The following is a 72,089-nucleotide window of genomic DNA, read 5'->3' as shown; positions in this document are numbered from 1 at the left end:
TATGGCCAGCAAAGAGCAATAGTAATGCCACAAAGAAATACTTTCTCAGTGTGAATATGAAAGCAAGTGTCATCCTCCGAGGGAGCAGCAGCCAGCAGCATGCAGGAAGCTGACCGACCTCCATAGCAGGGTAGCATGGAAGTCCTAAAAATGGGAATAACAGAATGAAAATTTAAGGCCACTTTACAGAATATCACTTCACTTTCTTTGAATGGGATGTACAAATGTTCCCTGATCTCCCAGGAAACAGACAATTCTTTCAGCATTTTGCCCAAAGGTTTAATAGGCTCATGAAAATCACCTTAGTCTTACCCCAAAAAATAAGTTAGCCAGCTGTCATCCAAGGCTGGACACTGAAAAAGTCAAGTCCACATGAGCTCTAGGCCCAGTGGAGCACTGCTGGAAACCACAAGGCCATTTTACTGCATCCTAAAGGTGAATATGGGTGCAAATATCTGCCATTTCTGTAAAAATGAGAAGGTTGCATGTGTGAAACACAAGTCTGCTGCTCTGAATTTTGACTGCATTTGGATGCCAAAAAAAATCTTTGAATATCTGAGTACCTTGGACCCTTTATGTTTTCCAAAGCACTTTTCCCCCTCAAGCCCCGTTCTCACTGCTCTATTCTTACTGACAGTCTAGACTTAAAATCTGAGGGAAGACTAAGGGAAGTGTTACCAGAAAAAACAGGGATTACTCCTGTAGTTGTGTGAAGAGCCAGACTGCTGGCTTTCACCTGCCTCTACATATCTGCCTAATAATTATGTCTGAGTCTTTCCATCTCATAGCATTCTCGCATCAACCTGCCTAATTTTTAAAATTCTCTATGATTTCCCATTGTGCCAGCATATCTGAATTATCACTACACATCTGAGCTGCCACTCTAAGTTTGTAAGTACAACCTAAGGGACTGGCTTCCCATATGAAAGCATACAGTGCAGTGCTCCTTACAAGAAGTAAATAATTGTTTTTTTAAGTTTTAGTCTTGGATACAAGGACATACTGATATAATCTATTGCAACAGAGCTTTAATTTTCACTACTATCAATTAAAAGCACCACTCTTAATAAATCAGGGATGAAGAGTTTTAATAAACAGTAAGATAAAAAATGACTTATCATGTCTTTCATTTTGATGTATGTACTTAATATTCTCTTTCATCACTGTAAGAAGATAGCGATCTTGCCAAAAGCTAGAGCTTTTTTTAGAGGGAGTAGGACTGATAAACAGCCACCGCTCTGCAGCTAACTGTGGAGTTTCTGTAGCTGCAAAATGTTATTAAAACTGTACCTTCAGCTCCTAAAAAAATTTAATCTAGGTGCCTTTTAGGGAGAGGCAGGCAAACATTGAGCAGTGGGCTGTTGTTCTCTTTCTGTAACTCCCACAGCATAAAATAACTTAAACCCAGTTAGGTCTCTCATGCAAAATGTCAGCGATGACTGCTGTGTGGTGGGCTCCATGGCTGACTTGGCAGTGCTGTTTGGATGGTGAGAACCTGGCAGTGCTGAGACTCAGCTTTAGCCTGAAGAAAAAAATGGTAATATTCATCCTGAAGATACCCTTGGGGAATGGACGGCTGGAGAGACTGGATGAGGTCGCTGGCTGAAGGCTGACCTACTTTGGTAATGACCAAGCAGCTTTACTATCTGGATGGTTCATATGATCCATTAGGTTCATATTGTGTACCAGCCACTACAAAAGCTGAAAGTAAACAGAGGAACTCTGAACATTTGATTGGTTTGAACTTCATAACACAATCTCTGATTCTTTAACTCAACAGTTTTCTTCGGTTAATTGGCTCAAATGAGCTCCTCTATAACAGGATTCATGCAACAATTGCTCTTATTGTAGTTATAACGTCACAATACTGACACTGTAATTGTGATTGAAAATGTACTTTCACGTCCCTAACTTTAAATACTGCCATGAGGAAAAAAAACACCCAATCTTGTAAAATGAAGTTTCATTGTTATTTACCACTTTTTAAATATCACAGCTTGACCAACATGCTGTCAGGGAGTGGCAAGAACTGGCTGCTCCCTAAGAACCAGGGGACTGAGGCTGACCACGCAGCCTGCATGATAGCAGCCTCCTGCAGTACCCAAGGCAGGTGAGCAGGGCAGGTCCAGGGACAGCAGCCAGCTTTGACCAACAGTCTGGGTTATCAGGCAAGTTGTGGTGATGAGGAAGGTATATGGTCAAGCTGGGAAGTCAATCAAAAGGGTGAAATCAGGTCTGATGAGGATAAACAGTTAGACACAGCCCCGTCATCTCCCAGGCAAGCCCATAGGGGCAAGGAAGGTCCTAAGTCAAGCTGGGATGTTAGTCCATGGGTCAGGGTCCACATCAGCAGGTCTCATGGCCAGGCAGAGGCATGGCTGTGGCTGAGCTGGAGACCACCACTCCTGCAGCATAGTGGGCAGAGAATGGGGCCCCAAGGCTGGATGAAACAAGGGTCCTGCGCCCATGGACAGTGGTGGGGATGAAAGTCCCAGGTGAGGCTAGTTGGGGCCCAGTAAGACATATTAGTGCCTGGCAGACTTTTCACCATGTCTTCAAACAAACAACAAAATAAATATTACAAACATTGTCTGATACATTTGTATTTTTGCAACGTATGTCACAATGAACAAAAACAATCTCCCTAAAAACCCTACTTCCCCTACAACGAATTTTTCAACCTGGCATGCACCTAGCTTAATGTGTTTTGCTATTATTTATTTATTCAGTAATGTCCTTTATCTTGCACATTGCAGCAGCCATCATCTTCCATTACAATACTTTGACTCCCATGAACAACTATTTGAAACCAGTGGAACCAATGAAGATATCTACACCCAACAATTCAGCTATGGCAAATCAGTACACATCTGCATTGACCTGAATGGGAAACTTCAGATCAGGCAGTGGTAGGTGATGCCAGCTCAGGTCTGCAAGCAAACTAGTTGTGCTAGTATGTTATAGCTCTGCTACTTCCAGTTGTAATCCAGAGATCTCTACATCACCATAGAGTCATATTCCACTGAGCTTTGCTTAGACTGAAAAACAGCAAGAGGCTTTTTTGGTTTTGTTTTGTTTTGAATACTAAGTTTGTTTACCCATTCTGAGCACCATCTAAAATTCAATGTTTTCCCAATTAACAGCTTTGGTTACTATGAATTTAAAATTAAACTGTTGTTCATAAGTCTATGAAGGACTGTGTCAGAACTTTACCTCAGCTATCTATGCTATACCGTTAAAAGGCTGTCATCCAGACAGAGCCTGTAGAGGCTTGTATTTTATATATAGTGATTGCAAGTTCAGGGAAATCCAAACATTTTAACGCAGCAGTCTTTCATGGCTAGGAGGTAGGGCATTATATCCAATGCCATCTCCAAAGTTAAAAGACATCCCCTGAATTCCATGCAACAGAAAGAAAAGAGATGAAAAATATATTTGTGCAATGTTAGCAACGATAAATGTTGACCTTCAGGACACAACTGAAGGTTTATCTTTCTGCTGTGCTTGAGGCAAGATGACTGGGTAAGTCACAGCACTAGGAAGGATATGTTTGGGATTTGTGGGAATGTTTGAAGTTTGATGGGGACTTTTGTTAGTCCAATGCAATAGCCTTCCTCTTTTAATTGTGGCATATGCAACCAGGTGTTCAGATAAGCCTGTTTTCATACCCTTTGACATAAATATCTTAAAAATTGAATAGCTGAAAAGTAAGAAATAAAGGCACAAAAGTTAACACTGTGCAATAATAAGAAGTGTTCATATGCACAAGATGGTTTCAGTTACAGCTGCTGAAGGAAACATAGCTCTAAGTCTCACACTTAGACAGGGATATTTACTGGGGTTTTTTTGTTTGTTTCAATTGCAGTGTATATTTATTATGAAAGAGAAAAGCCCAATACATCAGTGGTGAGCAACAGCACAGATACAGCTTCTTTGCCACTATGTTCCTCCAGTTTTACACTAGGATAACTCCATTTATTTACCATATATTTCTTACAGAAACAGATGGTTACAACCCATAAAAATAAATTGCCTAATATTTTCTGTTAGAAAAGATTCTTGGGACATTTTCTGGGAAAACTCCTACTGCTAGCATCAGGCAGACCTTTCAAAACCAGCAAGAAGCCTCTGGGCTCAAGAAATACTCTGAAATTCTTTTCAGGTTAAGCTGGCACTTCGTATTAAAAAAAATAATAATCCCAATTCTTGTGTTTGTATTCTGAGCCCAACTTATGCCAAAGAGTAGCTGAACATAAATGTTCCAGCCTGACTTAGTGTCCACAAAGCCACCAAACAAACACAGCACAGCAATCGCACTCTTCTGGAGCAGGCAGCTCGGTGGCACGGTGTGGTGCAGGGTGACAGTTCCTCCTTTGGCTACTCCTCATATCAGTTGGCAGCAGTTAATCTGGAAAGTTCAGGCTCAGATGATGTGTGCTGTGTTGCTAGGCTTCCTATTACCTCCTACTAAAACAATGGAGGGAATTATACTAAACCCAAACCCTCACAGTAGAAGAAGTCTTCGGTGTAAGTTGCCAGATCAAAAACTTGGAAATCACCAAATGCCTAATGTAGGATTTCATGCTACTTTTACATTTTCTGTATCTATGCTACAGTCTTAATTACTCTGTAACATCTCAAGTTTCCAAAGACACCTGCTTTATTCAACACACATACCAGATGTTACTCAGGGAATTCATACATAATTGTGCAGTGAGTGCAGCCATTAAGAGGTTTGCTGGTAAAGGATTTGGGAAGTAAAGAAAGGTATCGATGTTAAAGCAGGTGAACCTGATATTAAGATGATCTGTGTTTTCTCCATCTGTATAAATTAATGTTTGTCATTGCCCACAAAATTTCACAGCTGACCATATTAAAAACCTGTACAATGTACACCGTATCCTACAAATAGAAAAGCAGACAAAAAAAAGCCCCAAACAAAAAAAAACCCAACAAAAAACCAAACCTATGTATCTAGTGTAAATTTCAATAACTTCACACATAATTCACTTCTTAACTGTATTAATTTACACTAGTTGCAGATCAGCCTGAGATCTTTCTACCTGAAGCTTATAGATGAAAAACCTTTTTCTGCATTTCTTGCATTCCTGAAATCCACATTAAATAAAGAATTTATGAAAGGAAGGCTTAAAGCTAAATTAAACCATTAATTCTCTCTTGTTCTAACAGATCATAGCAGATTAGGTGGGAAGGAGGCAAGACAAGGGACAAAAGGAGATTATTTTTGTGAAACATAAATTATCTTTGACTGTACACTCCTTGGGAGGTGAGGGCAGGCCATCATTGATTGTTTCTTAAAGTCACTGGGTGTGGAAGTCCAGGAACAGAGACTAATGGTAAAACCTCTGCAGTTTTTCCCTCTTATTATTAAATCATCAATAATACGTAACCTGAACAGCAGCACCGAGAAAGAACTATGTGCCCAAAAGCTTCTGTACTCTTTCTAACTGCGTTAATTGTTCTAATAAAGGATATTATCTCACCACAAACATTCCTCATTAAGAAGAAAAACTGCATGCATGCGTGTATGGATGTGCTTAATTATCTTAGTTGTCTTGCTGGAGCTGTATGATTGTCTTACAAGAAAAGCTTGCAAAGGAGCTCGGCAATGGATATGAAGGAGAAAGTAGAGCAAAGAAGAGTGAAAAAGTAGGGATGGAGACTCTGTGGATGCATTTTGGTTCTGTTAGCAAAAATCTTGGCAATGCACCTGAAAACCTAGAAAAGATTGCTGAAGAAGGAGTGGGGATGGGGGAACTGGCAGTCATACTTGGGTTAAGGAGGAACTTCCGCATAGTCTGACCTTTCTGTTGTAGAAACTATATTTGCTGGTCACTGGGAGAAAGGGAACAACTCCTTTTCACATCTCCATGAGCAAAGCTTCCAGCCTGGTGGTGTCAGAAGTAGGGAGCTTGGTGAAAGGCAGGGGTGGTGGCAGGTACCTCTTTTGAGGAGGGCTGAGGAAAGTGAACTGTCACCCTGAGCTGCAGAGCAGTGTCAGGAGAAAAGGACGGATGGCAGGGGAGATGGTAAAAAGAGGAATTCTTCTGGCTGCGAGGTGAAACCAGTGTTGTCACCAAGATGACAGCTTGCAGGGCCATGGGGACAGGCCATTGTAATGCTAGTGTGGAAGGAAAAGCCACACACTGTGTATTTCTATAGTCAGTGCAGCTGCAACACTGCAGCTGTGACACTGCCCAGTGGCCCAAGACAGACACTAGTAATAAACCCACTAATCCAACAACATTCTTCAACCCATACTGTTGTGTTTTAACCCCTCCCCGGCATGGGGGAGAGAATCAGAAGGGTAAAAGTGAGAAAACTCATGGGTTGAGATAAAGGCGGTTTAATAGGTAAAGTGAAAGCCATGTGTGCAAGCAAAATGGAATAAGGAATTCATTCACCACTTCCCACAGGCAGGCAGGTGTTCAGCCATGTCCAGAAAAGCCAGGCTCCATCACACATAATGGGACTCGAGAAGGCAAATGCCATACCTCCAGACATCCTCCCTTTCCTTCTTCCCTGAGCTTTATACACTGAGCATGAGGCCATGTGGTACAGGATACCCCTTGGGTCAGTTGGGGCCAGCTGTCCCAGCTGTGTCCTCTCCCAGCTCCTTGTGCCCCCCCAGCCTGCTCGCTGGTGGGGTTAGTGAGGAGCAGAAGAGGCCTTGAAGCTGTGTAAGTGCCGCTCAGCAATAATGGAAATATCTCTGCATTATCAACACTGTTTCAAGCAGAAATCCAGCTACTATGAAGAAAATCTCTCCCCAGCAAAAAACAGCACATGTACATACACTTCTCACTCATTTTAAACACCTACAGCAGAGATGTTTATAACTCAGCTAGTCAGATGACAAGTGTCTGTAGTCTAAAGGGAGAAGGAGGTACTACTAGTGCGCAACTCATGCGAGCTATTTTAGATACCTATAGTGTGGTGAGTCATACCTTGAAAGTGCCTATTCTTCCTTATTGCCTGTATAGGAAATTCAGTTTGGTAAAATGTTTCTATGTTTGGTGAGGTGAACCCAACCTTTTCAGCCTACCTTCTTAGTCATTCGGAGTCAAGTATGTCAGATACATTCCCTTTTTAAAGTGAAGGAGTAGCCTCGTATTCATCAGTTTCAGTCACAGATTGTGTTTCCTCAACTTAATCATATGAGACAGCCCAGTCATCTTGATTATGTTGTTTACCTGACTGAAATGGCTAAGACTTGTCTCCATATAACCAAGAGCTCTGCAGCTGGAGCTAACAGCTATGGCACACATTACACAGGTGTCCATACCCATTATGAAAGGAAAACTTTCAATCATTGAAGTGATGCAGTTAAAATTGTGGCTGGAAAAGTATTGCTTAATCACTCTGCATAGGTGTGCCACTCATCTACTCAGAACTCAATTAAAGTACACAATGGAAGACTATTAACGAGCAATTCCTTAAATTCTGAATGGAACATTTATGTCTTCTAAATAGTCACATTTTATTGGGCACTCTTTTAAAATGCGCTCTTTGAATATAGATAAAAAAGCAGAGCCAGTTGACCTGAAGATGTTGCTTTAATTAATGGATTAATGTGATGTGTAATATATTATACTGGTTGACATTAAATCAGACTTCAATAAATTAGCTGACATATTTAACAAACAATTTTCTACATAAAGATGACAAGATGACTCATCAGCATGACCCTTTATAGATGGAAGTAGCATTTTGGTGCACTGGAAGACAGTTGTCTCTCTTGTCACCTCTACATCTTGACTTTACTTTGATGGCTGCTGGTTGATGTTATTTTGCCTTGGCTACTGTAACAAGAGTGACCAGTGAATACAAGACAAGGGGAACGTGGCTCCTTCTACACCACCCTCAGAGACAGCCACCTCTGTCTAGCTCTGGGTATAATCACTTGTACCTCCCCAGACAAATGTAGCCTAAAAAATTCAACCCAAGATGGTTTAAATCTTTATTACTGGCTGGCATCAGCACAAAAACACAGCAGGAAAACCTAGGATTTTTTCTCTTAAGAAGTTGGTGCTGATATGCAAACATGAAAGGTAACTTTGAAAAACTAGAAGAGATAACGTGTTTTTAAAAGATTGTTTGCACTATTTTTCTGCAGTTTTTTTTCTTAAATGGTCCAGTGCTCTTTCCCCCCCACTTCCATTAAAATTTTGGGTATGTAAGCTGAGAAATATGTGATTTTTCAATGTTATCTTGCATTGTGTACCAACTACAGGGACAAAGTAAAAATGTTCATACCATATGGTTTTTCAAACAGTAGGTGTCCTTGAAGAAAGTATTTCTGTCTTAATGGAAGTATACTGATGAGATAAAGCTGCACTATAAATAAATATTCATGTATGATGAGACCTTGGAGATAGTTCCAGTATGTTCCTAGATATAGCCTAATACATTATTTTAAAGGAAAAAATCTCCTAAGGTTTGTGGTAGGCATCCTCCGTTATCATCCTGAACATTCATCTCATTACTGCAGTTCTGCAAAGATACTTACGGCACAGCATTAATAACAGCAAAAGTGACTGTACTGTGAAAAACACGAACTAGCTTCATTTTACACTATAAAAGAGGACCAGTGAGGTCCCTTTTATAAGAAGATCTGAGATTCAGCCATTTAGACAAAAGATACATTTTAAAGGGATGCAAAACCCTTTTAAACCTTTTCTTGTAACAGTTTATGCAGTATCTTCAAAAGGAGAAACTGTATCTTAAGAGAACCTTGAAGTTTCACAGGTGAACTTGCAATTGACAGGAGACAGTAAAACTATGGCAATTTGGTACAGCCATAGAATAATTCGATTTTAATCTTAGACTATTTACACTAGGTACCTGCACATGTATTTATCCAGCTGTGTTACGAATCCACTTAGGGGTTTATGAATAGGTTCATTATTGGGTCCAATTCAGCTTCCACAGGTATGTGCAGGGATGCAGATGCAGCATGGATGAAGTGGCTTTTTCCAGGCGACATAATAAAATACACCACCCAGCGTGTGTACAAGGGCATGGGGTTACAGCCCTCCCTCCTAACCATTTCCTACCTTCCCTCAAAGCAAATTTACATCTCCTGTTTATCATCCACTTCACTAAGAGAAGGTTCACACAAACACTAACTGCTTCTGGAAATCCTGCCCCAGAGGAAAAGGTTGTGTTGTGATATCTTAAAAGGAGGATCAGTGGGGACTGCAAATTCATCTGGCTAGGTTTATAACTCTGCAATTTTAGTGTCCTTGTAGATCCATTGTAAAAAAAAAGAGGATCTTCCAGTTTATTTCATGTGTTCAGAAAAATTTAAATATGACTATCATCTCTGAGACTTTCCTTATTCTATGGAGACAGTATTCTCCATTTCATTCTGTTAATACCCTCATCAATATGCTTTATGTTCATCGAAGTATCCCAACGGGCAGGAAACATGTAGCAAATGGCTTGGTAAGCTTCATGTCCTTCACCCCATGCTTGTTGAAACATTAAATCTTCTTCATATCCCCAGTGCATCAACCATTATTTTGGAGGCAGATTTTAAAGCTCTTATTCACAGAGGCTTAAATCCTGATTGAAAATTGCCTGAAATCACCAAGACCTGTGCTGGCTGTTTAGACCCTTTGGAAGATGTGCTTGTCAGCATGGTCTCACTCATCAGTCTACCCTCACACTGACGGTTTATTAGAAAGAAATAAATGAAGGAGCCATGCAATAAGACAGGCCTGGCAAGTCAAGATTTTATAGCCAGCATATGTTCTGCATGTAACACTTACTCATGAGAATTGGACAAGAATTCCCTTCTTCCTTTTTTTCAGGCAAAATGGAATTTCTCTGTTCTGCCTCTCTTTCTAATCTCCAGGCTGGCATCTGGTGGCATAGATTACCAGAGGGACCTTGAGGCAGGAGGTCAGCCAAGGGCGCTGCTGGAGACTTCAGCAGTGCAAAGCAGATGCAAAATTCCCTTTGCTGGCAAACCCTCAGCTGGCTAGGCCTTCCTTCGCAAGGAGTGAGCCGTGCACTGAGGGGTGGTGTTGAAAAGATGGACGGAAGATGTGCTGATTATTCTCTCAGCAGCATCCACTTAGCACATGTTTTGTGATGAGCTTGGAAGAGTTTGCATGTGCTTCACTAGGTCACCCTATCTTACAGAGACTAAAAGAAGCCGCCAAGAACTGAATGAGCCTTTACCTACCCTTTCATCCCCACAAGCAGCCTCCAAGGAGTAGCGTTTGAAGGCACGCCCTGGATGAGGCCAGACTCATTGCACAAAAATTGTGTTGATCCTCTAGCTCGGTCAATAATTCCTTTCCAGTTGTGTGAAATCCATAGGGCGTTACAACACTAAAAAAAAGAAGCAAAATCACCTAATAAAAATTATTATTTTCTTATGTTGCACATACTAATAATAAATACATCAGCAGCTTTGCTGTGTAACAGACCTTTGTTGTCAGAAGGGGTTAACACACTAAAACTTTAGCAGAAGGGGCTGCAGTGCAGAGGTGAAGTTAGCATCCCATTGCTGAGAGAGGGATCCAAGAGAAGGAGAGGCAAAGGAGAACACAATCCCACAGTCCAGACCTGGGAGAACTACAATTACACCACATCAGAAAGGACTGTGAGATCTGACTGGAGAACTTTGCTGTTCTGGAGAACGTTCTTCTCCTAAAACAGAAAAAAAAATAATATCCCCAATACCAATGTATACAGATTTTTAAGATTAACACAATAGATTTATTACAGCCAAGATTTCTTTCTTAAATTTCTTGTGCAGAGGCTTGTGGATCATGAAAAATAAACAATGCCCTATGCCTTCGTGCTTCTTAACCCCTGGGAAGAAACAGGTAAGCCATTAGAGAATGGTCCATTAAAAATGAAAACACAAAGTAAAGATGTGGTTTCCTGAGAAAAGTGGGTACTTTTCAATGGAAATGTGCTTTTGAAAGGGCAATTTATCAACAAAAAAACAGTTAAATTGCCTACATATTCTCATGCAGAAGAAAGACTGTCAACACATCATAAACCCTGGATTAGGTACCTGCAATACAATGAAGCACACAGACGAGATGCAGTTGCTTCCTTGCTGATTTTCTGCTTCTTAAGTAATGTTTTCTGCTTATGACAGGATACTGTTCCTATTTTTGGCTCATTAAATTTACCAGAGAAAAGGTCCCTTTTTGTATGAGATTCTCTGAATCATTCTTCCCTTGATAAAAGCTTGTTATGACACATGCAAGTTTATGTTTGCTTGAAGAGAGAGGGTACATATACAGTATATAGTGTAGCACATATGACCCAAATCTGATTGTAGAGGAATTTCTTTCTATTTGGATACCTTGTGCCAAACCCTACAGATCTCTGTGTGCACTCTTCCGCTACTAGCAGCCATTGCAACAAAGGAGCTACGCACCATATTGTCGTATTATGTGAGGACACTGCATATCAATGCATATTGTGATAACTGTTTAGAGTTAGAAATATATTCTAGGAAAATATTAAGAGCCATATTACTCTGCGGCTCTTGGCTAATGTGAAATCAGACCTCGGTTATTATACCGTGTGTTTATGTCAAGCTTAGGGTGGTCACCGCAATTAGCATGAGTAATACAGGTCATCCTTGCATTTCACTTACCACTGACTCTGGCAACCACTCACACAAATGACCTGAAAGAGAAATCCTGCCTCAGATGGCTTACAAACAAAAAGCCTGGTCTTCCAGCTGAACTCACATAAATCATAAGTTCACAAGGAATTCTTTCACCTCAAGCTTAGGAAAAGCAGTTTTACTAATCATAGAACCATGGACTAGTTTGGGTTGGAAGGGACCTTTAAAGGACAGCTAGTCCACCCCCCTGCAATGAGCAGGGCCATCTTCAGCTAGCTCAGGTTGCTCAGAGCCTGGTCCAGCCTGGCCTTGAATATTTTCAGGGACAGGGCATCTACCATCTCTCTGGGCAACCTGTGCTGGTGTCTCAGCACCCTCCTCATAAAAGATTTCTTCCTCATATATAATCTAAATCTACCCTCTTTTAGTTTTAGACCATTACCCCTTCTCCTGCCACAACAGGCCCTGCTAAAATATCTGTCCTCATCTTTCTTATAAGCCCCCTTGAAGTATTGAAAAGCAGCAGTCAGATCTCCAGGCTGAACAACTTCAACTCTCTCAGGCTTTATCCACAGGAGAGGTGTTCCATCCCTCAGACCATCTTTGTGGCCCTCCTCTGGACCCGCTCCAACAGGTCCATGTCTCTCCTGTGCCAAGGACCCCAGAGCTGGATGCAGCACTGCAGGTGGGGTCTCACCGGACCAGAGCAGAGGGGCAGAATCACCTCCCTCGACCTGCTGGCCACGCTGCTTTTGATGCAGCCCAGGATACGGTTGGATTTCTGGGCTGCGAGCACACATTGCTGGCTTGTGTCCAGCTTTTCATCCACTGGTACCCCTAAGTCCTTCTCAGCAGGGCTGTTCTCAACCCCTTCATCCCCCAGCCTGTACAGATACTAGGGGCTGCCCCAACCCAGATGCAGGACCTTGGACTTGGCCTTGTTGAACCTCATGAGGAGCACACAGCTCCACTTGATACATGAGAAACAAGACAATGATGGATAGAGAAACAGGAGTATAAGGGGATATAATCATGGGATGGTCTAATCTCAAAGGTAAAATTATCAAGTTAAAAAAACCCCCAAAACTGGAAGCATAGGCTGGCCACTTCTCTAACTATTCTTCTGTGGCCATTTCCTCCAGAGCCATCACAGTAAATTCAGGTTTTATTGTTGGCAGGGCAGAATACTTTCACAGGAAAAATTGAACAGACAGAGGAAAGAGTAAGTAACGTAAGTAATCTCAGGCTAAGGAAGTAATGGAACACCTTAATGAATCAGGAACGTTTTTATTTCTTTGTTTAAAGAAAAGTTCAATTCACCCATATTCAGTGTACAAAGAAATATTCCCACCTGACACGTACAGAGCTGCAGAGCTCCTGTGCACTGCTACAAATGAGAAGATAAACAGATCATCTTCTCAAAGGCACACTGAACAGCTGTGTATTGAGAATATCCACTGAATAGATAGCTACAACAGAATAATTTTTTGTTCATTATAAATTCATAATAGGCAAAGTCTGTACTTTTCATGCTGACTCCAGTTTTATGCTGTCAGAGCTTTTTAACTATGCTACATTGCCTCAGCACTTCATTTTACTGCAGACTGATTGTATTTCTCGGCTGGTTCTATAACTCCTCAGAAAATTATCCCATGGTAACATAACAAACAGGCTTTATGGGTGTTTTTTTTCCCCCAAAGTAAGTAAAAAAAAATAAATCTTTTGAAAGCAGCTAGCTTTGAAAAGATTTTGTGTGTATGTGCTCCCCACTGGTCCCCTCTACCTTTCCATGGCGGAAAAACAATCAAAAATTTCTTCTAAGTAAAGACTGATCAACCAAAAGGTTTTGCCCTGAGCTGAAAGTATGCAACTAATCACATCATGAACATGGTTTTAACAGGCAAAGTCTTGCATCTGCAAAGACTTCCATGTTTCACCTTAAAGAGATCCAATAAGATTATTTTAATACTGGTTTATTTTGAGTTTTAGAGCCTCTGTTATCTGCATTTCCTGTGGAGAACCTTCACGGATACTGCTGTTTACATACTAGGAATAACATTTGAGCCTTGCAATGTCCTCTAGGGTGGTTCAACAAAGATGTTTAGAGTATCCTGTGCTTGGGAAACTTTATACAAGCCATTACATAGCCCAGAAAGCAGTACAACATAGCCCATACTCCATCTTTTTCCACCCCCAGTGCACATGTCCACTGATGTTTGGCACATCTCTTCAAAAAGTCTCTGTTTATCTAGTGTGCCTCATGATGCATGCATCCCAGTGACCTTGTCTGCTGCCTTGGCTTACCTCTGTGCCCTGTGGTGCTCCTCAGGTCTCAGCCCTCAGCTGAAATTCAGAAACAAATTCTACTGGCAAAAAGACAGAGTAATTGACAGGAAGCCACCAAATACCATGATGATAGGGAGTTTCTTGTAACCCTGCCCCAGGAGTGGGCTGGCTGTCCCATCAGAGCTCCACTTTCAAGACAGGTTCAGGGCTTCATCTGACTTCCACAGAGGACAAAAAGGCAAGACCTCAGTTGGTTTTGCACATGAGTTGAGGCACAAGAAAACCGAAGATATCTTCGTCCTGGGCAACAGCCACTATTTTTGGTCCTCGATGGGAGACAAGTATGTATCTATGGAGTTGTTACCAAAAGATTGTTGAATGAACTTTTTAAGGCTTGTTTTGAAGTTCAGAAAGCAGGCACTCTTTTAATGCAGTGCCAGGAGCACAGGTGATACGTTTTCACCTTGTCCTCGAATACATGTCCCTTATATTCTGTGTAATAATATATACGCATTAAATTTCCCAGAAATCCCATACATATTCAATTATTTCCCAGAATTCATTTACACTAGTCCCTCTTTCTTTTGCACATGTATAGTTTTCTTCTTATTTGAGTTAGAGGGCTGCTTTTGTGACCACTGAGATATTGTTGGTTTCTAAACGCTTCTTGAACGAGTCATCTTGGTCCTTTTATGGTGTTTCTTGGCAAAACCTGCTAGGTTTACCATGAGATTCAATCAGTTCTTTTCTTCCATCCTAGATGTTCTTTGCAAGTTGGATCATAAATCTCATCCATGCAATACCAGGTCTTCTTGATCATAATCTAATAATTATACTAATACAGGGACTTCTCGATTACTATCTAATAACTATACTAAGGTTATACATTAAACTTCTGGTATCACTGGTATCAGTATCATCTTGTCTCCTGCTGTACCCCAAGAAAGGACTTCTGAATTCCCACCAACTGTATGAGGTGAGGGGTCCTAATTCCCCCTTCCCACATTTTCTTCCCCTGCACTTAAAGGGCACTCTTTGAGCCTCTGGCACGCAAGTCCAAACCCCGGAGGGGTCTTCAGAGAGGGACTGAGGGCATTCCCATGGTCTGAGGCCAGTCAAGCAGACCCAGCCTGTGCAGGTGGATCCAGGATTACCAGCTCTGCTTGAGCTGCCTAGTAGATACAGGCAAGTCTGATGGGAACAGTGGGAAGTGCTGGTAGACCAGGGTCTGTCTTTGACCCAAGTAATTCTTATTTCGTAAACCCACACACTCTTCCCGCACAAAGCTGCATGGCAGTGGTCACAGCATGTAGGTTACTGTCCATGGTTTAATCCCAGCTGACAGCCAAGCACCATGCAGCCGCCTGCTCGCTCCTCCTCACCCAGAGGGGTAGGGAGGCGGATCAGAAAGGAATCTAAAACTCGAGGGTTCAGGTAAGAACAATTTAATAGGTAAAGCAAAAGCTGCGCATGCAAGCAAAACAAAATAAGGATTTCATTCACCACTTCCCATGGGCAGGCTGCTGTTCAGCCATCCCCAGGGAAGCCAGGCTCGATTACATGAAAAAGTTACTCAGGAAGACAAATGCCACAATGTTGGATGTCCCCATCTTTCCCCCCCCTTCCCCCAGTTTACATACTCAGCATGATCATATGGTATGGAATATCCCTTTGGCTAGTTCAGGTCCCCTGTCCTGGCTGTGTCCCCTCCCAGTTTACGGTGCCCCCCCAGCCCTCTCGCTGGCAGCGCCCAAGAAACCAAAAAGTCCCTGACTTAGAGTAAATAGTACCTAACAACAATTAAACACATCAGTGTGTTATCAACATTTTTCTCTCACCAAATCCAAAACACAGCACTGCACCAGCTACTAAGAAGAAAATTAACTTTATCTCAGCTGAAACCAGGACAGTTACACAGATGATTCAGGGCAGAATGAGAGCATCTGCAGCTGCTCCAGGCATGTATAAAGATGCCATGCCACCCTGGGACGTCCTGGTGCCCAGCAGCAGCAGGGTGGTCAGCAATGCAATTACAGCAGGATGATGTTCAGCACTGAGGAAGCTTCACAGAGTGAGTCTTTGGGGGAACCTTAAGCTGGTGTGGACACAGACCTTTGGAGGCTACTTAGCACATTCTGCAATAAGAAGAGTGTAATTATGTTTGCAGAACCAGAGGCAGTAGCACAGCATATATGGCATAGGCCCCAGTGAAAGGAATGGGGCACTTCCCTTCATTGACCCAACTGCCAGTGTTCACCCATCCTGGGGACACAGCACATAAACCCTTGCAGATCTGCCCAGTTACAGTGCTCAGATCCCTGGTCCCAGCTCAACTGCAGTTAGGATGTAGAGCTATAGAATGAGTTAAGAGGGTTAGAACCGTAAGATCAAACCACTATTCAATGTGAATAGTTTCATAGCTCAGTCAGCCTCTCCTATTGATTTATTTTTCTTGCACGGACATTGCAGGCATGAGTATAAAGTTTTCTATAGAAATATTCCGTTTGGAAATAGCTGCAGGGAGGTCTTGGCTGACACGGATGCATACACCCCTGCGAAAGATTTTTCTTTAGAGCCCCATTGTAGAAAGCAGAAGGCTAATTAAAGGTAGTTAGGGGCTGAAAATATTGTTTCAGAAAGCAATATGTAATGAGAGCTCAGACAGTTCAATGATTAAACCGCCTTTGGAAAGAGCCAGTCTGCCCTCAGGCTTCAATCTTTTGGGTTGAACATATTTGTCAACACCCTATCAGCACTTTCTAGATGGTATTTGATGACTCCCAGAATTGGGTATAAGGGCCATGTGTGTGATAATGATATATTGCATTTATCAAGACAAATTTCTGTTCCAGTAAACTTATGGTGATACTGCGCTGCACAAACTCTGACATATCTATTTCACTGACTTCAGCATATTTAACAATTCTGTGTGTAGATTGCTGTGTTGAATAGTCTTGTCTGGTTACAGAAATTGATTTTCAAAGGTATTTCAGCTTACATATGTGGAGCAGAGTTTGGATTCACAACAGTTAAAAATTCCATCCATTTAAAAATAAAAGAGGGGTAGAAAGGACTGTATCTCTGAATATCTTCTGCTGTCCAGGCCATGAATGACAGAATACTTTGGGGAGTGTTTCATTTGCAACCTTTTGACCTAGCTTATGGCCAGGTAACCTTGCAACTGAGCTCATAAATTTGACTTGAGAGTCTTGTGTAGGACATCTCAGCTCAGTTGTTTAGATCCAGCCAATCCCAAAAACAGTCTAAGTATTATTCCTGAGATTCCCATAAACCTCTATATTTTCAATGATCATAAGTCTCCTTTGCCAGTAGGGAAAGTGTTCGTGATGCTTAGATACGCCTGCATAACCAGAATTTCATCATCTTTCAGTATACAGATTTTTTCACTTTTGTGGAGAGGGTGTGTATGGTGAGGCAGAGAGGCCTGTCCACAGCACACACAGGATAGCTCCCCAGGAAAGATGAGTAGCAGGAGAATGTGAAGGAGGCAGTGGAGATCCATAAAACACTTTTTGCAACTGATGTTCTAGAACAATTACTAATAATCCTTGATTACGCTGCAGGAAAGTTCAAGGTGAAGTGGTGGGTCACTGTTGCAAAACTGAAGAGGCCAGGGAGAACAAGCAGACTTATGCACTTTTAGTCAGCTGAATTAGCTAAAGGAATTAAATGCAAAGATGGAGTTTTCTCCCCTCCTTGTATTTATAATATTCAGTAGAAAAAGAACTGCTTTCTTCTTGCTATTCTGGCTACAATGGTTTTGTCTGCTGCACATTTTATAAACTATATTGAACAGGGTGCATAAATATAAAGCCCATCAAGTAAGCATCACTCCCTTGTTTCCACCTCATATACTCTTTGCACAGGTCTTCCTCTGGCCTCCTGTCTTTTCACTTTAAAGTGACACAAATTCACACACATTCACAAACATGAACAAGAGCAAGGGATATAAAGAAAGCAACTTAATGTACCCAATGATCAGTATTCAAAACTATCAACACGGTCTCTGAAAATGCCAATGAGATGTAAACACATCAATAAAAGAGTAAGTTCTCATCTGCCTGCCCTCCAGCCCCCAGACTCTGCAGAGGGAAGAAGATACTGCAGCTGTGAGGGGGTTGCAAGGAGAGTATTCCTTTCCAGCTGACTTTATGTGTTTGTTTAAGTTGAAGTGCTTTTGACTGTTCCACAGATTCAGGGAAGGGGAAAGGTGGGAAAAATAAATTAGATCTTCATCTTGAAAAAGTGTGTATGGTACCTATGTAGTTTAAGGAAAGAAAATCAGGGTGAAGGTGCACTGCATAATTAAGCCTGTCCAGGTGCCAGCATCTGGGGTTACTCACCTGTTTATCCCACTTCTACATACATGCAATAGGCTGTAAAATACAGTCACTTATGTCAGGAGAAGGCTGTTGGATTCCTGGCTTAAATATATGTGACTTCAGTTCTGCAAAGCTCTGGGAAAGATCCACTCCCCTCTTTAAGTTTAGCAGATAAAAGTGGGTGTAACTTTCATGTGAGAGGAGGTCTAAGAGGAAAATCATCTAATGAAAAGTGAATAATACGAAGAAGTACCACTTCAAAGTACACTTTCTTAAATTTACTAGTCAGAGGCTGAATTCCCTGCTGTCTGGTATGTGATTTATTGCTTTCTTATTCTTGCTTTCTGAATCCTATAGTATCTATCAACCTGGGTAAAATTTTGATTTCAGCAATTCAGGTGAAAATTTAAAGCCCCCTAAAGTACTCCTGCAAAAAGTAATGGATTTCTTGTGGATGCATAGGGTTGTAAATGAAATACAGCTCTGGTCAATAGCCTATACCTGACATCCATCTGTTCTAGGGTTTCAAGCTACAAGTCCTGCTCTCTAGCGTCCATCCAGAATTCTTATTCTTATTCTTATTATTGTTGTTGTTGTTGTTGCATTATGACCCAAAATATTATGGATGCTTTTCAGACCAGCAGAAGACAGTGTTTCTCCTGCAGATTGTACAGTGTAAAGTAAAAGAGGTGATGGAAACAGACATCATACATAACCCAGGGGATTTCTATAGTAAACACAGGTTTATCAGAAATGCATTTGCCTGTTTTAATTACTTTTTTTAAAGCTTATTTTCCTAAGGAATTGGGGCACAGAAGATTATCCAATTCACTTGGTGGTCAATTATGCAGGGAAAATGTGGAGAGTTTTTTGGTCTTAGTTTTTTGGTGCTTACCACATCAGGCATGAGAGACTCCAGTCAGGCAGTGTCCCCTGTGTAGATTCACTAGGATCTTAAAAAGGTTGAGTTCATGTTTCAGCCTTGGTATAATTTAATTAAAAAATCAATCGACTGTGAGACACACACCCATTGGAAAGCAGGCTTCATTAATTCTGTGAACATTGAAACTGATATTCATAAACAAATTGATCTTCCCTCTCTGGTTTTCTCTCCATGGGTCAGTTCTCACCATCCTTCTGACCATCTACACCAATAAATCATTGATACACCCAGTGACCTATCCCCTCCTGAATTTAACAGATGTCAGCTAGAGCCTTAGTTTCAAAACTTTTTTGGGTCTGGTTAGTTAAGTGTCAAAACCAAGGGCTTGAGCACTGTAGAGAAAAAGCCTGTCTCAAAAGCTATCCCATTGCAAACCTGACTGTAGATTCACGGTGTTGGTGCAGAACAGACATGCACTGGGGCAATTTACTCTCATATTTTGCAGAATGAAGGTTGTGCCATGCCTTAGTATTATGAATAGCTTCACTTGTGCAAATCTCCTCGTGTTAGCCAGGCCTTAAAGATGCGATCTCTGGGTGCCATCCCAAACACCCTGAGAACTGCTGGAGTTCACTGAGCTGGACTGATCTACGTGCAGTACAGGGCCTTGATTACATGTCGTTACTGTTTTACAGTGAATTTATGTTGCAGCCAAAGATGTCACCTCAGCATAGCCTAAGTATATTCATGTTTAGTTTCTAATAGCAAAGTTGCAGTGCAATGAGGACTTCTGCAGCAATCTGTGGATTAGTGCAGGCTGTAAGTCAACTTGGGACCTGAGGGAAGTACTTGGAAAGCTAATATCAATATGCAACTGCACTTGGTAAAGCTAGCTATGATGTTTACAAAACCTTCCATCATGTCTTTGACTGCAACATAGATAGATTTCAGAGTTAGAGTCCCTGAGCCAGAATAGTACTCAAGAGTCTCTGCATGGTAAATGTAAAGCTCATTTGAACAATTCTGTTGTTCTGATGTTGATTAAATAGTCCTAGCAGAAGCAGTTCCAGGGTATATCACTTCATGCTATTAAAAACTTTATTTTCAGATCTCAGCCATTAAAATATAAAAGTTTGAGGAGGTTTTGGCCAGAACATGCACCACAGGCTAAATTAGAGGTGAATAGTGCTATTGATCCTCTCTCAAGCAGCACTTTGCATATCTGTGTTTCAGTCCCAATCTGTCAGACAGTATTCAGATATTAAAATTTTCTTGGCACAGCAGCCATCCATAAACTACATCTCTCTGTGGAACATAGTTTTAAATTGGCTAATATTTCATTCAAGTCTTCTTAACTATTACCACTTGTATACAAAATTAGGATTCAATACAAAATGCTGAACTCTTCCCTCAAAAAGGAGAAAGTCCACCCCAGATAACATTAAATGCCTAACTAAGATTCTGCTTCTTCTGTTGGTCCAGAATGACTCATTGCTCTCCCTCGCTTTGTTCATGTACATGTCTGGGTGACATTCATTGCTATCAGCTTCACTTCCAGCCAGGTACTAATTCCAGAGTTCTTCCCCACTAATTACTTATTATACATACATCTGGGAAACAAAGGGACATCTTATTTTCTTTATAAAGAGCCCTGTCATTCAAGTTGTTTTCTTCCTGCTCCTTGGGACCAGGCTATTACCAGCCATCTTGAGGGAAATGCAGGGATCATGTCACCTAGAGATAGTGCGAAGGGAATAAAGTTATCTCAGTACAGTCAAAGACAAAGTAGCAGCAACTGGGAGCATAACCTATCTTCTTTGCTTCTCTGAGGAAAGCACATAGCTTTCTCCTAGCACTTCAAGCACTGGAATGCATCTACAGGGAAGGAAGCAGAGCTCTGACTCCCTGATTTAATGTCTGAGCAGTGCTCTTAAGCATTCTTCCTCACACTGCCACAAATGCCAAGCTAAAAGTTCAGAGCAGAGCAAGAGCTTGCACTGGTTGACTTTGCAAGTAAGCACAGGAACTGGGAGAGAGGTGCTGGTGCATCAACTAAAGCAAAGACACGGTAGCTGGAGCAGAGCTTTATTTTGCTTTCAAGTTCTGCTGAGCAATTCCATAGGGAAGATTAGTTGAGGCCCTCCAGATAAGAGGTTTAACTAAAGAATAGGTGGAATGAAAATTTTGTAAGGAGGAACAGGTTTATATTGGCTGCCCTGTATTTGGGGAATAGAAACCTTCCCTCTTTCAGGCTGTTTGAAGAAGAATGATGGGAATGTGGAGGAGGTGCCTGGGATGCTGAGCAAAGGGTGCTGGGAAGGTCAAATGTCAGATGCTGTTAAAAACCACCTTTTTCCTGAGAACTACATCTAAAAATTGCAGACATTAATAATTACTTTCTGTGTCTTAAAGGACTGTGGTGGGTTAATGCTGGCTGGCTGCCAGCTGCCTGGCAAGCTATTCTGTCACTCTGCATTCTCAGTAGGACAGGAGAAAATACAATGAAGAAAAAAACCTTCATGGGTTGAGATAAAACAGGGAGAGATCACTCAACAGTTACCATCATGGGCAAAATAGATACAACTTGGGAAAATAATTTAAATTATTGCCAATTAATAACAGAGTAAGATACAGATATCTTACTGTATAAAAAACAAAACTATAAACAGTTTCCCCCCACCTCCCTTTCTTCGCAGTCTCAGCTTCACTCTGGACTTTTCTACCTCCTCTCCCAAGCAGCAGAGGGGGATGGGGAATGGGGGCAGTGGTCAGTTCATGACACTGTATTTGCTTCCTTCCTCCTCACACGATTCCACTGCTCCAGCATGGGGTCTCTCCCACAAGATACAGTTCTTTACGACCCTCTCCAATATGGGTACTTCTCATAACCTGAAGTTCTTCGAGAACCGCTCCAGCACGAGTTCTTTTCCATGGGGTATAGTCCTTCAGGAATGAACTGCTCCAGCATGGGTCCCCCACAGGCCACAGTCCTGCCAGAAAATCTGCTCCTGCACAGACTCTTCTTCATGGGCCACAGCTCCTGCCAGTAGCCTGCTCCAGCATGGGCTCTCCACAGGCTGCAGCTTCCTTCAAGGCATCTCCACCTCCTATGGCATGGGGTCCTCATGGCTGCAGTGTGGATATCTGCTCCATCTTGGTCCTCCGTGGGCTGCAAGCAGGCTACCTGTTTCACCACGGTCTTCCCCACAGGCTGCAGGAGAATCTCTGCTCTGGCACCTGGAGCACCTCCTCCCCTCCTTCAGTGACCTTTGTGTCTGCAGGGTTGTTTCTCTCATAATTTCACACTCTTCTTTCCCACAGTTGTTGCACAGAAGTTTTTACCCTTCCTTAAATACATTACCACAGAGGTACCACCAGCATCATTGATGGGCTCAGCTTTGAGCAGTGGTGAGTCTGTCTCGGGGCTGTCTGGAACTGGCTCTGTGTGACATGGGGCAGCTCCTGGTGTCTCCTCACAGAAACCACCCCTGCAACCCACCCACTACCAAAACCTTGCCAGTGTAAAAGGGCAGCACTTCTGATCCTTCTAAATCAATGTAATGGGTCTGTAAAAATTTCTTCAGCTCTACTTGTGACAGAGTGGAAATGCTTTCAGCTGCCCAAGAAAGACTGAGGATCAATACATTCTGCTCCACTGCTGTTGTGAGAGGGAAGATCAAAGAGCGAAAACTCTGCCCTGCTGCAGACTGGTGGGAAGAGGCAGAGGGGGTCTTCAGCCTTAACTCCAAGAGACGCTTCCATAATGGGGCCAGAGGACTGGTTGACAGGCAGCTTGAAGAGGGCTAGCTTCCAGGCTGGAAGCAGTGAAGTGACTTCATCTTTCAAGGGAAACAACTGAGCAAATCCCTTCCACCTCTGGAACCTGAGAGGAGATCTCTGGGTGGTCTGCCAGTAGCCTGGGAGTGGTCTCAGTCACTGTTGTAATGCACGCATTCTCCTGAACTGTGTGGAAGCACCATAGCAGGACCTCTTGCATGTGTTGTAAACACACATACACACACAAATAAAAATGCATGCACGTATACATACACTTGCAACCAGACAGAAATATTTCAAGCCCTCACATATGAATCCATACCCCAACACAGTTGTGCTGGCAAGCTGTTAACTTTCTTGTTCCTGAAGGTAACTGAATTACTACTCGGTGGAGGGACTGATGGAAAAGGTCTTGAGAGGAGATGACTAGGAGAAAACAGCTGTTTTCTGCCATCAACAGCAATGAGTGACACATGAAAAGTCATCCACTATCCCATAAAAACAGATGGCATCAAACACATGATGTTATACACATCAGACTTCTTGGTCTTGCCTCTGAACACTCAGGGCAACTTGAGAAGAAGTTTAAAAACTGAAGCCTCAACAACAAGGTACGCTGCTTTTCAGGGTGAGTCAGCAAAAAGCAGTCATCAGCTGATTTTCTGTGGGAGTCTACTGCTTTCTTAAACGACCTACTGTATGAAAGGATTTTATTCGAGGGTGCAATCCGCACATCAAGAGAAACTTTGATTTTTATTATTAGTATTATTATTATTATTTTCCCCTCAGGACAGCAGAAAATGCCAGGTACGTGTACCCTATCAACAGTAGCGAGCGCAGAAAAAGTTACATCTTAGCTGTGAGGGTTAGTCTATAGTGTTTTTAGAGAAACAACAGAAAAATCATACCTTACTCTTTGCACCATATCAGTTTTATATTCCTGAAGCTTAGCTTTATTGGAAAAAATTAAATGGATGGTTTTGAACTGTATAGCTCTCTTGAAGTGAGCTTTTTGAATGTTATTTAAAATATATGGCTGCATGTTACATGTTAGCACATTATTAAACACACCATGAGGTCCAGGAAAGAGCATGTTTTGAAAGGCAAATTGGCCTCTTTTCTTGGTTTCAGGTGGACATGCACCTTCCACAGCTTAGAGGTACTCCCCAAGCAAAACGTCTTGCTTCAAGCAAAGACCTGTATGTTCTAAGCTTTGGTTTAAATGCATCTATAAAATGCTACTGTCACAAATTCCTACTTCAAGTTCCTCTTTGCTTTCATATTGAAGGGAAATAAAAAACACGGGTGAAAGAGCTGCATGTTGTGGTTGCAAAGTCCTATGCACTCCTGAGAAGGACTTAAACATCCCAAATGTGATATAGGAACTGCAACACATAATTCAGAATTGAATACAAGCAGACACAGTGAATTGATAAGACTATTTTTATTCTGCGCTTCCCCCTCCCCACCCCAGTCTGGCTAAACAATGACACAGTCACTTAAATAGCATGATAGATGCTTTTTTGAATGAACTTATTCCAAGATAACATTCTTGCATCAAGAATACGTAGCTTTCACTCAGAGGCAACAATCAACCAAAATTCTATTCAGTTGGTCCAACAACTGCTTTTTAAAAGCATCTATTTCCTCACACAGGTGAGTTGAATGCATTTAATTCAAGTATCCATTTCTGTTCATTCAAAAGACACGTTTTCCCATTTGATACAGTTATTTGCAATGCTAACACTAGCAGATTAGCATCTAAAGATTTTGAGGGGAGAGAGGCTATTTTAATTAAGATCTCTCAGAGATTAAAGGAAAAGATTATTATTTATAATAAAAGCCTGTGGATGTACAGCATTCAAGAAATGGCTAGGATCTCTGGAGTAGCAGCAGCAGTTCTTAAAAAAACCAGAGAGCATACAAGAATATAAGCAACTGCTGAAAAGCCATTTTCACTGTGCGCTATGAAATACTGAATGAGGTTTAGACTTGGGATGCTTATAGAAGGTGCTTATTGTTTCTCTCTATACTGACTTCCAGACATTAGTGTCAAGGTTGCCTTGGTAATTTGTTTGCTGGGCTGAGAGTCTCTAAAATCTGCCTGCAACAGATTCCTGTAAAAGCTTCAGGGAAGGAGCAGAAAAAGGGTATATCTAGGTAATCGATTCAAATCTGTTATCTCTGTCAGAGTTATCTATTAACTGTAAAATCTCCTTAGAGGAAGCTGTAGGTTTTTTTTTCACTCTTTCCATAAACTGTGAGTTTAAAAAAGTGACTACGCTACATTTTGGTAGTTAGCTCAAAAGGAATAAACTAACTGAATACTGAATTTAAGGGGTTTCTAAATGTCTCTTTTGAAAATATGTCATGTCTATGCATGACTCAACCCAAATTGTAAGATTAATTACTCCTAGTAAAGGGGTCTTTGCCAGGCACCTTCTATGGATTATTTTAGGACTCAGATTCAGTAAAGTAAATGGAAAATCTCAAGGAAATCCATTTTTTCTGTATTGCACTTTGAGGTATCCCAACATGACTGATGGGAATAGGTGGCAGGAAGATGAAAATAAGGGTGACTAAAGAGGATCTGGTAGGTTAAAAATACCTCTGCAGAGCTTCAAGACCAACTCACCATCAAAAGATCTGCCTTAATTCCCCAACATATGAATTACGGCATGATTTACAGGTGTTGGCCTGTTTAATGTTATTTCACCTGCAGAAAATATCTAGAGGGATGAAATAAGAATGGGCAGTGCGCTCTCATCTGTCCAGGCTCTGGTCTCATAGCTATTGCTATGCATTATAAAACTCAATCTGTCCTCACTTGCTACAGCAAGCACTGGTTTTGCACCAATCTGCCTTGACAGCCCACCTCCCACTGCCTGCTGCCCACTTACTCTGGCTGACTTCAAGAGTCTCACCAAATAAAGCCTCATAACGTGAGTTAACAGTGCCAATCTTAACATCTATTTTTAATCAGTGCAGCATAAATACTTGCCTTAGCAGAAAACTGCTAGCATTTCTCCTCCTGACCTCCTCCTGCCAATTGGGAATAAAATAATACACCTGCGCTTCATAAGTAGTCAGTGCATCAACACTTTGTGGTTGGAAGAATTTTGCTTTTAGCAGAAGGTAGGGGAGGGAATATTAAAGTATTCTCACAACTTTACCTAAAAAGAGAGTGTTTGATGTGTAGGTTATGCCAAACTGCTGTATTTCCGCCTGCCTTTATATTTGGCTCAAACCCCCTTTGATGAAGTGTTCCTTCACTTATCATCATCCAAGAACAGACTGTAAAAGTTGTTTGGGGGGGGGGTTGTTTTGTTATTGGTTTTTTTTTGTTTTTTTTTTATGAAATGAGGTGTTCTACTCTTCTCACTTACTCCTAAGGTAAGAACTGCTCTGAGTAACTGTAGCCTCTACGTCCAAAAAGTTTGCTTCTTACTGACATGGTCGGACTTTCCTTTGGGTAGGGACTTTAACATTACAATCTCTCATGGTTCTTTCTAGATTTATCTGCTGTTACACAGAGAATACTTTATGCCACTGAAGCATCAGGAAAGTGTAGGCATTTGGATTTATGTTTCAAACCTGAAATATGTTGGTGTACCTGAAAGCTTCTCTGTCCTTTTTCAAGCTATATCAAATTGTCTAACAAAAGATATATCCTCTCCTTGCCATCTTTATAATGATAAAGCTAGAATTTAGTTAGAGTCCCCAAACTAACAGCTTTTTTCCTTGCAGAAATATTACTTTTTTTGCTGGGATTTCACATGACCAGGGGTGAAGGTCAAATATCACCAGGAAGACAACATTTCTGGCTGCTGAGAAATCCCTCCTGCTGTTCTTGGACACCTTTCTGATTTCTGATTTAAAGCACAGAGTAGCTAGTCATCTCATGCTTTCCTGAAGCTTTCACTGCAAGTGCTGAACTGCCCTAGTCCAGCGTAGTTAATGAAATACTAATGGACAGAAGCCAAAGCAGCCTTCAAAGACACAGATGTGGAAATTACTGTTTGCATATCAGTGCTTTGAATAATGATATATAGCAAAAGCACACACAGATGTCTCTGTAATAACATAGGTAAAACTCAAGTGTGGTGTTGTGATAGTAAAATTCAATAGGTTGTGAAGAGTTCAATCCCACAGACTGACCACAATCGTTCTAAGGAATAAAGAAGGATTGGTGGCTGGGAAATTATTTTGCTTTCCTGTATGAACCTTATCTAGATATTGAGTAGCAGCAATCTGTACAGGGCTTGATCCATCTCGCAGAAACTGATCTTAGTAGACCTAACAGCTAAATTAGTACCAAGGAACTAAAGGAATCTGCAGAATAGCCATATGGAAAAGGTGACATTTTCTACCCTGGGAAGCTTCTTGAAATTCAGAGTCTTTTCTTTATGTCCAGAAGCACTTTCTTAAGATAAAACCTTAAAGAGTTATACAGAAATTGCTTTCAAATCTATGAAACTCAATTAATATTGTAGAGTTTCTTTCAGGTTTCCTACACAAAATTAGAGCTTGGATATGGTTCTATACTCTGCAGGATGGGTTAAATTATTATAAAACATGACTCTAATAACTTAGGACTCTAGAAAATGAAAAGAACGGATTGCAATTAGCAGGAAACATTACTGCTTGAAGGTTTGTACTTGTGCTAACCTCCTGGGAGGTCATCAGGGGCTCTCAGCTCTTGCTTGAGAATATATACACATGCTATGTATCAAACACCAGCAGGAAAGCAGAGACAGATTCCCAGAGATGTCATTTGATTGTTTTCAAAAGCTATTGTAGCACAGACTAAGAAATAGCCTCTAGTTCATTGTCTGTTCATATGGCAGTCCAAGAGATAAGTGCAGAAGTGAGAGACATAGCTGCCTCTCTCACAGAGGTGCAATATATTAAGAATATCAACGTAATCAATTATTCTATGACTATACCTCAAAAAATATAATCCTCATTTCACACGTTAACTTCCAACATATGTTATACTTTGTTTCATATTCATCAGCAGGGTAAAAATGAGAACAAGACCTTTTTTTTTTTTGCTGGCTAAAATGGAAACCTGTGTCTTTGGCTACAAAGGGGGATGCTCACAGGCCCAACACTACTTTGATTAAGTTTAGAATATGTGGGATATGACTGAAATAAATGGACTTGTGCCATTTATTGTATAGGTAAGAGTGCCTCCTGTAATAATAGAAATTAAATTCCAATATTAATATCTTGACAATTATGTGAAGTGAGAGTTCATTACAAGGCTCTAGTATGAAAGTAAATTTCTCTAGCCTGTCTGCAAAGGGGACTTTGGGATATCTACCTCATGCATAATACATTGGGAAGCTACCAAGGTCACATCCATGAAGGAGCATGGTCAATAGAGATGCTGTTTTGTGAAACATGAGGATCACCTGATGAACAGCTATCACTCACGACAATACTATTCAGATCTTTATTGCTACTGACATCTCTTCAGCAAACCCATTAGCCCCTCCAGCATAAGCTACAGCAGTAGATAAAAGGAATTATTTTAAATACACAAGTATGCTTGTCAAATGTTTATGGAAGGTGGGCTATGTCAACTCTGCTCTCCACAACCACCAGCAGACTTTAGCCTTTTACTCTCCTGCTCTCTTCCTAGGCTTTCTTCAGGTCTCCATGCCCATGGACCAAGTCCAGGAAGCCAGAGAGGATTGGGTGCTGTGAGAGGAGCCTGAATCTCCTCTTACCTTCTGCCTCTGCCCAGCTAGGAAGCAAACTTGTGAAGACTAATGCATGTAATGTAAGACAATCAGCCTTCCACGGTGAGGCCAGTGTGGTTTGTAGCACTTGTGACTTTAACATCAACCTCACAAAGGCTTTTTCTTCAAAGCGTATCACCAGTTTTCACATGTCATGAGAAGGGAAGCAAGTACTTTTCCAACTCTAATAATCTGAAAAGTATACAGAGAAAAAGAATGGACACCTGTGGAAATCTCCTTGGGCTGTCAGTCGACTGTTGTATCATCCTTGAGTACTTCCCAGTCCCAAGCTGGAACTATTCTTGGCTTATTCCTGTTGTGCAGAACAGCCCAAAGTAAGACTAATTGTAAACTGAACTGTTTCCTTTTCAGGAATATCATCCAAACTGAGCCTACAAGAAACTGCATATAAAGAAGAAAAAAAATCCACCAAATTCTGCATTACCTTTCTTTCTCTCCCTAGTTATTTCCTTATGGACTCATTCATAATCCAGCCAAGCCTCATCTGCAAATCAGCAATATTTTTTTTTTCCTTTTCCCTGTATCATTTTGGAAAGTTGCTTTGGAACTGCTCTGTCTTGATGCTTAAAAATCTTTTAACCTCCAGCCTCTGCCTATTCACAGTCAGTTCATATCTGTCTATTCCTGACACTTTCAATGTCAAATGTTCAGGTATAGTGCTTCAGTTTGTAGTACTTTCTTTCTTTCCAGTTTTAGCAATAGAGATTATCTAATATCATAGTCTCTTCTGACTTCAGTCAGCTTATTAAGGCAGGGTCTGCCCTTGGGATAAGCACTTCTGAGCCAGTTGAGAGTAACTCCCCTCACCCTTGACTTGGGAGTGCAACATGTGGGCATTTTAAGCCAGTACTGACAGTCAACTGGTGTTTAAAAGGAGTGCTTTCACTGCACCTATCCCCAACGCTCCTGCTTCCCTCTCCCAGAAGATGAGTTCATTCTCCTGAAAGCATGGTTAGACTACTTATTGGCCTAACTGGTATATCAGTTCAAAAATCTTTGCACTACTCTTGGAAACATAGTCTGAGTGTTACCTCAGTTTGCTTGTAATCACTTCTGTTTTCCTGTCCTCATTCTGACTGTTCTGTCTCCAAAGGTCATTGGCTTTGCATCCCTGCCCACTGCTGTGGCATATGTTATCAAGGGTAAACCAAGAACAGTCCTAACTATTTTCTATGTATTCATATTGCATTGTTGTCCCGTTTTTCTTCTTGTTCTCCCTATCTGACAGCTGAATAAACTTCTGTTTCTTGTTTTAATATTATAAACTAAAACTAACTTGTGTTCACCATGGTAGTTCTTGCTGTATCAATATACTACCTGATTCCAGCTTTCTTTGGCCATGTACAGACTTACCTGCAATCTGTTCAGGGATCCTGATTCTCCAGTGATTCAGATCAAATATTTCTTAAAGTTTGCTTCATCATAGTAATCAGAGTGAGTTTGGAAGAAGAAGGGATGGGAATTGGGATATATCAAAAGCATACACCCAGACCAAGGAACTTGGAAGTGCTCCCAGGCAAGTAAGATGGTCAGAGCCAGACCTGATCTAGTTTTTTTTCACTCTTTCCAAGCTCTCTGCTTCTTCCCAATACCTCTCTTGGGAAACAGAGGGAGATTACTAATGCAAGGAAGCCTGCAGCTTGCTTGTCATGAGCATTCTTGACAGGTTTTAGTAACTTTGATCTGAATAAATCCTAAGTCACTTCAGCATTCAAGTCCCTGATTTCTCAGGTAATTTGAATTTCCTAATCAGTATTCCTAGTTTACTAAAGGTTTCTTTCTTTAGAAAAGCTATTTGGTGGCCTTCTATGATGGGGTTGCAGCCTTGGTGTATAAAGGAAGAGCAACCGATGTCATCTGCCTGGACTTGTTCAAAACATTTAAACTACCACATGACATCCTTGTCTCTAAACTGGAGAGGCAAGGATTTGACAGATGGACCACTTGGTGGATAATGAATTGGCTGGATGGTCATACTCAAAGAGCTGTGGTCAACAGCTCGATACCCAAGTGGAGACCAGTGATGAGTGGTGTTCCGCAGGGGTCAGTACTGGGACCAGCACTGTTTAACATATTCATTGGCAACAGGGACAGTGAGATGGAGTGCACCCTCAGCAAGTTTGCCGATGACACCAAGCTGTGGTGCAGTCAACACATTGGAGGGAAGGGACGCCATCCAGAGGGACCTTGACAGGCTTGAGGTGGGCCTGTACAAACCTCACAAAGTTCAACAAGGCCAAGTGCAAGATCCTGCATGTGGGTCAGGGCAATCCCCAGCAAAAATACAGGCTGGGAAACGAATGGATTGAGAGCAGCCCTGAGGAGAAGGACTTCGGGGTGTTGGTGGATGAGAAGCTCAACATGGCATGGTGTGCACTTGCAGCCCAGAAAGCCAACTGTATCCTGAGCGGCATCAAAAGAAGCATGGTCAAGGGAGGTAATTCCCTCCTGTACTCCGCTTTCATGAGAGCCCACTTGGAGTACTGCATTCAACTCTGGGGCTCCTGACATAAGAAGGGCACGGACCTTTCAGATCAAGTCCAGAAGAGGGCCATAAAGATGATCAGAGGGCTAGGGAATCTCTCCTATGAAGATGGGCTGAAAGAGTTGCGGTTGTTCAGCCTGGAGAAGAGAAGGCTCCAGGGAGACCTTATAGCAGCCTTCTAGTACCTAACAGGGGCCTACAAGAACGCTGGAGAGGGACTCTTTACAAGTGCAGGTAGTGATAAGTCAAGGGGGAATGGCTTTAAATTGAAAGAGGGTAGATTTAGATTAGATATTAGGAAGAAATTCTTTACTGTGAGGGTGCTGAGACACCGGAACAGGTTGCCCTGAGAAGCTGTGGATGCCCCATCCCTAGTGTTCAAGGCCAGGTTAGATGTGGCTTTGGGCAACCTGGCTGAGTGGAAAGTGTCCCTGCCTATGGCAAGGGGGTGGACCTAGATGATCTTTAAGGTCCCTTCCAACCCAAACCATTATGATTCTATAACTGATTGATAGACAGGCTATCTGTGATTAGTGAGGCCAGCTCATATTAGTCATAGTCATAGACATAGTCATAGTCAGCTGAGGCTGCTACAGCATCATCTAGAATCCACTCAGAACATTCACTCAGAATAGCAACACTTCTTCACACCCGCACTGGCTTTCTGCAAGGGAAGCCAAGACAGAGCCTCTGTGTTTATGAGCAAAAACCTCTACTGGAACTAGCAGTGGCATGAAAGGTCTCTGTGCTTAGACTGATGGAGCCAAGTACTACTCAAAACTGGAGGGAGAAACCCATTCCCTTAACACAGTTATTGCTGAGGACATAAAGACCAAGCTAATCCTAACAAGAATGATCTTTTTTCAAAGCTTCACAAAAATAGAGAAATAATCTCAGAAGTCTTCTGTGAAAAAGGGGTGGGCTTCTATTTAAAAAGAAAAGACAAACTAAATCAAACCTTCTTCTGAGATTTTTTTATTCCTCCAGTGGGACAAATGTCTTGTTTAATCCAGCTGTTACCTGTGGCCTGGCTGACTGATGTATCTTTCTGCCAACTTACTTCTTTTTGAAAGAATAGTAGCTTTCTTGTTCTTCGTATTGTGACTATGCCTGCACTGGTCCACAATTAAGTAGACTATCCTCCACTTTTAGTCCAGTTCCTTGTTGAGAATACTCTTGTCCCTGTTGCCCTCACAACTGAAGTAGACTGCAAGATTCAGCCATTCAGAAGTTACGTCTGTCTGAGGGGGTCTCCCAAGACAGGTGTCATTCCACGGAGTCCTGGGTGGCAAGTGTCACATGTCTCTTCCTCCACAGCATTTTGGTGTGTTTCTGTTTGGAAGGAAAAGAAATAGATGCTTCTTGGCATGGAATAAGTTATCTGTAACACCCTCATCACTGAGGTAGCGTTTCCTACCATAGAAGTTACTTTAGCCAAAAGAAGAGATTAGGGACCTCTATTGTAAGCTGGTTAGTTTAAGCATTTTGCTGTTGGCCTCAGGATGATCAAGACAGGAGTCTGTTCTCTGCAGAGATGACCAGGAAAGGGGAGATGAATTAAGGCCTTTAGATGTAGAGTCTGTGGACAAAGCAGAGACACCATGGTGCTTGTGGAATGTATACTGCATTGCACTTACATCCAGACGTATTTCATGTGTCCCTTCCTTCCCCAGAGGATGTTGTTGCTCAAGCAGTCCCTCAGATCTGCCTAAGGCTAGGTGGGGGCCTCACCTGCCCTGCCTTCAGCCACATCAGTCACTAGTGGCTTGTGAAATGTACAGCAGGCCAATGTGATGATGTTGCTCTTCACTGCGCCAATGAGCTGATCTCACAGACAGTGACTTGAGCTACCCAAACACATTGCTGATGAACTCCTGGCAGGCTTCCATGGCTCACAACCATCTGTTACTGCACAGAGAATAAATGCTGCCATTGAGCTTAGAGTATCATCACACACTCCACACCAATCTTGTGTACAAGAAGAGCATGATATTTTGTAATAAGAGGAAGATTCCAGATTTCTGAAATAAATTTCCCACTACTGTTAGCAAGGCTTTGGCCTTCTACTCCCCTTCCTTCTCCCTGGCAGCAGTGGCAGACCATTTCTTCTACACACATCCTAACAGATCTTAGCAGGATGCTCTTCCTAAATGATATCTAGAGTGTTTTGAAGACAATCAGCCAGACATGGCATATGGTGTTTTGTACCTCATACCAATGTGGCACACAGTGGACTTACCAGATAAGCCACTGGGGACATGCTAGAAAGAATCAAACCAGGCCACGCTCTTGAGAAGCTTTTTCACCCAATACTGGACCAGGTAAAGACCCAGAAATTAACATATTGCTGCTCCAGAGTCAATTTCATTGTCATTGTCATTAATTCAGAGTCATTGCAGTGGCCCTGTTCCAGAGCCTCACAGCTTGCTGAACAGCAACATGCAGCTGGAGCACAGCACAGCTCAGGATGGGGTTGCTGATACTGCATGTTCAAGATCAACATGTTGCAGTAGGCCTTCACAAATTATCTATACACCTGCTGCATTTGCACTACCCTGCAAAAGATATTTGTCCAAGGACTGTGGCACCTGAGATAAGGTAGTCACTCATCTAGCCTCTTGCTGCTTCTTCTGGCTTACAGTTCTGAGACTCAGTTTGTCTCTTGCCAACTTTATGTCAAACAAATTGCAACATCCTGCCATGGTGAAACCAGCAGAAGGGCAGCAGAAGCTGTGATCCTTTAATGTACGGAAGGTGCTCGAGAGCTTCTGGGACACATGCTGTTAGCAGCTTGTTGCATCGAAGTTGCAGAATAGCTTGCTTGAATTCTCACTGCTTTGTTATGCTCAAAGGCTTTTTATGGGCAAAATGAACATATCATACAAGCAAAGCCCAGAATATATTTTTATTCTAGTTAGTCTTAACAGTCTAGTCAAAGAATTATCAGTCCATTTATAATGACACTAACACTAACAGTTCAAATGACATAGCATTAAATCATACATACACAAACTTTCTGATATCTACACTTCTCTGGTACCCACCTCCCCACTGCCCCCAAGGGCCGTGAGATTGCTGGCTTCTGAGGGTCTGCAAATGAGTCCTTCTCCACATGGAGTGCAGCACTGATAATTTCTTCCTTCTCAACCTGGGATCTTTTGTCATTTTTGTATGTTTGACAACCGCCTTTAACCCCTTCTCTTTCTTTGTTGGTTCCCAAGCCCCTGTTATATCTGAATTTACTATACCACATATATGAATATACCACAATTTACAGGCACCAGATAGAAGTTACTTCTAAAACCATTTTACCCAACTCTCAAGGCTGCACTCTTCTGATGACTAGTAATTGACCACTGGTGAGCTACATATAGCCCTGGAGCCACATCCTTTGCCTGTGCTTTCAAGGCCTCTGCTGTTATCCCATGCCTGTAGTCCTCCAAGCTGTATTTCTTTCCAGGATCACATATAATTCCACATGAAATAACTATTTGATTTTACTATTAGTAGATGATATTATTAATATATATATAGCATTAAGTGTTAGGCCAGAGAGTGTACCATGCTAAGCAAAAGCCAAACAAAGTAGGTTATTTAAATAATTGCTGTTACTAGCTAATATAGATTTCCAGGGAGGCCAAGCAAAGTCCAGCCAAAGCCTAACAAGTCATGGGGCCCATGTTGTTTGTTAACAGGAAACCTGCACCCTGTTCCAGGCAATGGAACACCATATTTACTGAGTTAATACGATCTGACAGACTTTCCCAGGGTATCTCCAGAACAACAAACTGTAGAGGACAGTCCTATAACGCAGATGAGAAATGAGGGCTTAAATGTGGGAGAGCTTCCTAACAAAATCTGTGTAAGCTTTAGTTCAAAGGAATAGGCACTAATACACAGCTTAAGATATGGTTCAGTTCCCAGCTCAATCACAGCTTCTTGTGAATTTTATAAAACAGTGCTTTATATGGGCATTGTCTCAGTCTTTCATTGATACGTGAGAGGAGTGGAGAGCAGTGATTGTCTCAATTACCAACAGTGAGAAACTAAGGGAGAAGGCAGAAGGGTATGAATTCTCACTGAGTTAAATATATTTATGTGAAATGCTTGAATCTCACAGCCTACATAGGAAGGAAATATTTCTGCCCTCACCTGACAACTCTATTTTTAAATGTTATTTCTCCTTCTTAGCAGTTGAACTGACTTGCTACCACTGTCAACTGCCTCTGACTGGCATAAAACTAAGTGGTGTTTTGATGAGGATGTTTACACATCATTTGGACAGGGATTCTTACTGATGAAGAATTTTCCCTATCTCCATCCCCACTCACCATACAAAAGACAGGGATGACACAGAAACAAGAAGCTCCATCACCCACTGAGGTGCAGCAGTCACGTTCCCTGCCATCTGGTCGGTGGGACAGGGTTGGGTGCCAAGCTCAGGGCTAGCTGAGCAAACATCCTAAAGGTGACAGGGATGTCATCACTCATGCTGCAGATGAGGAAATTATGTCCTGGGAACATTGTCTGTGTTTGCTTAATGCAGAAAGATTGTTCTAATTTATATTGAGCGTTCACCAAATTATCACCTGTATTTATGTATCCCAGCCCGCATCCCTAGAGAGAGAATCTTCAGTATAAGGTTAAATTAATGTCTTGAACTATAGACTACTTATTTTTAATTTAGATGTCTGTACTAGTCTTTTAATATTATTTAGGTAAGAGATTGAATGGAGGCTCAGTAATTAATAGGCACTGCTCTCTTTAGCTAGCTTTTGTTCTATTACCTTTGGGCTTCAGGGTCTCATTCTGCTTCTGCTTGGTGAGTTTTACAGTTGATCTCAAAACTAGAATCTCCAGCCTTTCTTTAGTCTACTGTGTTAAAATAAGTTCCAAAGTCACAATTTGTTCCACTGCAAATAATTGTTGTCAAGAGTAAGTGGGGAGAAATCAAGACAAATAAATAAATAAAGTATTTTTTTTAATTTTTATATTTAATTATATATATATTTAAATATAAATATAAAATATTTATAAATGGCAATGGCTCCATTGGTAGTTTCATTGGAAAGCAGTTAAGGGGTGAGAAGTTGGGTGTCATTATTGGAGCAGGAAAAACTTCAGAGCAGGCAATCTGAGAATACAAACGTGTCTCAGCAAGAGGTAAGAGTGCATAATCTTCCTTTGCAGAGAAAGAAAAGAAAAAAAAAAAAAAAAGCTCGATCTCTAGTCAGCAGTGGTATTTGGACCTTCTTGAAAGAAAATGAAAAAAAAAAGCCCAGTTGCACTGATATGTGCCCAGCTCCTGTCACAACAGTCTTGAAGGAAATCCATTTAAGAATGCCAGTCCCCTCCACAGATGCATCACTGGGGATGAGGGAGGGAGATGGAGCCAGGGAGGGGAGGGGAGTTCAAACTTGAGTGCTTTACGGTGTCCTCTTTCTAGCCCACTAACTGAAAAACCTGGAGCAATGTATCTGTGGGAACACACATCTTCCGCGGTCCGTTGGCTACACAGTAAGTGCTCATTTACTGCATTGCAAGGCATGCCAATACACGGCACCTTAACTTTATTATTGGTCCTGAGCTGAAGTGAGTCTTCAGATGTAAGCCACCATAACTCAAAGGGAAATTTCAGTGCTGAGAAGAGATTTCCATCTTCTTCTATGTGTTTTCCATGTAGGTAAGTCTTGGAAGATATTTCCATCTTCTTCTACCTATGTATTTCCTGTGTAGGAAAGCCTTGGAACAGCCTTCAAAAGTAAACTCATTCCCTTAACTTCTGAAGTTAAATGACCTCAGACTTAGGCCCGTCATTCTGTCATCATCTCTCCCTAATATGTTAGGGTTTTTTTTTTTCCAAACCATGTAACACTCTGGCTCTTGAAACAAGTAGGATATTTACTACTTACCCCACTGTAAGCACTGTTAGGCCAGTAATTACCAACCTTCGAAAATTTTACTGGTACTTTCTTCTTTACTATTCTGAATTTTGTATTTTCCCATCATGATTGCCTCCTCCAAATTTCCTGCTGACGGTCACTCTAATCTTTGATTTCCCTGATGTACCCATAAGCAGAAGATGTGACATATCAAAACTGCTGCTCATGTTCATTAAAAGAAAAATGAGAACTGGTGACATCAGCAATAACCACCCATCTACCAATCATGGTGGCTGAGCCTCAATTAGTCTGTAGCTCATAGACAGAGCTATACAGTATGATACTGGGGAGATGACAGGAATGCCACACTGGTAGTTCTTTTGCATTGTATTATTTTACTTTTACTTCCTTCAAAATGTGGAGCTGTCAAAAATGCATTTTCAAAACATTTCTTGATAATAATTTTGCAAAAGCTACTATGGAGAAATTTAAAAAGAAAACGTCCTGACATTTTTATTTTGGAAAGTTTACAGACTTCAAAATTCTAAATGTCAATTTTTAGTGTTATGATATAAAGCTGTTTTGAATTGTATATTTTTACATCATTTTGTGGTGTCATTGATTTTGCATGTTGCAATTTTCGTAATGCATTTTACATTACACATTGCAAACTCTGACCTGGAGAACATCATAACTAAATATATATATATATATATATATAAAATACATTGTTTTAATCTTTAAGAGCAGCAGTTACTTAAGTATTGTCTGGCACTCTAAGAGGGGTTCATCTCAGGTATTAGATGGCTAAAGCAGATGAAAAATCCCCTCACAGTCAAGTCAGAGAAACTAGGCACTGCTGAATTCCTCTAGTTTGGTTTAGACCTCAGCCTCAGGACAAGAAGATATGCAGTCCAGGAGGACTTCATTGAGTTAATCAGATAGGCAACCTTTGTCATCTGAGGTAAGCAACGGTACCTAAGTCATCCATATGGACAGCCGTTTCCCACTGGAGTGGCACTTCAGGTGGGGCAGTTTGGTCATTTCAGATAGCATTGGACCACTGAAGTGAATCCAAGGTCTCTGATAATTTTTGTTGACTAGAAATGAAGATAAAAAAAAGTATTCAGGTATCATAGACACCCAGGGTGGATTCAGATGGCTAAATTTAGATGTGTAGTGCCACGTGAGACATCTTAGGGATCCCACTTGACCCTCAGTTGCCCTTCCGCTGTGGCCTGAGCTACCTGTGTGCCTTTTGTTGTATCTGCTTCCCCCATGAAGGTGTCTTAAATATGGCACAACAGCTCACATGGCACAAGATGCCTAAAGTTAGGCATCAGGATCCTATCCTTTAGGTGGGATTCATTTCCAGATTAAGACACCTACATTTAGTTTCTATATATGCACTGAATGTCCAAGCTTCAAAAGGATTCAGTGCAGTCAACAGAGCCAGGAGAGCAATCACACTGGCTTAATGTAGTACCTATGGTCACTTGGAATGCCCTGGGGCCTCCCAGCTGGACCAGGCTGCTACTTCACAACAGTCCAGCTCTTCCCCAAGGTGCTGTGTCCTCACTGTCTGCCCTGTGCAAATTGCTCAGATAACCCAGGGGACTTCAAATAGCACAAGATCCCTCTGTGCGGGCAGTGCCTGGAGCTCTGCAGTGTACATGTTGCCACTGCTGACACTATGTGTAGGTATTGTAATGAAGAACTGATGCCCACCCCTATAGCTGGTGAAATAAAAACCATACCTTGGTCACGTTACGCATTACTAAGCAGGTAACATCTTTAGATCTAGGGAGAAAAAGAGGGATGTTAATCACAGCTCTCCTCAATAGTTATAAAATAAGAACAAAATCCCAAAATTTGAGTAATATAAAGGCAGTAGTAAAAAGACATTGGATGAAGCAAAACCAGAACGATTTCAAAATGTCATTTGACTCTGTGAGAAGACTTGAAAATTCTATTTTTGCAATGGGAAATTCTGAAACTTGCATTCAGCTCAGCATATGAAAAGTCTGTTGGTTTCAGACTAGTCTGCTCTGGAGGGCCTGCCTTCAGCACACCCTTTCTGAGAGTGATCATAACACACAGAACACAATTATGTCATTCCTAACTTGTTTCACTGGAGACACCTACATAAAAATCTGGACTATTTAACATTGAAAAGTGACTTCTCAACTATTTCTGCACAGACAGAGGCACCAGATCTTGCTTAGACTTTGCTGAATCAAGCAGGCTGTAGGCTTATACACTGTAATTTTGGACATACACTCATCCCAAAAATATTTTTCATTTTTGTCAAAGGCTGCAGTCCTGATTTTTTTTCAAGCTACAGCTCTTAATAAATAACCTGACTGACTTCCTCTATAACGTTTTTTTTTTTTTTTTTTTTTTGAAGTATGGCCTGTTAGAAAAATGTGTGTGTGAAATTTTGGACAGATTGGTCGTGTTTGGGGAAAACTAGTAAAGAAGAAAATCGATCTTGTTACACAAGCGTTACTATGGAGAAATTCCTGTCTCTGCAACAGGCACAAGAAACGGTGGTTTGAGATCCTGAAATAACTGCTGAAGAAGGAGAAGCTAATGAAATGTGGATTTGGAACATTTATTCATTCTAAACCTGCTGGCAAGAAAAAGAGAGGAAAGGACCTGCTTTTTATGCAACCAATTGGAAACATCACTCTCCCTCAAGGGAAAGGCTCTATAGATCAGGCAGTGTATATTAACAAAACCATGGTTATCCAGAAAAAATACAAGCAGTTTTTTCATTTTATATATCTCATAACTGCTGCTCTGAGGAAACTTTGGTATAAATGAGAAAAACGCCATGTAAAATTAATGGAAAAATGAAGATTTGTTAGATCCCATTAACCTGCTCACTGCCAATATGTGGCTCATACCGAAGACTTTCTGATGACTTTGGCCCTCAGTCTGGAAAATAACAAGTCAAAGAACTTTGATTATCTGCACATTATTCCAGAAGGTAATAATAAAAGAAAAAAAGCTCATTTACCATTTTACATTCCTTAATGTCTAATCTCTTTTTTTTTTCCATTTCTTAACCCCATTTGCCTTCTTTAGGCCTCTACTGCCTTTAAACAGTTGCCGTTTATTATTCTTCTTTCCCTCTCTTCCCTGGTTTTTCATTGCTTCATTAAATGATATCCCTCCAACATTCCTATATCCTTCAGTCTCATAACCTGTGTTTCTGCTTCCTAAAACTTGTCAGCATCCTTCTCCTCTTAGGATGGATGAGGTAGGTATGATACCTACAAGATACTGCATGAGAGCTCAGAGCCTGTGGCATCCCATGCTGCGTACCAAGCACTTGCATATACAACATCAATTTGTATTGGTCTTTTCAGCTGCAGTCTCACGTTTCAAATGCATGTGTGTTGTTTTCTGTCATCTTTCTGTACCTTTCAGCATTGTTCCTTCTCAGTCTTTTCTTCCTTTCATCCTGAATTGTGTTAGATTAGTAGGGATAGTCTTCAAGTGAATCTGGCTTTAAAATCTCTCTCAATCCCTTTTGCTTTACCTCGGTACTTTATGGTAATAAGCTATTGTTGGATTTGGTTACAGTAGTACAAATCTCTGTGTAATATGACCTGCAAGCTTTCAATAATGTGCTGTTTACTTGTTCATTAATAAGGTGCTCATTTTAAGAGAAACTTGTTTAACGTTAGTAGCGTAGAAATAGTGTGCTCCTAAAACTCATTCTGGCATTTAAAACTTCTTTCCAAGCTTTGAATCCCGATGGTGTCTTCTATGCAGAGTCAATTTCAACTTTTTTCCTAGGTAATATCCTGTAAAATGGGGTGCTTAATACTAAAGTAAATTTACAAATATCTGCTGTATTCCTTATGTTAATTTTAGCATTTCTAACAAAACAAGTTTTCTAGCCAGTATTTGTTCTGCAGCCGTTCATGTGTTGTCCAGCATTGTGATCACTGGAGTCATATTTTGATTCATCCACTGACTTCGAAAAACATTTTATTCCACAACTTGCTGAATGAAAAATAAAAAGATCAATTAGAAAATTGTGATCTACTCATTAAATAAAAGTGGAAGAATCCAGTTTTGTGAGCTGTTTCTTACATGTTATTTTTTTCTCTTCTCTTAATTCCTAAAAAGTTCTTTTTTCACAGAGTATTTCCAAAGACTGTGCCATCCTTGTCTGAAGGTCACCATAGTATTTACTTTTACCCAGTTGTTAAGTAAGTTACTTCTAGCTTTACCTTAGCTTTTTATACATCCCACCTTATATCAATACCTTAGTTTACCCGAGACAAACTGTGAATCTACTTACATCAAAGTGAAATATGCCACTCTTAAACTGGAATAACAGCACCCACTTTTTTGCTTTAGTTTCTGTAAATTGGTTTTATGTTGTTAGTGAAATAATAGACATTACTTAGCTGAGAGCAAACAGAGCCAATAACCATGGCTCAGCCGGCATGCAGTAACTTGCTTACCTGCAGTAATTCAATCATGCCCAATTATGGAGCCACATCATCAATTTTATTGCTGTAACTTTCAAGTGTAGGTGAAGTCTACAGCTTATATAACTCTGGGAGGTGATTGCCCTAAGATATGATCTAGACCAGCTGGATTGTATGCATTCATATTTTCCAAGGTATTTGAGTAGTTTTTCTCTGTTCCTAATATTTCAACATTTTTGATGTATATTCTTACTGATGACAGGCTTGATACCACTGTAAGTTATCTCAGTCACTTTTGAAACATTATTAATTTCATGTCTTCCTTATTTATGAGTAGACCTGCTTTCTTCCCTCTGGTAAGCTTCCAAAAGCTCTTGTATTGCTTTCATATTTTTGGCACATATTAACTCATTTTGCTGCTTTCCTCCCCAATATCAACTTTCACTGCAAACCTGCAAAATTTAGCAGCAGTCCACTGAAGAGTTCATAAAATTTTCAGGAGAAGCAAGATCCTGTTTTCAGTGACTCAGTTCCCATAGGATGTCATATTATCAAAATACAAACAACAGTTATGCTTAGTAGCAAAAATCCAGTTTCTTCCCTGAGGCCAGGGGAGCTATGAATCTGGTCTGCTAAGTTCTCATGCAGCCTTTCATTTCTACTAATTTTCTATGCAAAAGTAAGCTACAGTGTTGATTTGTTTCATAGAATCATAGAATAACCGAAGTTAGGAGGGACCCATAAAGTTCATCAAGTCCAGCTCCCAGATCCTCATAGGACTAAGCTTCTCCTGTATTTTATTTTTTTTTTTTAGCAGTGCTCAAACCCCAGTCTTAAAAGAAAGCCTCAAAAGGGAAAGTTTACCTGGAAAACAGGATGAAATTAGTTCTCTCATACCTAAAATGGTGGTTCTTGCACAGCTGTACTCACTTTTTTAAGGATTATAGGTTCTTACTCACATCTCTACCTATGTTGGTGATGACCATTGTCTTATGTGACTCAGTGCAGATGTTCAGGTGTTTCAGAGGATCTTAGTGCCCATGTTGGCCATCCAGGTGTGGATAGGCTATAAAATTTCTCTCAGACTCCCTCTGAAAATATTAGGGAGTCCCTGTCCTACAGATAGAGCAATACACATTGTGGGGTACTAATAACTTTCTCTTGAGCCAGTGACAAGTCTGTCCTACGCCACTTTTTTCTGCTGGGAGGGGGATTCACCAACTCTGATGTTGCTACAGATACAGGAAGGAGCTGGAAGGTTCAGAAATGGCAGGAACAAGCCCAGGCATGAGTATTTTTGAAAACCCATCTATGGGAGCTCAAAGCTGCAGCCAGACCTCTTCTGTAGGCCTAGCCTTTAGGTGATGGTTGCAGAAAATATTCAGCACCGCCACCACAGGTGCTGGTGCTCTACAGCACTGATCTTGCACTGACTTCTTAACTGCACCTGGAAGAGAAGGACAAACTGGGATGAGTTTCTTCCACCCGTGTCTTCTGCCATGCAGCCTGTATCCCGTTGATTTGGACTGTCAAGCAGTGCTAAATGGTTTGGACCTGATCTTCCATCTTGATGCTCCATGTCAACACAAGTCCATTGATGCTGAGACGCAAAAGAAGAGATTGTATCCTATGCCTTCAGTCTGCTTTGTGTACTAAGGACTCATTTTTGATTTTTTTTTTCAGGGGGAATTCAAAAGCTTTATTTCTATTTACTTCCCCTGTAGGTTGTAATTAGGGTGATCAATGTGCTTAGACAAAAAAAAAAAAAAAAAAAAAAAAGCAAGGAGATAACTGCATTATCTTTCTTTGACTAGGGAGTTTCCATTCTGTTTGAATTCATGTACTGAAGATTATTGTGATATAATTAATGTGGTTTTTGAGTCTCAACAGAGTTTTTCAAGTACCTTTTCAAATGAAAATTGATCAAGACTAGCAACAGGAATAAAAAGTTTGATTGTGAAAAGTTTTTAGTCTTCTAGGGATACTGAGGTGTTATATATTGCCTCTGTTGGAAATTGACTGAGGACCCAAAGGCTTGTTGGGTTCTGGGGTGAATGCTACTTCAGCTGAGAACCTTAGAAAGAGACCCTAGACTGGATTGTTGTTTGTTGTTTTTTTTTTTTTTAAATGGAATGTCAGTAAATAATGATGTAGTTAGGCTTTTTCCTTTGAATTCAAACACACAAAAATTCTTGCCAGTAGTTAAGTGATTTTACATTAACAGTTTCACTTGTAGGAAAAATACAGACAATTTTACTAGTTAAGTATTCCAACTAGACAAAAAGTGAGAGTACAGACAATAATTTCCCTAAATTCTTTGTCCTGTCGCATCCACTGTAGGCTGCAACACTTTTATCTTTACTATTGCTGCCGATCATTTGATATTTGGCCCAGAGGCATGCCAAGCTTAGTGCCTCTCTTTGAAGCCTGTAAAGAGAAGACTGCCATATCATATTTTGCTGGAGCTGAGTACACACCCTTCCCAACAAATAGGACCGATGTGTACCATTCAGATGGTCCTGAGAATTGCCCAGACATAATGAGATTTGTCCCCTTGTCCATGTGTGCCTTCTCCTCATGCAATGTTTGCCTACTCCTGTGATGTGCAGCCTGCGTTAACTAGCTGCATTCACTGAACTGTAACAGCTGCCTGATATGGTGTTCGGATACACAGATGAGAAGCCTGACCAAAGGGCATCCTGCTTTGGTGAGCAGAGCCACTTCTGGGGAAAGAATCCTTCGCTGGGGGCACTTGGATATTTCCAGGGACTTGAAATTACATCAGAAACCCATATAAGACCACTTCTTCCTGGCTTTTACTGTGTTCTTGCCATGCTTTTCACCTGGTATGTTGTTTGGTTTGTTTGGGGTTTTTTTCCTAATTTTTTCCACGGCTCTCTGTCTTCTCTTCCATTCCCTCCTCAGGTATAGTAGGTCAATCATGGGGAATTAAAGCTAGGCATTACTGAATTCTAATTTCAGTTTTAAAATGGTGATTTGGAGAAAAAAATCAGTCTGAGTTACTTCCAGCAGTATGTAATGCTTTGCTGAGGCTCTGTGGGTGTAGTTGCACTGCCAGGCAGACGAGTAGCTTACCTGTGTTAATGGAGTCTTGACTTTGCGTCTGACTGTTGCTGCCATTATCATACATATAGCCTATAGGTTCAGGCTCCACTATGAGACTTGACAGTGGGATTCCTGGGGAAAAAATGTGTCCGTTTTCCTCCTAATCCTTCCCACCTGAATCAACATCTGGCCCTGCTGGAGAAAAAATACCAGTGAAGAATCCACAGCAGGGAGGTACTGCAGACAGCATCTGGGACATCCTTGAACAGTAAAGCAGTCCCTTCAAATGTAGGGACAGCTGGACACATGGATCACCATGAGCCTAAGTACTGTCTTCCTGAAAAAAAGCCGTGTCTGGGCTAGTAAAGATCTCTTAGTTAGGTATGCTGTCATCAAACAATAGTATTCACATACTCAGCTTCTACACACACTGTCATTTGCAAAGGAAAATGTGGGAGGGAGGGTGTGGAAATACAAACTTCTTAAGACTGTGAGGTAGATAGTGCTCTTTACCTTTTTTCTTTGTAGATTCAAATGATCTCCTGGCTCCTTTATGAGGGTTCACAGCCTTGCTGAGCTGTAAAGGCCCCTAGGACTATTCTTTTGTATATTGGCTATAATGACTTTTCTGTAGCCTCAAGCTGTGGAGAGCAGAGCAGGTTTCGGTGAACCAAGTGGTGTTTGGGAGGTCAGCCTAAAGGCTGGTGGTGGCCCATTCAGATGCCCCTTAACCAGGGCTCACTAAAACACTGAAGTGGGTAGGTAGCCTAAGAGTGACCTAGGCAGGTGGGATGCATGCACCAGTCAGCAGAAAGTGTGTATCATCTCCATTTGCAGACAGGACATCAATGCCCTAGCAGGCCAGCCATCTTAATGCTCTCTCAGTGCAATCAGCCATGATGCCTCATAGGCTCCCACATGCTCTATCAGGGCCTGCAGAACCATGGAGTGATGTCTCTCTGTGTTAACTGTTATAAACACCTGAAGAAGCTCAGCTATTTTCAGAGTATACCATTGACAGCAGAGACAGCTGTGTCAGGGAGCTTCATGTGACTTTTCTAGCTGCCAGTGTCCCCCATCTCACACTGAATCCTCAGTGAGGTGTGAGCCAGGTATGTTGAGGGAGCTGAAAACTGGCTATGTTCTAGGGCTCCAAAGTGGGAGTCCTTTGGGAGGTATAATCCTACTGCAGGAATGTCACCGGCTTTCTGGTACATGGCCCAACTTCATTTCAAAGTTTTATACATGTTCACAGCTGTTTGAGATCTGGAAGACAATGTGGTCCTATCATTGGATATGGTAACACCCCAAAACTACTTTTCAAGAGAGGATAAGCTGAAGTAAATCAAAGCATAATCAGGCCATCATTATTAAATTAATATTTAGCCTCTCAGATGATATATCTACAGCTTCTGCCACTCCCTCTGTCTTTCAGCCCTCCAGAGAGGGAAGGTTATAGTTTTTGATGTAATAGAATCAATTCAGGTGCATCACCAAACTAGAGAAGTTTTTTGTTTACCCATGAAGCGAGGACAACACTGTGAAACATGGCAAAACATCAAAAGGAGATTTCTATTGTGATCATTGGCCATCAGAACATGGGCATCATCAGACTAATCTCTTTGCAACCTGTCCCCTCAACGTTTCAGCAGCCCATCTGGAAGCCTTCTTGGTATACATACCCTTAAGGGCCTTATGAGGAGTCTTCATTCTCTTTTACAGGTAACATCAGACATTTTGGTCTTCATTTCCAAATTAAAATGAAAACCAGTATTTGAGCAACTTAGTGCTCCAAAGCCTTTTCTGCTTAATCCTGATACCAATAATTTGGGGGTGATTAATAAATTGTTTCAGCAGTTCTCAGAAAACAACATAGATAGCAGCATGTGGATGAGCCTGTATGACCATCATCTCCCTTCATAGTTAATAAAAGAGAAATAGGCTCTTTTGGCTTATGATTCAACTGATCTTTTCCAGCTGTCCACTTAGGAGGAGATAGCTTGTGTCCTGTAAGTGTTTCTGCTGAGAAGGCACAAAATCTAGGTGCCTGTCTCAGACTATAATGCAGTTATTGTAGACGTCCATGGAGAAGAGTGATGAATGACAAAAGATTAGGACTCTGATAAGTTTCTGCAGGACATGCTCTTGTGGAGAGCATGTCTCTCCTGGAAAAAGTAATGGACTCACATAAACCTGCTTCTTTTTTTCCATCAACCCCTACATAATGAATCTGTTCCAAAGACAGTAGATTAGATTTCTGTGTGTTTGCCTTTTGTAATCAGTTTCTTACATACACATTCTGTGTTGGATGAAAACTTCCACTCAATTTCTGAGATTTGGCATGCTTCTTGGCTTCTTACACCTAAACCATGCCCTTCTCCTGAACTTGGATCCTATCTATCCCAACACAAAGAGAACCCCAGGCACATTCATGCAACTGAAAGAATTATATCCATTTATCTTATTACATCCATCAAACTCGTAAACCAACAAGTCTATTGCTTGTCTTTCCTACTGACAACCTCAACACCCTCAAACGGTTCTCCTTTCGCCTATCACTTGTTGTATTTTTCCTTCATGCTGTCCCTTTCAGCTAGGCTCCAAACCATCACAGTATTGCAGCTGTTCCCCAACAACAACAATATTAGTGTGGTCCATTGTCCTAATATATACCTGACACATATGTTTGATCCATCACAAAGACACATCTTACCCATCCCATCCCATTTATAAAGATGTAGCTTCCTAGCCTGACCCCTGTCTTTTCACCCAGATTTTTGGCCGTGACTGAGATCGAGAGAAATGAAATTCCAGCCTGGACATTCTAAGTTTGATTACGTAAGGAATATGATTTCTTTTAGCCAGAATATCCCTGAGAGGGTACATGGCTTTGGGGTATCAAGGGCCACACATGTATCAGTAGATACAATGTTATTTAGTAGCAGGGGAGGCTCAGTGAACATCCTTTTCAGCACAGAATGAAGCATGCCTCATTTAAAACACCCTCATTTAAAAAACAGTTAAGGTAGCTGAGTCAGTTTTGATTAATTCTTCTCATTTCCTCCTTTTCTTCTTGTCAGTTTACCCAAGACTGAATACATCCATTTCTGTCTTTCCATATCTTAGAGTTACTGCTTTCTACTGCCAACCCCCTCCCCACCTGATGTATTTCAGTGGGAAAAGGCAACATAATCTTTCTTTGATGTGGAAATTGTTCTCATTTATTGATTAACTGAATAGAAAAGAACATGAAGCCCACATATGCCCAGTGTCTGACAATCTGTTATTATTTCAGTCCCAGAAAACAGAAATTATCTTAGATATAATTGTACCAATTACCTTCTCTCCCTCTAAGTTACACCAGAAAAAGTCCCCTCAGATAAAACCTGATGCAGGTCTGGGAAGAGATTTTCACCCCCATTAGGCACTGCACTACTGTGGCGGGCAGCGTGTAACATGTAACTATCGTGCTCTAGTGCTGCAAGGAATGATTCACACAGCAGAAGTAACTTGTGCTTAGCTATCAACAAATGGGTGACATACCAGTGATCCTACAGGGAGTTTTTATGCCTCCTGTAGGTATTTGAATGAGTCTGCCTGTGACAGAGGGTTATGCCAAGTCACTGCTCCCAGAAGTTCTTTCACATTTCTGTATTTAAAATTCAGTCACCCAAGTGCCAAAAGCACACTGGGAAAAGGAATTGTGATTCCTCCCACCACCTGTAGGCTAAAGAGTTAGATTGTGTCTTCCCCAGGTCATCGTGCCCTGACTATGGTCCAGTCCTGGTTTTGCGATGGCTACGACACACTCAGAAGGTGTGAGCACAGTGCCCATCTCCTTGGGCTCAGAATGGTGATGTGCTGGGCATGTGCTCCTGACCACTGTACAAAAGGTAGTTGCTAAACTGACCTGAGACAACTGCCTTGTCCACAAAGCAAGGTATTCTGGGGCATGTGATTCAGGCTAACTACAGTGTGTACATCAGGACAAGCCAATGTGCCAACTGGACCAGCAAGGAGATAGTGACTGATGTGCGACTCCTCAATGGCACGTAAGACTAGGGGAGATCACGCACAGTCTACTCAGGCTTAGAGACAAACTGTGTTAGAACAGTAATTTTTAAGCCAAATTTAGCTCAGCTGTATACACCACTTTTAAAGCATGAAGTAATTCCCTGCGTACCATGGCTGTTATGTTGCACCCTACTTCCCTCATATTCTGCTTACCAGCTAAAGTACATAGAGCATAGAAACCTGCCCTCTTACATGAAGAATAAGACTGCATTTCCAATCTCTGGTTAGGATTTTGTTCCAGTGCTCAGGTACCTTTGCTTTCAAGAAACTGTGTCTTATTTCCAGTGTGAATTTGTCTGCCTTTCACTCCCAACACTGATTCTTGCTAAGTCTTTTCTCTGCTGTACAAAAGACCCCTTTGGTATTTTCTCCCCATGAGGGTACTTATATATCATAATCAAATCACCTCTCTGTCTTCTTTTTGATAAACTAAACAGATAAAGCTCTTTAAGTCTGTTATGTTCCCAGAAAAAGCATGTTTTCTGAGCACCTGTCACTCCCATGTGGCACTCTCACATCTAAACAGGACAGTTCATGCATAAAGCTGAGAAAGCAGCATCTTCAGAATACTCTGGGCAATCATTTGCGCTTCTCTGCTCTGTCTTCTCTTAAAAACAGACAGATAAGTAAGCAGATACTATAAACTAAAAGGTATTTCAAATTCCCTGTGTCTTCTGGCAGGCAGAAGGTAATCTACTGCTTTGGTGTGGGTGTTTTTTAAATTGTCTTACATCTTTAACAGTCATTTCTACTTAAATGCAATAAAAGTAAATTTTTTCAAATTCTGATCTGCATCCATCCTGCTTTTATTTGTAACACACTGTTGATGCAATGGCAGAAGATGAGGCTTTCCATTTAATCCACACAGTTCACTTCAGCATACTTTGCAAGAATTTGACAGGCTGTCTCCTGAAACCAGAACCCTTAAAAGAGAGCCAAGATTAGGTCACTTAAGAGCTTCTGCCATTTCAGGACCTTTTCCAGGTTTCTCTTTCTACTGGTGTATGTGTGTGTCATATTTGGGTTTTTGTTTTGGTTTGGATTTTGTCCTTCCTTTAATATATCAGTCAGCACATTTTGGTGGGTTAAGGCTCCTCTTACTTTATGCCTACATTTCCAACATCTGTTTTGGGTTGGTCTCAAATTCCTCTATTCGATATCTTCCAGTTCTATACCTCAGAGCATAATGAATTGTGGTTTACCCTTTTCCCTAGATAATACAAACTGATTGCTACTGGTGGTAAATGATAGTGATACCTTCTGTAAAGCTCCACCACCAGTCCCAGTTAAAAGAGAAATTAATTTAAACTGAGTAAAATCTAACACAAATATGAATTTGCAGCCAGCTTCATTTCTTAATTCTACTTCCAACTTTCTGACAGACCATTTATTTTGGTAATATTTAGTCAAAGAGTTGCAATTAAACTGCTCAGACACTAAGACAGTGAAAAAATGTAACACCTATCAGGAGTCAAGAAGAAAGTTAAACAAAATGATTCTTGGTAAAGTTCATCTGAATGCAAAAGAAAACCTGGAGTATAACTCAATGACATGGTAAGCCTATGCTGTAGGTTGGGTTTGTATGCCATGTCCGCATGGTTAAATACTCAAACCTGACCTAGAATTCCCTCTACCCCAGTTTTCTGGTCATCAAAAGTTCTCAGAAACTGAAAATATTGCCAAGACAATAAAAAGAAAGCATATTCTCTCATTTTTGTTCTATAAGGGTAACAACAGTTGGTCTGTTTTATCATTTTTTCCATCAGTGACAATAAAAACTTCTTTTATTGTTTTTCATCTCATTCTGGGCACAAAGGTCCCCATTGGGGAGCCAAATAATAAAATCTTCCATCCTTGCTCAGAGGCTCACTTGGAAATGGCTGGGCAAGATTCCCTGGATGTGGCTTAACATTAAAAAGCTGTAGATAACCACTTTGAATTTGAAAATACTAGTCACATCATCCATAGATAGATATCATTCATTATCCTATTTGAATCTTCATCCTGCAGAGGCATATGTTTCTGTAGATTACAGGAAAAGAAAGTGCTCCTGTCTGGTTTATTAAAATGGTTGGGGTTTCACTGGGGTTTTTCATAGCTGGGATAACCATCTGAACTCCCTTTCCATGATGCATGGGAGTCATAAGGACGTCTCTGAGGATTGACCAGTGGCAGCGAAAAGCATTGTGTCAGTGGTGTGTTACTGCAGAGTTTTTAAATGAGCAACATTTTCTGGTTAAAAATAGATGCAAACATCCTGTCCTCTTTCCTGTGCTCTAGATGTAAAAGAGCCACTTAATTAAGCTAATTAGGTTAATTAAATCCCTAGGCCATGAGAGCGCTCTCAGTTCAGTTCCTTGGGAAACTGCAAGGTAACTGAAATGGGTTATCATGGTCACTTTTTGGCATAATGCTGTGGAGAAGCCAGGGCAGTGGAAAAATCTCCCAGGACAGCATCTCACATGAATTAGACTGGATTTCAAGAACTCCCCTGTAACCTTCAGGCAGGGTTGTTTTGTACTCATGCTTTTTTCTTGTTGTGTTTTCACATTAATGCCATTTCTGTTACTGCTTTGCTTTGATTTCTGTCACAGCTTTTATTGTATGATGATTGCTCTTTCGAGAAACCTGATTGGCATGAAGGTCTGAAGCTATTGGAGCACTTATAAAAGGCCACATGCTATTAGGCAAACAAAAGGCTACAGCAAAATATGCCTGAGCTCCAGGAAGAAGTTTGCTGCTACTTCACTCTGAGCTTGGGCAAATGACTTTACTTTCTCCTCCCCACTTTCATGTATGCTGCTTAGAGCCCTTGGCTTCCCGGATTACGTTACTCCATACAGCTTCTGTAAATGAAGTGGAGTTTGTAGAAAAAGGAACTGCATGCAGATCCACAATTACATTACTTCAGCAGCACAGCTTGATGTATTCAGCAAATAAAATATAGTCTTCACTGGTGGTAGAAGACAAGACTTAGCTTCCACCAGAACGCTTTAATTTGCCCTAATGTTCTTTTGCCTTGGTCTTCCTAGTGATCAGTAGACTAGCCTCCAAGGATCCATGCTGTGCTGAAAGGAAGCATACAGAGTTCAAAGCACTTCAGCCTTAATGCAAAGCCCTCATTAAGAAACATGAAATGCAGTATTTGATATTGTAAAGTTATGGGTAATGAAAAAAGTGAATGCAATAACTATGAAAAACACCACAGATGAAAAAAACTTGTCGTTCCAATTGTCCAAATGTAAATGCCACTTTAGTGCCTCCAAGAAAGATCCCAAATTGTGGTGAAAAAATACTGGGCTGGCACTTTCTTCTTGGGTACAAAAGGCAGAAGGGCCAGGATGGATACTTAAGGTCAGATTTTGTTGTGTTTGTACCGACAGGGTTGCATCATAGTCTCTATTCAGTCTTACAGATTTACCTGGGAAAACTTCAGGAATGGAAGGCAACTGATAGAAGAGAAGTAGAGTTTATTAGCAAGGTCTGATTGAAACCACAAACAAACAAACGTGCAAGAATTGACTTGTGACACTTGTAGAAGGCATGGTAGCTCGTTTTCATCTTGCCTATTGTCCTTTGCCAGCTGGAGGCTTCAATAGAACATTTAAGGTGCTGCAACCTGATTCATTTCAGTATCATACTTAATCTCTTGGTAAAGTATTTACGCTAATTTAATGAAGCATAGAAAAGACAGGCAATGATAAATATGAACCTTTGTCAAGTGGGTCTTGGATGTGTAAATTTCCCCTAAAATGTTCATCAATAGTAACTGCCCTTAGTTATCCCTCTGGTAATAGTACCCTTGTGTCTGATGAGCTATTGTGGCAAATGCAATCATTTAGCTTCATTTCATCTTCCTGGAAACAGTCTCTTTGAATTTAACTCGCTGAAGAAGCACTCCAAAGATTTTTATCATCCCCAAAATATACACATTAGCCGCATGGCTTCATATAACTGCTTTAACTTGGCAAAATTAGAAAATGTGTTCCCAGGACTATACGGTGACCTATATCTGTTTCATTTGAGACTATTTTTTTTAAGCTTGGATATTTTTCATTAAAAAAAACAACAGAAACATAGGACTATGCATGGATTGTTGTCAATGAATTTGGTTTTTGTTTGTTTTCCCTTTTTTAAGCAAATCTGCAAATCCACAAATCTCTCTCATTAAACTAACAGAATTAACACGTATATACAGAAAGGGCACAGCATGAGTTAAGGGAAGGTTTTACATCATTTCTCCAGATATCAAAAAATTCAATTCAGCTGCAATGAAACACTGTTAAACCTCAGGTCATTTGAATGTTGAAACAAAATATTCCCTTTAGAAATTTCACAGCTATTAGCCTTGAGTTACCAGTGATGAATGTTTCTGGAGCTGTAAAATTTCTTCAGACCCAAGAGCACATTTTACCCCAGTTTACTGTGGTCTTTCTGTCTCCTTGAAGAGGGGTCATCATTACTGATTAGCTGTGTTAATGCAGTGCAGTGCAATAACTACATATGCCAGTGTCCACTTTGCTCAGATTAGAATTTGAAAAATATTGTTCTTTCATAATGCTGGATCCTGAACGGAAATACTTGTGAGACTAGCCCCTGATGAAAATAGGCTTTCAAAAGTGAATAACAGCCTGGCCTCCTCTATTCTGCTTCAGCTTTCAACATGTTCATGATATGGATGAACATACTGGGTGCATGGATGTGTTTCTCTCCTTTTGATCACAGAATGCTAATCATTTTTTATGTCACTAGGATTACATTAAACCTTCTAGCTGGGTTCACACAATAGATTAATTCCTTTACACGTTGTCATAGACATTATTAACTGGCTGGAGGAATGTCCTTTTCCCTCTTAGAAATATGTTCTAGTTTGAGCACAGGATTAGCTTATTTCTCATGATGTGTTATTAAGATGTCTGTGTTCTGATGACTTACAGGTCTGCTTTTCTGCTTGCTCTGTCCCATCTTCCATGTCCTGTAGGTCTTCCTACTCTCACCCTTTCTGGCTATTTAGACCATCTCCGACCTCAGATGTTTTTTTCCTCTACAGCATTTAGCAGACTACTTCCCAACCTGTTAGCTAAAAATCACATCCACTTCCCCTCCTCCCAAGCACATCAGCCGCACTCTTCCTCTGGAAAACTTAACTTCTGGTAGCTCTTTATCCTTTATGTCCAAGTTGTTCAACTGAATACACTGAGTGACAAAAAAAGACCACTCTGCCATTCCTTACCTAAGTGCTTCTAATTCCCAACATGTCTCATCTGCAATCTCTGTTGCAAGCACTGGAGTAAAGTGATGTCCATGTGTCTTCCTTAGCACCCTGAATCATAATGAAAAATGAAAATATTAACAGAACAGGAACTTTTCCAACTATAATTGATTTCCATTACAATATTTACATGACCAAACCACAGGATGTGGTGCAAGCTTACTTTAAAATTATGACAAAGGCAGAATAGTGACATAAGCACAGATCAACAAGTGCATTGCTAAGAACATCTGACACCTCTTCTTCAGGAACTAACACTTTGTGGAAGATAATGCAGTGGATCTCCATACATAATGGCTAGTATTTTCATATCCATATAGACATACATTAGATGCACACAGACAACAGCCCAGGTATCAGACATTTTTATGTGGAAAGGTAAATCTAGGCGGGTTCTCTGATTTATTTATTATTTTTTTTCTGTTACCTAACAATGGCAGCATTGTGGTTGCAATATGACATTACTCAAACACAGCGAATAAATGAACATGAAGAAACCATTGCAGGTCTCATCTGGCAAACAGAAGGAGCCTGGAAAAGCTTAATACATTATTCAGTAGCAAGTAGTGGAATCATATAGCTAGCAGATGTAAAAGATTCATTGTACAAGATACTCAGCTCCTCAACTGAGTATATGGCATGCTCTTGAAACTCATTAAAAACATTAGTATGCAAAAAATGGTGATAAAAATCTAAACAAAACTGTACTTAAACTTGATTTGGGATTATACCTTTCCACACAGATTTTATTTTCTTGTTTGTTTTAGAAGCACTTAAATACTTTAGGTACATTAATTTAGATTTATTAAGATATTTAATTCATAAAAGAGAAATACTTTATAACTGAGACTATATTTCTTCCAGAATAATAAAACAGAAAAACAAACAAACAAAAATTTACAAAATATAGTCTGCTACAGTGAAAAATTGCTAAAGTGAGATTATTTAATTACAGAGATTAAGATACATTTCTTAAATCACAATGGAATACGCAGGCTTTAAATTTGCTTATGGAGCCATGCATAGCCAAAAGTATATATGGTCAAATTTGCACCTACCGATTGTTTAGCTAGCCCTCTGATCATCCAGCTTCTATGGACAAAAGCATGCATCTTGCTCTAATTCACTAGCTGTATAATTGTTCCTTTGAAAATTTGGCCAAGTAGCCATCAAATCATATTTTTCAGGCCTTAAATAATTCACATTTACCAACTGTTATCTCATTAACAATTGAAAAACATTTATTAAATGCAAATTATATTGTAACTTGTACTCAAAAATTTAGTTTAATTTTGATAGTTGGGAAAGTTTGGTGCCTAACAAGTAGCCAGGGAGTGCAGAGGTATTTCAGAGAGAAGCTTCACCTCTCCAAGCCACCTGGAGCCACTTCTGGCTGGCGAGCTGGAGCTCCAAAGAGCCACCCCAACAGTTGTCTCAGCTCCCTGTGGGCACACAGTCACAAAGTCCTTTGATTTTACATCGCTAAGTTATAAAGGCATCTCCATGGGACCCCTCAGCAGGATCCTTTGCTTTCCAGGCTGAGCCCTGTCACTAAGCATCACAGAGAGCTGTCACAGCCCCAAAGACTGATCCTATTTCTTCTGAATTTCATTTGTTCCTTGGGTCTTCTCCTTTCCCCAGACAGCCAGATGTCAGGAGCAGATATTTCCAGACTGAGGAAGGAGGAGGATTTGACTGCATGGGGCACCAGTTCACATCTCCACACTAGGCTGAGGTAGGATGGAGGAGGTAATAGACATGATGATCACCAGAAAGTATCTACAGGAACTTTGTAGCCTACTGAATAAGGCACACCACTGGCAGAGGGCAAATCTCTCTTCTTTTTCCAAGTTATTTCTAGGTTTTATTGAGTATCCTGATCAATATACAGGACATGACAACCCAGGGAGCCAGAAACAGACCTTCTAAAATGAAAGATCTCTCTAGCTCCTAGGAAAGAGAAAGAGCAGATATTCAGATCAGTTCAGGAAGCCATTACCTAAACTGACAATGTCATTTCTGTTGATGAAGGCAATAATCATTGGCCTGTAAGCTCCCCTTCTCAGGCACTTGCTTCTCTGAAGCTAGTACCAAGCCTGTCTCCAGTCTGCAGGCTCTAATTTCCTTTGTCCTGTAGGACCACCTGGTGTCTTCAACACTGTTACACCCAACATTGGAAACTAATGGCAGAGCAAGGACTTGGGCTATGGACTGTTAATTTTGCATCTCTTCTACCTGTGTAAGTAAATGTTGAGAAGTTATTCTCAATTTGTATTTTCCTTTAAAATCTGCTTCTCTTCATTTATACCTGACAAAGGTCTCACTTGCCCAAAAGCTGGTGTAATTTTTCCAACAATACTTAGCTGGCCTAAGGACAGACATTACCTCATTTAAAAAAAACAATCTTGCCCTGTTGTTCTCTGCCTTTGTATCACCACAGTAAAATACTGCTGTATCTAAACTAGTAGCTACAGGTTCCCTTTACAGGTGATGTAAGTTAAGATCGAAATTCAGATGACCTAGTTTACACAAGGACTTTAGCCCTCTAGTAAGGGTACTTTCCCTCCATTAGCTATAAAGGAGGACTGTAGTGACTAGCTGTGATAGTAGACTAGTCTACTTTTGGTCAGTTGAATCCCCAAACTACTCTATAGATTTGTATAAATTTTAAGTATCTAGCAAAATTGCTATACTAAATCTTTTAGCAACTCCTCTTTAGCAATAAGTGAGGTGTTAAGTCATATTCTCTTTTGCCTATCCCTGGTTAAGCACATTGCTGCTAATTTTCAGCTATCTGCTACTATTTAATTTAGAACTCTACAGAGTGCTCTGTATTGTTATGAGAACAGTCATTTAGCAACATGTGAGGTAGCAGACAAGTACTGATGAATCTGAGAAGTAAATGTTGTCCAGGAGTATGTAAGAAACGAAGGAATGGGAAGTATTGCTTATAAAAGGAAAGCTGAGAAGTAGAGATAATACAGAGCAAAAGCAGTGCATAACAACGCAGAGAATAAGTGTATTTCGAAGTGATCATTCTTACAGTAACATGAGCATACTGCTTACAAGGGGACCTCATCTTGATATTGCCAGTCCTAAGGTAGCAAGGGGTTTTGAAGTGCCTGGTTTCACTTCATCCTTAACCTACAGAAGAAGGTTCACACAAGGAAAGTTAACTCTTGTGCCACAATCCAGTCTCCTCTTTGTACTTTCCAGTACTCCCCAGCGCTCTGCTGAGCAAGTTCAGTGAACTAAGTGAATTTTTTGAGAGAGTTTCCTGCTGGATTAGCACATGTGAATGGCTCTGTAAAGGACCAGACAGGACCAGAAGCAATAGGGCAAGAAGAGAAACAGTAGAGCTAATAGTTAAATAGATGGAGGTCACACAGCAACCTAAGTCAAACTCAGCTTCCACTCAAAAGGGTGTTTCTGCCCTATCCCATTTCCAGTCACACATTGCCGGTACTTCACCTATGTGAACATGAGTTATATGCTGCAGGGCTAAAGACTAACTCAACAACAGCAGCAAATAATTATTTTCCAGTCAGCTCAGCATCCTGCTGGGGATTGGCTTGGAAGACATCAGAACGCTTGCAACATTTCTCCCTCTACTGTTGATGTTAAGAGCTAAGAAGGTTGGCAAGATGAGGTTACGACAGACTCAAAATTCTTATCTACAGTGGTGAGAGCAGCCCTGTCAGCAGCAACACAGATTTAGACTCCAACCATGAAAAAGACCAACATTAGGGTCAGAAGAACCAGAGATCAAGTTTAGGACTATAGTCATTGAAATGAACTGTTGACCCAGATCAAGGCCCTGGCTCAGACACAAAAGCAGTCTGAACCCCAGGTTGCTGCAAGAGAAAGTCTTCAGATTCTGCTGCCAACTTGTGCACAGTGAAGGTACGAGTGTGCATGAGTCACCTATTGAGAATAACTCTCTAAAACAGATTTTGCACTTAATCTATAATAACCCGCCTGTTAGAGTATGAATCAACAGAACAGCTGGTTTGCATTTCAATCATTTGTTCCATCTTTCAGTTTTAGCTTAACAACCTGCATGTACATCACCCTCTGACCTCCAGCCACAGGGAGGCAAATCACTAACTAGTGTCAACTGCATGCTGGAATTTAATTTCCATGTGAAATTCAGATACTCCTATACTTGTTTTTATTCCATGTTGGGATATAAAGTCATTCATTACTCATGACATTAACATGAAAACACCAAAATTTTACTTTGAAACTACTAAAATGATTCTTTGTTTCAAATTAAATTTCTCAGAGTTGCTGCATCAAATGCTCTTTCGCAGTATTGTCAAGCCAATGACGAATGACTCATGACTTACAAAATCTGAACTTCATGCAGTTTAGCTTACAAAGAGCCCAAGGGAGGATGCGATAACAATTTTCAAAGATGGAAAATGTTACTGAAAGGGCAAAGAAGAACCAGTGCTTTATGACCATAGTAGGCAAGACAAGACATAAGGGACTAAAACAGCAGGAAGACTGAAGTAATGTCATAGAAACATGTCCCATTTCTAGGAATGGGTTAAAAATTAACTGAGCTGTTTGGGGAAGCTTGAGGTTCTTTAAGAACATAGGAGATTAACACCTGCCAGTAAGTATCATTGATGTGCCTTATGGCAGAACGACTGCAGTAGCAGTCTCTTCCGGATGTATGAATTTGTTCAGCACTGAACTGAACCCATCTGAGCTGCTTGGTGCCAGGAGGCAGTTAGTGCCCTGTGACAGTGGCACTCTGGACAGGGTTCCTGATCGCCTAGCAGTGACATCCCCACGATGGAAATCCACCGACTGAAGCACTGTGGTAGGCAACAAAGAGAGGTGCAATGCATCCTAAGTGGCATAATTTAATGAAATTGTCATCTCTATTCAAAACCAAACACCTCAGACTGAGTTCACACCCAGTTTGGTCTATGTCATGCATCACTTTGAAAATCTAGCTTTTCAGCCTAAGGTATTAGTAGTTGAACTTTTTTTTTCTTTTCTTTTCTTTTTTTTTTTTTTTTCTCTGCTACAAGGTTCAAAAGTTAAACCATTTACTTTTGAATTTACCAATATCCCACAATGACATCAATGAATGCTGATGCTGAGAGACATGCGTTGTTCTAGCAGAAAGGCAGATAGCAACGCACAGGCTGCTACAATGCAAGGACACACTCTGCTCCCAGTGCTAGTCCTGGAAGCATTCAGTTTCTGAAAGCCATTGAGAGACTGTTTTGGGAGGTGAATGGTAGTGCAGTCTTGCTTAAAGAAGTCTTTCCAACTGAGAGATTATGTCCTTCTTGTGAAAGATCGTGCATTGCTCTGCCAACATATACTTTCAGGAATAAGCTGAGAATCATAGCAAAAGAGAGCTGATCGCAGCCTCTTGTCTCTGCAGAGGCGTCAATGCAGTTCAAGAACTTGAGTAGCCTGGCTTCTCCTGCTATTCCCAAGGGAAGGGCACGTAGCTACAGCAACAGGTATATAAAAGAGCAGAAAACACCGTCATTACTTTATGCTTTCAGGGTGAAGAGTTTTCCAGATTTGTTACCCAACAGATCAGCTGGTCTGCCAATTTAACTGATGCAACATAGCAATTGCTATTACCATTTTGCGTTGGCATGTCAGTGTGATGGATCTGGGCTATGTGTTGCCTTTGGGTTTCTCTGGGAGAGAGAGGTGAAAGCCTTCTGCTGCTGGGAATGCTGTGGGTGGGGGAAAGATGAAAAAGAAGATGAAAAAGCCTACACTTGTTATTTCTATGACTGTGAGGCTGGGGTAAAGAAGTATGTCCTTCTGGTTCCCATCACTTAAGTTTAGCTAGCTGATAGAAATTAACGGATTTCTACCACTTTCTGCTCTCCTTTCCCTTGGAATAGACCCCTGACTAACTCTCACTTCCACATATATCATCTTTGAAGGAAGAAGCTTTTCTTTGAAAGGAGATGCATTTCTCTGCTGCAGTTTGAGGTAGGAAAGTCAAATGGAGCAAGACTGTCATTTTTTTGAGCTGCAAGGCTTCTGAGAAGTGTGCTTGTATTGACAGGTAGGACTATTCTTCTTCAGAAGATGCATGTAAGAAGTTTATGGTGCACTTTTGCAGCATACTTTTCATTTATTTTTTTTTTCTGCACCACCCTTTCCTTAGCTACCAGTAACATTGTTGTTTGTGGTGGTGCATGTCCAGCTCCACTAAAATTAGGGAGAATATATTTATTATTTTCCTTCACTGTCTCTGGCTCTGTAGGCACGCTCCCCTCTTCCTTCAGCATTCTCTATGTCTATAATAAGATTTTTCTCATTACAATACAGAAGCACTGAACTTAATTGAGGGTTATGTGTGGTTTTTTCAGTGACTAATTCCTAAAAGCCTACTAGTAGTAAAAGTGGCCCTCATTATACTAACATGAGTGTTGTAGGTAGGAGAATCTATTTCCATTTGGGAAAGACAGGTCTAAATCCAGAAACTCATGGGAGCTTTCCAATATAAAAAGTTGTGTGCAGAGAGAAAAGGGAAGTTGATTCCTTAGCTAAAAGTGTCCAGGAAATATGCCAAAATCTGTTGCCTTATCTGTTGACACTTTCAGAAAGACCATTGATCTAGAAGACTGTTTCCTTTCCCTGAAGCAGTGTTGCTTTTCAGCAGACTGACTATCAGTGTGGTTCTCTGTCAAAGAATCCCCAGGATTACCCTCAGAAATATTTCTAAAGAGGCAGACCCCTTATGGGGCAACCAGATTTAATGACGTGTCATGTTTGCAAGAATAGGCATGTAGTTCCAGTTTCGTTCCTCTTTCCTCTTTTTTTTCTATTCTGTGACTTTCTCAGTGGCACAAGTAATACAAATACATAAAACCAAAGATACCTGGATTATAATTACAGCTGTTTCAAAAAAGATAAAAATCACCTGGGTTTGTACACTATTACAAACATTTTGCACAAATCCCATGCCAAAATATTAATCCTATTTGCCCATTCTTGAAATCCCACGAACTGCATAGAGAGGAACAAAAAGATCCACTAATAAGATACATTCCACTTACTGATAGAGTATATTGTTTTATTTTGGACAAAATTGTAAGTGAAGGTGGTGCTTATGAAAATAAAGTATTACCAATACTAGCTCAAGCCAGGCATAGTGCCAGACATTTGTGGAAGAGCTATAGGGGAAGCTTGCTTAAGTGCCTAATAGCCTGATTTCCAAAACCCTATTTCAGTCCTGGTTCTCTCTTGATCAAAGAGAGCCTAGTTAATGAGTTATGATCACATTTATGGTGATCTGGTGACACAAATGAATAAGGATTAGGATAAGGCCACCAAAATCAGAGCCAGATATCAGAAGGGATTTTAACAATTCTTAAATTCCTATTGAACTCTAAAGAAAATGATTAGGAAATTAAACATGGTGTCACTGATCTCAACAAATAAATACCATCAGAGTGTCTTCTTTCTTTCCTCAGCTGGAAATCACATGGCACTGACTGAAAGCTATGAAAAATGCTCTTCTTCTCGCAGCATCTGGCTTCTTGGCAGCCTTGACTGGCTGGTTTCATTGGCTATTTCTGCATTGCCTGCAAGTCTCTCCACTGTTGTTTGGCTGTTTGGTTTACTTTGTACTCTTGGAAACTGTTTTATTTGATTTCATTTGAATTCTAAGACATTCTGGACTTTAATTTTATTGAAAAAATCATGCAGTACATGAATCTCTTATCCTTGACTGCCAAGCTTCCTTTAGAATGGAAGAGAAGGACTGTTAAAGCATGAATGTGAGGTGCTTTAAGGCAGAATTGCAGAGTAAAGAGGATAGGTAAAGATGTAAAACATCTTGCACTTCATCATCATGTGATGTGTGATTTTGAGCTTATTCCTCTATGGCTCTTTAACCATCTTGGTCTAATTCACCTATTCAGAAAAAAATTATCAATGAAGTGGTCACTAAGGTAGGGCCTGTCTTTTACCATACCTTCTGACAGCACAAAGCATTTCCCACACAATCGTAGCACAGCTGCTGAGAACCATTTTCCTTGAAAATATTAAAAGACTTTATTCTTTTTATTAGAATTTTATGTCTTTGTAATATCTTCCTAAGCAGTATGAACTAACAGTCCTATTTAGATTCAGAGTGAAAAGAATTACTTCATGTTTCTTAGCAAATTAAAAAAAAACTCTTTTGTCCAAAAAGAAAAACATTGTTCTACAGTTAATTTGCTGTACTAGGTTTCTGTGGCAAAGTTTTGTGGGGGGGCTACGGGGGTGGCTTCCGTGAGAAGCTGCCAGAAGCTTCCCCCATGTCCATGGAGCCGATGCCAGCTGGCCCTGAGATGGACCCTCTGCTGGCCAAGGCCCAGCCCATCAGCAACGGTGGTAGAGCCTCTGGGATAACGTGTTTAAAAAGGGGAAAAACAGCAACTGCGGCCAGAGGAGCGAGGAGGTGTGAGCGCAGCACCCTGCAGCCCCCCGGCCGGGCAGGAGGGGCAGGGGCGGCTCCAGGCGCCCAGCAGAGATGCCCCGGCAGCCCCTGGCGAAGCCCCCGCTGGGGCAGGCCGTGCCGCCGGCCCATGGCGGCGAACGGGGGAGCAGATCCCCCCCCGCAGCCCGCGGGGGACCCCAGGCCGGGGCAGGGGGTGCCCGAGGGAGGCTGCGACCCGCGGGCAGCCCGGCCGGAGCGGCTCCTGGCAGGGCCTGTGGCCCCGCGGGGGGGAGCCCGGGCCGGGGCGGGTTCGGGGCCTGTGACCCCGCGGGGGGCCCGGGCTGGAGCCGGCTGGGCCTGAAGGGCGGCACCGCGGGGGGGCCCGGCCGGGGCGGTGCGTGAAGAGCTGCAGCCCGGGGGAAGGGCCCCCGCGGGGGAAGGTCGCGGAGGAGCCGCTCCCGGGGGAGGGACCCCGGGCTGGAGCAGGGCAGAGTGTGGGGAGCCTCCCCCGGGGGGCAGGAGCGGCAGGGACCGCCTGAGGGACCCCCCAGCCCCAGCACCGTCCGGCCCGCGGGGGGGGGGAGGGTGGAAAGAAATTGGAAATGAAGTTGATACCGGGAAGAAGAGACGGGTAGGGAGAAGGTGTTTAAGGTTTTGTTTTATTTCTCATTATCCTACTCTGATTTGACTGGTAATAAATTAAATTAACTTTTCCCCAAGTTGAGTCTGTTTTGCCCATGACAGTAACAGCTGAGTGATCTCCCTGCCCTTACCCGAGCCCATGAGCCTTTCATTATTCTTTCTCTCCCCTGTCCAGTTGAGGAGAACAGTGACAGAGCAGCTTTGGTGGGCACCTGACATCCAGCCAGGGTCAACCCACCACATTTGCCAGTCCTCTGATTTACTCTGAGGCTTTTGACCTGTTCTATGGTGAACAATAATCAAGTTAAAACCAAATGTTTGAGCACAGGCATCAAACTCTCGTATTTGGGCACCTAAAGCTGGAATGACTTTTAAAGATTCTAAACCTATGTCATCGATAAAAGAAAGATCAAAATCTTCAGTAAAGAAGTCAGTTAAGTGTACTTGTACAGCAAACACAGAGTACTTGTAGGCACTATGGTGCAAAATACCAATCTTATTTTTCATTTCATATGGAATGTTGTGATTGGAATTGGCCAGATTTAAGCATTGAAAAAATGTGTCTTTCCCTCTATCCTGACACTTCGGAGCAACTAATGTTGTGTGTGCCTGCATACACATACATAAAATTTCTCAGTCAATAGAAACTGTCTAACATTCTTGTGTCTGTCATGATATTGCATTCCCAAACAAGGTCATATTGCCTTTCCAAATTTGAAACATGATCACCTTAACCCGATAGCTACTGAGAAGTCAGTGAGATTCTGGTGGCTTTTGGTATCACTGTTGAATGGTGAGAAGCTGTGAAACTTAAGAGCTTCATCACCATGGGGCAAAATCCATTTCAGCCCAGGCTGTCCCAGAACAAGGTCTGTCTTGCACCATGGTTACCAAAGCACCAGGTTCTGGTGCCAGCTGACTGTCTGGACTGTCTGATGTCAGGGTTACTAACCTCTGCACATGTAATCTATGCAATTAATTATGCTTGGAGGTCTCCACTCCAAAGAGCAAGACTGCAGGAGTCAAGAAGTCTACACTGCCTCAGACATTGCAAAGCCCTAGCTTCCCAAACCAGAGGATGCTGTGGGCTTCAGAATTTGGAAACTGTTGTCCTTGAGTGGTAGAATCAATGAAGCCCTCATTTCATGTTGTGTCCTGCACACCTACAGCACCATCACTACAAGGAAGTTTCCCACATCCTGCCTGCCACAAGAAGTCTCCACCAGAACCCCTCACCCCTCCACCCTCCCACAGGTTCCACTTTTACTGCCTTATTTCCCCTTTAGCTATAAAACAAACACCATGTGTCGTGACCAGTTTGCTGCTGTCTGGACAACAGGACTAAAGGAGCTCACCACTTTAAAGCTCATGGTGGAACACTTCCCTCTGTGACACATATATTTTAGGACTCTCACTCCTTCATAGAACCACTTTCCATGAAGCGTATCAGATTTAACTATCTTTGAGACATCTTAGTGAAAGGCAATTGAAATTATGCCAGGAGATTTGAAAGGTATTAGGAGAGGATAAGCAGACACATGGATGGAGAAAAAGATTGCCTAAGCCTTGTTTCTTAAGAAAATTAGGCTAAAAAATTAGGCTCTTTAATTTAGCAGAAGGAAGTTATTTTAATGTCAATAACTACTTTAGAGAAACTTGGCAAACCCTGAAATGTCCATGCAGACTTACCTTCATGTGATAGTGTTTGGAGTCGTGACTACTGTCTATGCAAGGATTTATCTCACTGTGTGTAAAAGTTGCCATGGCAATAGCAAACTGCAAACAATCATATAAATAATAAATAAAAGATTTTATGAGCATACATTAAAGCTGCAGTTCTTGTATAGACTTTTGCTAGGCAAATTGAAGAAAAGGGTCACACAAAGTTTTTCTTGGTGCACATACTTATTTGCCTTGCTCAAGGAAGCAAAACATTTGCTTTAGGAGGTGAATACTAAAAATAATTAATCCAGAAGACAAACACTGGCCAAACCCCAGCTGGAGGGATAATAAATTTCATGTTTCTTAAAGCCAGAGGTCAGAGGCACAGGCTCTGAGCCTCTCCCAACACCATGATGCAAATTAAAAGCTGCCTTAACAAGACCCCTGGGATGCCACCTGTACAGACAAATTCCCAGCAGGTGCAGAAACACCAGATAGCTGCTTTAATGTCCTTCTTTACACCCCAGACAGAGGCTGTGACCAGAGAAAAGGTGCATAACTAATGTATCTATCTGGTCTCCTTGCATCTTTGGCTATCTTAATCCAGCACTTGCTGGCTAGAGCTAGTATAAATTAACCTCCCTACCCTTTTCTGGTCTTTCTCCAAGTACATACCTCCGCTCTTACAAGAGGGAATCTGAGTAATCATCCATATATATTTCACATGTTGTCAGGCCCGTGTCCTGTAGTGATTCTCCCATGTAGAGCACTGGTTGAACACGTGCAGAGTTGTCTACACAAAGCACTGGGTAATTAATTGGGTGTTGAATTTTTTCATCAGAACGTACTGAAGTCTCTTTGTTTGAACTATGGGGTTTTTCTGTGTAGGAGTGCTCCTTAAAACTGAGAAATAGAATTAGTGTTTTGGCAGGAGGAGCAGGGGTCAAACTGTTGTTCATCACTTTAAAAACTAGTCAGGAAGAAAACGTGCATATATTTATTGGATGGGTTCTTCGGTGATGACTGCTATCTTCAGCACTATCAGTGAATCAGGAGACATTATTTACACATACAGCCTGGTTGGCTAAAGTTTTTCTATATTACCCTCAGTATTTTGGGTTAATGAAGAGTTAAACATGATGCTTGATTCATCAGTTCTACGTTTCAGGCAGTTTTGAACCATGCTTTTCCTAATTGTTTCTTTAGGCCTATTTAGAATTACTATACAGCCTGTTACATTAAATAGGTGGATCATATTTGTGTGTGTACATGTATGTATATTTCTACATATACTTATATTCTATATATCTGTAATATCTATATAGAAAATATATATAATGCACAGTTAATAGAAATAAAGAAAGGTTAATCCAGCCAGGCCTGCTTCTGAACTTCAAGTCATTTGGATGAAAATATCTTCTGCTAATGTTTCACGGCTTTTCAGACTCCTCTGACTAGAAATAAAAATCCACTTTTCAACATGCTTTTAAGGTGTAAAGAGCTGCTTTTTTTGGTCTAAAGCTAGAGTTCAGAGCCAGGATTTTCATAAGCATTGTCCTGAAACCAGCTCCCACTTCTAAGCCAGGAGGCCAACAGCTTAAATATCTCCATAAACCAAAGTTGGCTGTCTGTCACATAAGCAAATCTCAAATTCTTTAGTGCAGGAAGCCTAAATCCAGCGATGTGTCTAGTTTGAACACATGGGTAATCTCACTGACCTTATATTATTAGTCTAAACAAAGATATGATGGTCCTTCCAAAAATGAGCAGGAGACCAGTCCAGACTATGAATCATTGCTGCAATAGTCCTAGTGAGAAAATGTTAGATTAATTGCTTTTTTAGTTCAGGCTTTTGAATTACGGACTTTAGGTGATAAAACAAGACAAAAAATTATAGCTGGCAATAGTAAATTCTGTATTTTATGTATATCTGGTTAAATATAACATCTGAAGCTCTGTTCTTTTAGGTGCGCAGCACACAAAAGTGGGAACCCTTTTAAGTTCAACATCTTTTAATCTCTTGTTGTGGATGAGTCTCAAAATGTTCCACCAATGATGGGTCTAATTCTGTTGGCTAAGTTTGTTTTGCTGTGTCATATAATAGTAAAAGACCCCCTGAATCAACATGATCCAGGTGTCCTGAAACCAAAAGACATCAAAACCCACATAGCAGTCTTCAGCCCTTCATTACAATGACTGGGATTTCACAAAATAACTGCCTGCATGAAGAGAGAACTTAAATTTCAGAAATATAGGCATTTCTGGAGTGAAAATGACCAGATGATCCTAGGAAGTGGACCATGCACGACATTACAGAAGGAAAGAAACATAAATCAAAGGTCCTGATGGTATAATGGGGGAAACAAATCTTTCCTGTGTCCAGTCACACATCTGTTTTAACCCTGAATGCATAAGCAAGACCCCACTGGCCATAAGACAGTTTACTATCACTAAGAGTAGATGCCCATGAAATGTCCCTTTGCTAGCTGTGGCTGGTTTTCAGTCCTCCAAAGGAAGTAAAACACCATATTCTTCCCCACTCTTCCTCAAAGCCAAGTTATGTATCTGCAGTAAAAAACCAAACAACTTCTTCCTGTCCCCTGCAGGTGGTCAAGAATCCTAAAATATAGCATCAGTTAAAAGCACTAACAGTATGTGGAATAAGCTTCCATGACCAAGTCTCTTCAGCCATCACTTGCACCTATCAACAAATTCAGCACTGGACTCTTAACACAGGCTTGAATTTTGGGCTCCAGGATTACTCTCACCTTGTCTTAGAAATACTGTCAGCAAGCTACCAACTTTTATCATGAAGCCATTTCAGATTTTGGCCCCCTTCTCTTCTAAGCAGAAGCCTGTCCCAGAACTGTGCTCCTTCAACATTTAGAAACTTTCTTCATCTTTGCCTGTCCTTCCTCAGCCAGGGTCTGCTAGATTCACAGGGAAGCCCAGCACGGTGATCGGTGTGCAGCAAGCCACAAAGCAGACATAGTAAGTCTTGACTGAATAGTGATTTGAGTATATTTGTACCATTCTGGACTGGCTTTGTGGGAGGTTACTGCAGCAGGTGAAACTGTAGCATGCTGTTTCCCCAGCTAAGTCTGCTGGGCTGGCCTGGCCTGGCTCACCACTGGGGCCACAATACATAGCAAAACTTCTGCAGATTCTAGCAGTACATTCCCTAAAACACCACATTGAGGGCAGAAACATGTAAACTTCAGCATGAAAAGCCATGGATTTTTTTTTAGCATAAAAATTGTTTCCAGATCCTTTGGTTTATTCCAGCTGCTTTAACCTCTGCTGAAATACTGTTGTGCAAGCAGAGGTCATACCCTCTGCTCACGGACAGCTCGCTTCCCTCCAGAGAAAGAAAAAGTGTGCATGCAACATGTAAGAAGGAAAACGTAACATAATGTGGAGTCCAGAGTAGCTTGAATTTCAGCAAATCCACTAGGAAAACAGCTTAAATACAATACTGAGGATCTTGCCTAGGTCTTTTGTGCTCCTGACTTTTTCTTAAACCAATCAAATGTCTCTGTCAGGCACTTTTCCACATCTATCACCAGTTCACGTACCTTCTGCTCCCCAATGTAAATAAAGATATTAATACTCTGCTTTAGGGTAGAACAATTTAGATTACTTTTCCCAAAGAAGAAGTCTTAAAAAGAATCTAGCAAAATGAATGGCAACACTAAATTATTTACTGCCTCGGATTTTCTTCTTTTGATTTTTGGTGGTCCAGCTCAGTGCCTGTATTCCACTGATTCCACTGATATTCACTCCACACTGATTCCAGCAACAGTCAGTTAACAGCACTCATGAAACCCACACAGATTTGGTAAATTTGTACAGGTCTAGATTAAATAGTAGTAGAATGTTGAAGAGCATTACAAAAAAAAGATTGCGTATGCAATGGGATTTTTTCCTTTTACTCATTAGCAAAGCTTATATAAGCTGACTAAATAAGCTGACAAATTCAGATTTTATATGTATGCAGCAACTCAATAACAAACACTTCTACATACTTTCAGTTTATTGGGTAATAACATATTTGATGACATTATTTTTGAGTGTCTTTACATTTGTTCCTTCAGTTTTCCTAGCAGTTGTGTTTTTCTGGGTTTCCCACAGAGCTGGCCCTGGCCCTGGGACTCTGATCATTGCTGTCCCTGATGCCCTCAAAGAGACTATAATAAGCCTTATAGGTATTATATATCTGAATTACAGTGGCAAACACACCCCAAATCCAGCCAATTTTTGCAGTCATGGATGCTACATATTTCTGATGCTGCATTTAACAACAAATCTTCTTCTTTTCTGAAGTCAAGCCAGGTTTATTGCCATCCCTTTCAGTATTTATAGATTTAGACTAAAACCATGTAACCATATCCATTAGAGAGTGTGCACATTTTGAGGATGCTTCTGCCACAGTATCTATTCAGCACTTGGGCAGGAGCAGCCAGTGTTGATAGGGTTCATGCCAAAAAAGAATTCTTCCATGAAGTATATAATGTTTACAGTAATTTTTGATATTTATCTTATTGATTTTGTATCTTTCAGTAACTGATATATTTTTCCATGGAGACCTTGCTAAGGCCGGCTCCCTTTCAAGGTACACCAGGTGCACTGCATTGCAGTATCACTTCTGCCACTTGGACTCCCTGGATCTGCCTCCACCACTGCACTTCAGCCTGTTTACAAGCACTCTGTGCCTGAGAGAAAGGCCCAGAAACTTGGTCTTCTGAAAGAGCAACTCGCATTTTCTTAGGAAGTGCTTGCACATACAGATCATGATCAGTCAGCCCTTTGGGAATTGCCAGACCCCTTGTGAACTCCCAACCCAGCTACCCTGTGGGTGCTTTCAAAACATGTTAGAGGCAGCATACACACAGCCCAGACTCAGTAGATCCATTAATTCTCCTAATCTGTCTAAATCTGCTGCCTTTGAGGAGAATGACTGCATGTATGAAAGCCAGTTTCTCAAAAATGCTGGACTTCGTGTCTGTACCGCACAGTACGTACGCACCATCGCTCCAGCCGGGCTCTGTGCCATAGTCATATCCAGGGTATCCCATATCCAGATGTCGAGTAGGCAAGTGGCAGACATGCAACTTATAACTGCTACCAGACTTTGGGAAAATCTGGACTAAAATACAGGATCCTTAAAGTCCTCTAGGACCTCTAATGGGATGAAGAGGAGATGTCATGGGAAAAACATAAAATGTTGATGTTTCACTGAAAGGCTGAAATTTTTCTCACACTGAGATTCTGCAGAAATCCTGCTGAAGGAGCAGAGCTCCATGGTATGCTTCACAGAGATAAAGCCATAGTGAAACTCATAAATACAACTTCTCAGGAGGTAATGAGAATCACTGCTTCATCAGTCAGTTGAAGATATCATGGTTGTAGGCAGATGTGTACTCTTCAGTGACTTTCTAACAGCAAGCTTCTTTCTATAGCTAGGAATTCTGCATGTAGTTGCCATCCTGGCCTTTTCAGTACTGGAAAAGTTTCACCAGAGGAACTGCAGAGATGGAGAAACTAAAGCAGATTTATGCCTAAAAACTTCAAGGGCTTGGGAGGATGGTTTGCTTATAATTCCTTTTCTTATTTTACATCTTTTTAGAACTGAATTTCAATTTTAAAATGTCCCAAACCAAAGAGCCTCCAAATCTGACAGGTAAATGAAAAATACTGGAACACATTTTTGTAAACCCTGAGAATTTTTGGTGAAACCTGCGAATGCTGTGAAAGACAGAGATTCAGAGACAAGTACCTGAGATGTGTGTTTTTATATGACAGTTATGTGAGCTAACAGATGGCTGAAGTTTTAAGAATGACTTTATGTGGACAAATGGGTAGCATTCTAAGATGCCATTTCTCCAAATTTTGAATGATTTGTCTATCCCTCTTCTTTCACAGAGTCCTCATTGAGCTCAGAGTTTTGCCAGTGTCTTCTGCTTCATTACTTGTCTTGTTATGATTCCTAAATACAAAAAGGGGCATAATTAGTAAACATTGGAGAATTTATAAGGATTATTTTGGGGTCTGATTTAGTCAACCTGAATTCAGTCCTTGCATGCTCAAGTAAAAATCCCTACTCACAGAAAAAAAAAAATCCTAAAAGACTGACAAACAATTCTAAAACTAACAAACCAGGATTAATTTAATTTATTCAGTCTTGAATATCCCAAATCACAAATAACACAGCTATACAGAGCAGAATCTTTGGGCAGTAGTAATCAGCACAGCACTGGTGAAACTGTTGATCTGGCTGATAGTCTTTAGACCTACAAATATGTTATGTGTAAAGACAAAAGAGCCTTAAGGCACATTTCTTCCTTGTGTAACCATGCAGTCCTGAATAAAGGAATCCATGGGGTTTTTTCTTGAGCAGCTGGTGACAGATAATAAGCCAGTGCATGAAAACACAGGAAGAAAGATGAAATTTCAATGGAAAAAAAACCTTTTAAAAAAAGAAAGAAGAAAAACAAAACTCTGTAGAGAATTTCCTAAATTGTCTGATATTATAGACTGAACTCTGTACTTGTAGTATTACATTTCAGAAGAAATAAAATCCAAAGGTAGGAAAGGCTTATTCTTTATAACCATTTCTATCCTCTCTGTGGGCATCTAAATGTGTCCTTTTTTGCACCTTCAGTCCACTATGTATTATTTCCAATTTTGATGCTACTGACTGTGATAAGGGAAATACAGAACAGTGAATTTGTCAAGTGTAAGAGATGGAAAAGGATCCTCCAGCTTTGTACTTTTAATTTTATACTTGTTGGAACTACAAGCACTGAGCAAATTACCACTTTCAGGACTTACACACCACCCACAGGATAATCAGTAGATTTTCCTAAATGCGACAAATCGCCCTGGCAGTTGGCAAGATACTCCAGAGTGGAAGTCACCCAAAAATCTGGCTTGTGAGCTCTTCCTAGGGCCAAGCAAAGCTGGAGGCACCCCTCCATCACAGCCCCATGCAGAGGGGCAGCTCCAGTCCTGTGCTGAGGTGGTACAATGCCATTCCCCTTCTGTGATGATGGTACCCCAGCAAATTAGCTTTGGAACTCCCCCCACAGCTGATGTTTGTGTCCTGTTTGAGAACAAAACCTGAGCCACGCTGGTTTGGATTTGTTATAAATTATTTGTAAAGCTCCTTTTAACACACATCTCTTCTTCACCCTACAAGTCAGTCTTTGAGGCTTCCAGAGCACTGAAGGGATATATATGAGAGATGCCACTTTGTCTTCTCAAAACAGCCCATGGAATCATGAGCTGATTAAACAATTGAAAATACACTTGGTGTCAAAGGCAATTAATTTGCACAGGCTGTACTAGCTAGATAACCAAGGTAGTCCTGTTTTGGAGTGTTTGTGCAACCAGAACACTCTTTCCAAGTCATAAGTATTCTGGAAACCAGCTGAAGAGCCAGGGATGAGTTGCATTC

Source organism: Falco rusticolus, chromosome 2 (assembly GCF_015220075.1).
Source record: "Falco rusticolus isolate bFalRus1 chromosome 2, bFalRus1.pri, whole genome shotgun sequence".
Taxonomy (NCBI): domain Eukaryota; kingdom Metazoa; phylum Chordata; class Aves; order Falconiformes; family Falconidae; genus Falco; species Falco rusticolus.
Note: the sequence above shows the minus strand (reverse complement) of the source record.